Source organism: Coloeus monedula (genome assembly GCF_965178545.1).
Source record: "Coloeus monedula genome assembly, chromosome: 4".
Classification (NCBI taxonomy): Eukaryota; Metazoa; Chordata; class Aves; order Passeriformes; family Corvidae; genus Coloeus; species Coloeus monedula.
In genome coordinates this window covers 45976217-46048305 of record NC_138784.1, presented here as the reverse complement: position 1 = coordinate 46048305, position 72089 = coordinate 45976217, and the positions used below count along the sequence as shown (strand labels likewise).

The window sequence follows — 72089 nt, the reverse complement described above, 5'->3', positions numbered from 1 at the left end:
TCTCATCTTTCTGCATGTCTACTATAAAACACTTTGTTCCACTAGGATAGATAGCAGAACTTTAGGATCTCTCCTGAACTCATTTTAAAGGTGAGAGTAAACTGTGTACTTCAACAGATTTCTCCATAAGTCAATGTAAATCAATTATCCCACAGGATTTTCAGTATCTGACAGCAGATGTGAGATTAACTCAGACCATGTGACATTACATGCCAAAGTATAGCTAAGTGGCACCTCTATACTATCAGTATGTTTCAGGGTGACCACTGACAACCAAGATGGCCCTGTGTTTAAGTAAATTCAATTCACAGACCAAAAACTAGATAAAGCTAATCTTGCTAATCAGCAAGGAACAGAATAAAAACAAAAAAAAGGCAAGGCACTTAGGGGAGTTAGTTGTCACAGTGCAGTTTCATTTGATTCAAAGTATATGCTCCCAGCTGATCAGTTTAACCTGTAACTTAAAGTCATGCTTGTGTCCCAGCTGACTTTCTAGTGACACTTCTCAAATCTGTGAGAAAAACCCTTCCTACTCTGCTAGAGGACAAACTATGTTACTCAAGCTTCTGTCAGCTCTTGACAATGCAAAAACAGAGAGGGCAATGCCATACAGCTTCTCTACATGCCTAACTAAGGCAGTTTTGCAGGGTAGCTCCTCAGTAAGTCTGCACTGATAAGACTGCTTTCCAAAAATGCTCTATATCTTATATATTATATAAGACAAACCCAGACAATCTTTACAGAAGTACACAGCTGGGCTCACAATAGCCATAAGGAGGAAACATTCATTGGAGCTGTAGTTAAGTCCCTTGGGAAAAAACAGCTTCATTTATACAGAAGACAGGATGAATAAAACCTAAAGACTGATACAAGGTGCTGAAATGTGTATTCACAGAAATTAAAAGTCCACCTTATTTTTCTTTCCAAACCAGTATTTTCAACAGAAGGCAATATGCACTGTGCTGCTGTTTCTCCTGTGCATGCATGTGTATGATAAGACTCTCAACAGAAAAAGCACAACACCACAACCACCCCTGCAGAAAAACATGTGTTTGCCACTGGCTAAGTCACATCATTTCATATACTGATAATAAAACACTGAAATACTGTAGTAATTGCTATAATACAAAGAAATATGAAAGAGAATATAGTGTACACAACATTCTGTCGCAAAACATGCAATTCAGCACTTAGGTGTTCCTTCTAAGTTATCTGTGACTAAACTGGATGAAATTGAGATTTACAAACAACAGGAACTCATTAAGGATTAGGTACTATTGTCATGGTGCACATGGTTCAAGCAACTAAATCGAATCAGCATAAACTCAGGACCTTGCCTTCTGCTGCTCAGGCTCTTAGTCACATGCATACTTCTGCAGCTGAAAGGGATAGCATTACATACCAAAGTCAGCAAAAATGGCTCAGCCATTTCCAAGAACAGAGGTTTTTTTAAAAGTACTTTTTTCTAGCCACTTGGAAGCACTAGTATTTTCATGCAAAGAGCAGATATTTGGCATCGGGTCACAAAGAGTAAGAACATGCTTTTCACACAAGTAACCCTTCCAAATACAGCCGTGTCACAGATTTGGGGGAAAAGAGTTTGCATTTAGTCAATAAATCTCTCCAAATCATTGAATTTAATTCTTCCCCCGATAAACTTGGTCTGTGTTTAGCATACACAAATAATTTAAAGTTCCTATCCCACTGCTACACAGCACATGCAACATTCCCACAAGATGAATGAGCATACTTCAGCCAGTGCTATGGCAACACAGCAGGACTTGTTACAGTCATCTCTCTGATGCTAAAGAAACTAGAAAGACCATCTTTATTTGTCTTAATACCATCCTAATCACACCCAAATAGCCAGACTTAACCATCAGGGATGCAGGAGCTGAACCAGAAGACCTTGCAAAGACAGAAGCAGAGAAGGCCAAGACCTCTTAACAGTGGAAGGAAAAATGATTGGCAAAACCGATGGAGTAAGACTGAGCTCAAATGAAAAGCTCAGGGGCAAGAAACACATTTAAGATGCAAAAAGTAATGGGGCAACAGAACAAGAGTAGTAGGTGATTAGAAAAGCATCCTGAGCTGTAGACAAAAAGGACGAATGCAGCAAAGGAAGAAAGAGCATGCAATTGTACAACTACAAACTACCACTAATTTTTCTTTTACCTAAACCATAGTAGTCATATTTTTAAACTTCTGAATGTTAAACCATTGCAAAATGAATGACATTCTTCTAAAAAAATTTATGTAATACACAGGCTCCCCTATAACTTTATGGTTTAACTTACATGGAAAAAAAATGGACTACAGAAGATTGCATAGAACCATAGGCACAGGCTTGATAAAAATACCCTGAACTTGAGTCCTCTATTAAAAGCATGCCGTTCTTTCATTTGAAGCATCAAATCAAGGGTTTAGTGATATGACATGTTCATCATTTAAAAAAAATTGTATTTCTGCAAAAAGAAAATTCAGATTACATGTAAAATATACAGACATTGAGTCAAAAACAAACAAAAGAAAGAAAATAACATACCCATTTAAAAGTACATTTTGCCTCTCTGAGGCATATACTTCAAAAAAAATATACTAGATGAAAGCTATGGTGTCAAAAATACAGTCATCAGGCTCCTTCTGGCTTTGAATAACAGCATTTCATAAGCTCAGGTCAAAGCTTTTGCAAAAAAGCTTTTGCAAAGCTACACTAACCTTTTGCAAAACCTGAACAAAAAGAAGTGCTGTATTTGTGAAAAAAGAGAGTTTGCAAAGGATTTATGAGTACTACATTAATTTTAAGCATAACTGTATTTTGTACAAAATCTACAGTATCTGTAGAATAACAATGCATTGGACATAATTTCAGAAGTAGTAGATAGGTGGGGAACAAGCAGTTTCAATTACTTTTGATCTTGTTTTCACAGCCTTTACTAGCAATAACTTTCAGGACAGCTAAAATAAAGTTAGAAAACCCCAGCCAGGAATGGAAGACAGGTATGTAAGAGAAGGTCTTCTTAACACAAGCAGCAATGCAAAGAAAGGTAACACAAACTACTAATGCAAGATGGTAACCTCAGATCTGAGCTTGAAAATACAACCTGAACTCCATCACCTTTCCTTCATTTCCTTTCAATTTGTGAAGTGAATCTAATAGAAAATCATGCTAATCACCTTTTTGACTTCACCATATACACGGCATCAAGAAATTATCTACAACACAACAGTACTTTACTGTGAATTCTTAAATAACCAACATAGACTTTGTTATAATTAATTATTCTATGTCACTGCAAACCTTCAAACAGAACTTAAACTTTCCATGTCAACAACACTAGAAGCTCTTTACAATGATGAACTCCACTGTCATTCAGAGTTTCTTGCCAGAGTAACAACCACAAAATAACCACTGGAACCCAATAACTTATCCAAGACTTGCATAAGGTACCTTTCTTGCTTGGGATGATAAACCTGTATTTTAAAAAATACAATTGTATAGGTTTAAAGAGAAGAATATACTTTACTTTCATCACTATAGGTATCTTTATTTGGTAACATCTCTAAACCAAACTCCAACAAGCTCAAGGTAGCCCTAACAGATTGATTTTCTCCAACTGTTTCATAGGACTTCCAATTACTTTTTGTTACACCCATCTATCCACAATGGTCACTACCTCTTACCTAAGAACTGATAAACTAAGAAGATTCAACAAAAAGCAAAACTGCATATAGAAAGTGCTTATTCAGTAGCTATATGGAAAGCAGAGGAGAATTTCATTGCTGCTCCAATGTCCAGAATTACTGAAGTTATCCACTTTGAATAGCGAGCAGACCAATTAAGAACACACAGCTACCTTAAGATTCTACCTTAGCATCCAAATTTTTAATATCGGTTCAACTCATTTTCATGTAAGTGTCTCCATCTCTCCTGTGGCATAACAAGAAAAGCACAAGTTTACATTGCTCCAGTTTTGGCCTGTGTTGCTATCTAATGATATGGACATAGATGAAGACTTCTATCAGACACTGATCACATGGAATTTCACATTCTTTATTACTGCTGGTAGTCTAACAAAAACCAGGTAGTAAGTAGAGAGACAACAAGAGCTAACTCAATTGACATTTCCAAGCAATTTCGTACTAGCTTGGAAAAGTTTCAAGTATCACTAAATGCATCACTCATGTTTACTCACAGATAGTACCTGTGATGGCAGATCACAGTTAAGCAGTACTTCCACCCCTAACCATTGCATTTTAGCAGCAGCTCACCAATCCTTAAATTAAAAAATGCATTAAGACATTATTATTAGTCTCTATTAAAAAAAGTGATCAGATACTGCAATTTACCACACTATTAGGCTTTAGAAAACAGCTACTGGAAGACATAGTTCTACTTCCCAATTCTCTCTATGTATTCTTATATATATATATATATTTATACACACATGCAAAATCTGAAAATCTCAGAAAGCTAAGAAATACCACCAATCACAGAACCATAAAATTAAAAAGTTAATTCTTCATTTTTGCTATGACAGAGAACTTTTGAGTTAAAATTCCAATTCTGTGTTCTCATGGAGGAAAAAAAGAAAGAGCAATACTACTGTTTCATCAAAATAAATTTGTGAGACAGCATAACTTGCTAATAAAAAATAAATAGGTGAAAATACTCATCTTAGCACAATATACACAAATGTAAGACATAGATGTACAATGCCTACACAGGTGTGTGTATATGTATTTGTTTCCTGAATAAATTAAATGCAGTATTTTGATCATACTTTTGTCAAGCCAGCTAACAATTTCCCCAGTTTAGAAGTTACAACTTCCACATTTATTTATATTGAATTTGTTTCTCCAACTGAAAGTCTTTAGGAAAGTTGATGCACTGCAAAAGAAGGACATAGGAAAGTTAAATCTTTCAAGAAGAGGCAGCTTCCTCTTTCGATTTTTTTTTCTTTTTTAAAGCTCCCAACAGAGAAAAACTACTTGTTGAATGTGGTGAGCGGTACTTAAGTACAGATTATGCACATTCAACCTTTGAGAGCCCTTTCAAGGCATCACCTTCATGCCTTTGGTGCTCCACCAGAGCCAGATGCAGAGGTAACAAACAGCTGTTTGAGACAGCAGAGCTGCAGCTGTAGGGAACAGAAAGGTAGAGGCACATTCACCTTCCATCTCCCAGCAGCTGCAGCCCTCCCTTTCCTATTTTATGACTGTAGCTACTTTCCTGCAGGAGAGAATCAAGTAGTTCAGGGTATCAAAATAAGCAACTTTCTTGCAAATTGTATCCCTATCCTCACCAGTTGGGTGAAAAAGAGATTAAACAAGTAAGGAAGATAGATACCGTATCACCGCACACAGATCCTTTCCAATCAAGCTCACTGCCTTTCAGGGCAAGGTGGACTAGTACATACAGATGAAACAAAATGTGTCCATGATGCTGAAAAGCCATGAACTAGCCCTGGTTTTGAAGTGCTCCAAAGCATATGCACTTAGAGATCTCTGGAGTTTATGAGTACAGAGGATGCTTAAACACTGAATCTCCACTTGTAATTAAAAAAAAAAAAAAGGTAGAAAGATTGGGCAATGTCAAGATTTATAAAATCTATTTCAGCCTTAAAGGGTTTAGCAGATTTAACCGTAATAATTTCAGAATTCATTCAGAAAAACTGGTAACAATGCTTGAAAGCACCGAATAGTCAGTTTGCCATCATGAGGAATTGCTCTGCATTTTTTTATAGGTATTAACTGGAAAGACAATTTTCCTCCCTCACCTTAGACTGTTGGCAAAGAAAATCTGAACAGTGGACTGACAGAAAGCCAGGCTTCAAGAATTTTGGTGTAGGTATGGCAAGCCAACCTATCGAACTTTTACCAGCAGTGGTTTTTTCACCCCTATTAATATAAAATATGTTTAAATACATCATTATTTGAAAGACAAGTTACCCTTTGATTACTGTATAAAGCAAACCTCAGTAATTTAAAGTTTTTGCATAGGTTTTTTTTAGTACTCAAGACAGTGGAAGACTGAGAAGATTCTGCAAAGAATCCCTCTAACAGCATAAAACCAAAAACCAATAGATGTTTGTAACCGGAGATGAACCATCATGTATGATGAGCAGAATCACCTACAAGTTTTATAAAACCAGGGGCTAGAAGCCATGCAACAACTGCATTAAACTACAGCCAGCTGAGAGCACAAAAGAACTCTTTATCATCTGGATGTTTCCAAGGGAATAGCTGACTAACTGGAGAATAAGATAAACTTACAACTGCCTGTTGGGTCAAGCACAACAACCTTCACATACTGTGATGGAGAACCATAAAATCATGGCCAAAACACTCACCTGAAAGGTGTTTCCAAAGGTAATCTGAAAACGAGGTGAACCAGTCAACCCAGGACTGCTATTCAAGAAGGTCAGAAAAAACATTCTCTTCCATGACCATTTGGAAGAGAGATATTTCCTCACACTGATGCATCCTCAGGCCATAAAGCTGTTGTCTGCTCTGCTCATTGCAAAGCAGACTTTAAGGTCAGTGAAACATGAAAGAAAATGGATACATTTCTTATTTGTGTAATTTGTCACTCTGAAAGTTCACACATCAGCAAACGTAAACTGTTGAAAAGAAACCTTCAAAAGATTTAATATTCTGACTAAAAGTCTAAGCAGCCTTCCCCACCTCCAATATGTCTCATCTTATTTAAGGAAACCACAAAATCAAACACTGTATTCCTAGAAATGCTAAAGGAAACATTTGAAAAAGTATTTGGGATCATTTCCAAGTATTTTCCAATGTCACTGAAGAGGATGCTATCCATTTTAATACTGTGAGTTTCTAAATACAGCTTTTCCAGTTAAAAAAGAAGAGACAGGGATTATCACATATAATCAACCAAATAGCAACAAATTTTTTGTCACTCTGTCATTTCATTTAAGAAGCCTACTACTTATTTCCGCTAAGATCAAATGAAATCACGACAAAATGACTCTCCCACGTGTAAGAGTCTGAATACCTACATATATTTAAGTTAGATTATACTTCACTTAAAACTATGATCCACTGAAAGAAAATCAAAAGTCCCCAACATATTATCTACAAACTTAACACTGGACACTCAGCTAGATTTCCCTTTAAGGTTACCGAAGCTATAAAATTACAAACTTAAAATAGCTGTTCAATAATCAGGGACATTCCAATCCATTATATAAGTACTACTTAGATGGGCATAGCCTTAACCATCTCTTGACATTTTAAATACATGACTCTGCCAACAACACCTAGTTACTGATACTAAACACACCGTAACTACCTGGCCTTTCTCCCTATTATCTCGTTCTTCCTAAAAATTTTAAATTAATTAGTAGCCTAAGATGAAAACATCGTGAGAGGGTGGGGACCAGTTTTAGTCCTAACAATACCGGTTTGTTTTGAAGTTATAAACGTGGAGATGGATTGTCAAAGATGAGTTACATTTGGGGCTCAGGCTAATAATATTCTTTAATACTCACCAAAGGGGAAAAAAAAAAAAAAAAAGAAACTGGGACACCATGTACCATAAAACACAAGAACTGAAGATTATCTCACTGGCTCGGTAAATTGCTTCCAGGCTCCAGCGCTCCCCTGCGCAACTTTGCTGATAGCTAAGTCAGTCGCGATCCCACAGCAGCACAAAAGCAGAGCTGGGTTTTGAGCTGAGCCTGTCCGAGCAACTTCCCCCACAACTCTAAGGTCCCCGGTAAGTCCAGAAGCTGCTCCTCCAGCAAAAGCCGCCGGTGTTTACAGCTCCAGGCAGCCGGTCGTGCGCCCGCCCCGCCGGGAGCAAAGGGACGGCGGTGCTCCGCGGGCCGTATCTTTGTTCAGCCCCGCTCACGGGTCACTGGGCAGGGCTGCTGCTCCTCCCGGTGCGGCTTCACAAAAGCTTTCGGCACGGAGGGGGCCGGCGGATCGTCCCGGCCGTCCCGCTTTGTTTCCCTTCTCGCCCCAGGGGGGCCAGCGGGCACCGGGAGCCGGACCCGCGTCTCTCGCCGCGGCGACCGAGCGTCAGCACCGGGCCCGGCCGGGCTACCGATCGGCGCCACGACGCGGGCGGCAAGGAGAGGCGGGGAGGGGAGGGAAGGGGGGAAAACGCGGCCGGAGCCGGCAGCAAACTCCGCCCCAGCCCGGCGGAGCGGCGGGAGCGCCCCAGCCCGGCGGGCTCCGCGCGGGGGCGAAGGCCCCGGCCGAGGCGGGACTGCGACCTTTCCCGCCTGCCCTCCCCTCCCGGCCCGCCAGCGCCCGGCCCCGGCCCGCGGCCCCGAGCACTTCCCCTCGCCGTGCGGAAATTCCCGAGGGAGGCGGCCGGCGCCAACCGCCGGTGCTCACCTGGCGCCGCGACGTCCCCTGGCGCAGTCTCTGCCCCGCAGGCAGCGGCAGCTCCGGGTCCGGGTGCCCGCGCCCCCTCCGCCGCCTCGGGGCTCGCGGGGCCCCGCGCGCTCAGCGCCCGCCGCGCCGCCACATGTCCGCGCGTAGCCGGGGAGCGCGGCGGCAGGGCCGGCGGCGCCCGGGCGGGGGCGCTGCTCCGCTCCGGCAGAGGCGGCGCCCTGGCAGCAGAAAGCCCCCTCCGGACCGCTCCGCGCCGCCCTCCGGGAGCATTATGGGATAGGTCCTCCAGCACCGCCTGGAGAGGCGGGGCGGGAGGGCACGTGACCCGCGGCACCGCCCCGGCCGGACGCCGGCCAGGCGGGGGGGCGGGGCCGCGCGGGGCGGGCGGGGGCGCCCTCTGGTGGCGGCACAACGGACGGGCGCGGCCGAGGGATGGGTGTGCGGCTGGTGACGTCATCTATCCGCGACGCGGGGCGCCCGCAGTGCCAAAGCTTTTTCTTTTTATTTATTTTAATAGTAGTAGTCATTAGTAGTATTTTAATAAAATTAGGCAACAGGCACACTGGACGAAGCCCTGTGACCACAAGAGTGTGTGACGGGGCAGCGTGGGTCCGGCCCTGCAGGGGGAGGAAGCTGGAGGGCCCCGGGGCGCCGCGGGGTCAGCGGTGGTTAGTACTGGCTGCGGCCTGTGGCCTCGCGGAAACAGTGACGTCTAATCCTTGTACATTTCCATAACCAGTTGTTTTAAAAGCTGTTTGCCGTGATGTCGTACGTCCTGATTACGGCAGACAGGAAAGCAGTTCAGAGCAGCAGCCGCTTCTGTGCGCTGACCCTGTTACATCTCCATCACAGCACCGCCAGACTCTGCGTCTGCTGGAGGCTCGTCTACACGGCCTCAGAGGCAGCGGAAAGCAGGGAAGCGCCGTGGAGAGCCCTCAGCTGAACGCCCAGGGCAACACACGTGCCATAGCAACACGCGACGGGGAAGGAGGAGCAGCTCCCCCAAATACGCAGGCTTGGTTGAGTGTCTCCTTGCGTTCAGAATGAAGTCACAGCCTGAATCGAGTAAAATGTGTATCAGCGTTAGCCTGTCAAAAATTATGATACCTTATTGGTTGCCATGATTACTGAGAGAGTATTAATTTAGGATCAGCTCAGAAGAACTTGAATTAAGTAAGAGCAGGCTGTGGGAGAGAATGTAAGAAGAGTCACAGGAAGGAAGGAAAAGACTGTGTTCATTGGAAGGCTGCAGGGAAATGTAATAAGAAATAAGACTACTCCTACAGTTTGGAAAACATAGACTTATGCATGGAGAGTAAATGTTTAAGGTAAGTCTGACTTTAAAGTGATTAAGGTTAACAAATTCCCCAAATCTTCAGTGGGATTATATAAAAAAAGGAATAAGGTGTTAAGAAAATTGGGATTAAAGAAAGCCTTGTTGTAAACACAAGTGCTGTGTTTTGCCTACACTGAGATCTTGAATGACCCTAGAACTAGACACTTCCTACATTAGGAAGGTAGAACCACAGCAGCAAACCAGCTGTGTGTTTGCCTAGCCAATCTCAGGGGTAAGGTTTTGTTGCAAGGAGAGCATACCACACTCAGCTATTGTATGTTACTCTTTGTTACTGTTGAATCCTTAACTAAAGTGGTTACTAAGTCACTTGGGCTCACAGTTGCAGAGAGAGGTTGGGATTCACTGTTTCTGTCACAAGTCGCAAAGATGTTACTGTCACCCACTTGTGTTGCACAGAAGAGCCATAATAAGAAGAGAAATATCTGTGTGAGAAAGGAACGCAAAGAGAAACACTCATCGCCTCTGATGTGCTGTCTGTACTTTCATTTGATCCCCTGACTGTCTGTCTCACATCCGTCCCAGCACTGGCCTTTATGGCTACTCACACAAATTTGGCCCTCTCTCACCCACCTTTTGAGATGGACGGGTTCTGCACACTGTTTATGACAGGGGCGGGGGGGAAATCTGGGAGTTCCCTTCTGGCAAATGTGTCTTTAGTTTTCCTATGTGTACGTGAAGTTCCAGCCTGCAGATGTTTCCAGTCCAGTCAGGGCTGAAGGACAGTGCTGTCCAGTTGGATGTCTGCTCCCAGAACCAGTCTGCCAAGGATGAGCGGTCAGTCAGTTCTGCCAAAGGTGAGCATGAGATATAGCTCCTTCTGTGTGCCCTGTGCCTGCTGAAAGGGGGAGCGAGGAGTTTAGGTTTTGTACAGGTGTATAGAAAAAGGGGGTCATGAACTCTAATTTTCTACTAATCTCAGCAAACCCTGTGATACAGGCACTTTCATAAATTTATTGGGCTGCAGTCATTCATGCAATCATTAGTATTTTTCTCAAAAATCAAGACCGGAGGATGATTTGACCTGAAGGGATAGCTGAAATATCATTGGAAATTGAGATGAAGATGGCAGGAAAAGAAGTATTAGCTGGGGAAAAGTTGTTAGGAACGGATACACAAGTTGTTAAAATTTCTGGATTAGTGGATGAATTGGCAGCACCAGCCAGTTTTGCTGAAAGGAGAATCTTTTGTTCAAAATCTTAAGATCTGGGAACCAACCTTGTGATTTTTGACATTTGATAATTTTTTTTCATGCTTTATGGTGGTAAAAACCTAATGTCTTTAGTCTGTTTTAATGGGTTCTAAAGTCTTCAGCTTCTTCAAGTGTTCTTCAAGTGACTGATGGCAGAGGTTGTCCTTAGTTGAGGTGGACATCACACCAGTAAATCCTTTGTAGGTGAAGGATAGGGCTAGTGGAGGCAGTTACTATGGCCGATTGTCTTTTCTAGGTAGGTATGAGTAGGGCTGTTTCTTCATTTTCCAGCTTGATCCAGAATGTTCTGCTGAAAGACTGTGGGTAAATCTCAGGCTGTAGAAGAGACAAAATTTTTAGTGGTACTTTGGAGGCCCTTTGTGCATGCCCTGTGTTTTGTTTGGGAGATTTACTCTGCCCACGTTTTCAGAGTTTCCCAGTATCTGTGAGAGCTGGAAACGTTCCTGAAGCAGAGCCTCTCGCTGGCTCATGTTTCTCTCAGGATGGCAGCATGGTGTGGAAGCACAAGCAAAGCTGTATTCATGGTGCAGCTGTGAGTATGATCAGAAGCCAGATGTGCCAGAGAAAAACTGGAACACGTGCCAGGAGAACAGTGTGAGTGGGGGTGTGGTCATTTGGAGAGGGGAGCAACAGGGAGTGTGATACTAGAAATAAGATTGGTATTAGGGTGAGGGAGAGAGGGAGATGATGGCAGAACAGACTGAGAGATTTTGATCATGATATGGTAGAGCAAAGGAGGGGAGGTGATGCTTGATGAAAGTAGGGATGAGTCAGAATGGGACTCCTGGAGGGCAAAATGGTAGTTATCCATGAGAGCAAAAATTAGAATTGTCATAGAGCACAGAGGGGAAGATGGAGACAACTGCTTATTTGTGCTGTGAATTTAAATTCTTAACTTGGAAGTATTCTGTTGTTACAGTGGGGATACTGCAACATACATATATCAAACCAGGAGTCCTGTGGAAAAGAAATACATATGGACAGATTCTTGGTAGCTGTTTCAGGGATGTTTATTTCTCCAGCCGCATGGCCGGGGCTCTGCCCAGGAACTGTTCCAGTCACGGGACCGAGGGTCCTTCTGCCCGCGCAGGGAACACAAACCAACCCATGGGAACGAGGCTGAGCAGGGGCAGGGAAACCCCGTGCCTGTGCCCTCAGGGCCCCTCTGCCAGGGCTACACGGCGGGGGAGGGACCCCAACATTCTGTGCCATCCTACACCATTTGCCATTTACACAACATTGCAATGAAGGCACAGGTAATACATGATTTATCTATTGGACTCTTGGATTTTAAGCTTTGAAAAAATGTAGATATATGCAAATGGCATAAAAAAGGTGAACTGTGAGAGTTCATTCAGAGTTCATTCACCCTCTCTGCCCCATGAAGGGTCAGTCATGTACATGATGCTCCTTCACTCAGTCTATTCTTCAAGATCTCTGGTGCTGGACTCTCCTTCCAAAGCCTCCTTCCTCAAGCAAGCCATTTCTCTGGTTTAAAGTTTATACTTTTGAAAAGCTGTTCTGATTCATACCTGTGATCTTCCTACTGCGTCAGAAGCCCTTTCATTTATCCCTGTCCACCATAAGTGCTGGTATCAGGTTGTCCCCTTTCTCTTTGAAACAGATTTTTACTTGCATTTACCATTTTTAATTCCTTTTCAATCTGTCTCTTTGGTTAAACAACAGTGAAAGGCCTCCTAAAATCAAATATATGTTAAGTGCTTTATCTGCCCTATCCAAGGGGCTTGATATTTTGCTATAAAAGGAAATGAGACTGCTTTGGTAGCAGTTGTTCTTGAAAAATTAGTGTTGGACGTTATCTTCTTCCTAACTTTGAAGTAATTAAAAATTGTTAGCTTGATAATTTTTTCACAGAGGTTTTTTTTGGGCTCTCTCTCTCCCTCTTCCCAGCAGTAAATTTTTATTATTATTTTAATTTGAAATTCAACTTTGTCTTGTGTTATTTTTTTGCATAATAATATATAATATGTGAAAAAAAAAATTAACCGAAAATAAACTAAGTGGATTAACTCGTTCCAATAATGTGGTGTTCTGAAGTCTTTCTTTGGTACTGGCATTCTCATTTCTTTTTAGGGAATTTTCAATTTTGAAATTCTTAACTATATCTATATCTATATATATATATGTATCCTAGTAAGTAGGTTGTATGTTTTCTTTGTCAAGATGCCTTGAATACTTGGCTGCACAGAGAACATTATTTCAGTGATAGAGCTTTTCTTTTTTTTTTCTTGTTTTAAAAATTGTTTGATTGAGAGACTGTTTTTTTATTTGCATGCAGTATGTCTTTGCTTGCAAGTTTCATTGTTTAGAAATACAGCATGATAGTCCATAAATAAAAGTAAGTGGGATAAGTTAATACACACCAAGGAGGAATTTCAGACTTCTTTTTTAGCCAAAGGGAATGTAAAAGTTTGGTCTAACACCTTAAAAAATGTTTTTGAGAGTATAGTCAGTCGCGGTATAGACAACTGTTCTGTTTCCTTTTTGCTTCTTCTTCTTTATTTTTTTTCTTGTATTTGTTTTAATAAATTCGCAGAATCACAGAATATCCTGAATTGGAAGAGACCCACAAGGATGATCAAAGTCCAACTCCTGACCCTGCACAGGACAAACCCAAGAATCACAAATACTAACAGCCATGTTGGAAGCAAAATTATCAAGCCTCTGCTTTGGCTTGTTAGTTGGTTGGTTGGTTGGTTGGTTGACTGGGTTTTTTTTTTTTTGGTCTTGTAATTTATTCAAAGATACTAGTCAGTTGCTACTGGTTCTACTATTCACGTTTGAACTGGCCATGTTTGCCATTTAGTAAAGTATATACAGTTGTCCCTGTTGGCCTAATCTTTGGCAAAACTGAGTTTCAAAAGATGGATGGGTTTAGATCAGATAAAGTTTGACAGCACACATTTCAGATTCACAGTATTTCCGTATCTGGTATCCACACGTCAGTTCCTGGGAGTTTCCTGTTCAACTAAAGTATGTTCTAGCTCTGAAGCTGAAGATCTTGGGCAAACCTTAGGATATCAGACTTTCTCAGTTCTTTGTGGGTAGCAGCAACTCTTCTGTATAGGATCACAGGAATTTTGTGATGGTCTTGGCTGGAATTTTTCTCTTGTTACACCAGGCTGTTGGTCATACTTTGACTGTGCTCCATGGAGATAGACTGGAATTCTCTGGGATATATCCCACTGTAGAAATGAAAGATGCTATAAACAGCAATATTCAATATTTGGAAGAAGAAAAGGCTTCCTTGTGTTTAGGGCTATGAGGGAACAGGATGTGAGATAATTAGCCATAACTTATAATATATAGCCATGTTGTTTCCTTGGCAAGAAATGGGATGGATGTTATTGTTCATGGAGACACCATTCTTTAATTATTCCAAGAGATCCCAAGAGCATTTTGCACATATCCTAGTACTGTGCTTTGATGAACCACATTTATTCACGGTCTTAAGACAAAAAAATCCTCAGAGCTTTTAACACCTCACAATTTCTACCAAAAATCCAACAGTGCACTCCTTAGCAAAAATAGCCACCATTCTTTCCTTGTTCCAAATTATTAGTTCTAATTTGTGGGATGATGACCTGTCTAACCAATTTAGTCCATTGAACTTAAGCTGAACCATACTACGTAATGTTTCTCTTCACCACCCTGAACAGTCTTACTTGTTTCACTCAAACTTGGTGTAACAACAGGTTGAGATAAATATTGTTTAAAGTGTTGGGTGTAAGTACCACCCTTCATCTTAGAAGGGCTATAGGAGGTAGCTAAATAAAAGTGAAGTTAAACTCAAATTAAAGGCACACATAGGCTTGAACTCACTGGATGGAAAGGTTTTGCTGTGGGACTATGTGTGACAGCGAGAGGAGGATGAAAGAGAATGAAGTTAACTGGTGTCATGGTTTAACCCCAGCCAGCAGCCAAGCCCCAGGCAGCTGGACTCCATAGACGGAGGAACTGCTCTTTATTGTGTGCCAGCACTTGTGGACATCAACAAACGTAGCGAAGAGTGTTCCTTCCCTATCTTTTTTTCTTATTTTTGTTTACCTCAAGGGATGAAAACATCTCATCTATCAAGAGTTTATGCAATCTGAACCATACTGGAGAACATTATAATACTGCAATCTGATAGCCTTGTTTCATGTGAATCAATAATTTTGTACTCACATGAATATCTAAAAGATTTTTATTTTTTAAGCAGATGCAAAATGTCCATTAGTTGATTTTTTTTACATGACAGATATGGACAGATTGATTTTTCTGAAATTCCTTATTTAACCTTGAGAGGTTAAGAACACTCTTTGGCCTTTCCTGGTTCTACTATAGAAGAACTACTTATATTTAATTTAAAATGCTGAATCTTTATCACAGATTTGCTTTCTCTAAAGTATTGATTAACTACTGCAGTTCAAAGGTGCTTTGAAATCTTCATCTTCCTTAGTTGTCCAGCATGTTGGATCCTGCAGTGTTCTTTGCTCTTTCTTGAGATTTTGAATACACCAGACTTCTCAAAATTTCCTGCACTTGCCACTCTTCCTGTTGAGGAAATCTGTATCCATAACTTTGTGGTTTAGCAATGGCAGTAGCAGGATGAACAGGAGTCTCTGAAATCCAACCTACCTTGCCATCAAGTTGTGGTGCAAGAGAAGTTAAAGAACATGATGCAGAACAGTGTCTCCAGAAAATGTCTGTCTTTTTGTACCAAGAGACATTACCTTCCCTTCCTGCCTAATCTGTCCCTCTCCCAAAGGTTTCCATTTTTGAAAAAAAACTCAACCACACACAATACGAATAAATCCCAAACTGATGGTTCTTTACAATAATCTGCAGTGCCGTTTGAAACATTGTTTCTGCTCTCTGTTGTGATGTGATAACCATCAGCAAAATGGAAAAGCAGATAACTAGAGATGGTAATACTGTCTTTGGTTGCTCCACATGAGTCAGTCAAGCTTGTCTGGAAGTACCCAGAGAGGGCAGATCCATGTTCACTTTTGGTAATGTTTTGGTGAGGTGGTGATGAGAAAATATGATTTTACTTAATTGTTTTGATTTTGAGATAGTTAATTTCATCTTTTCAGTAAGTCTGAGTCAGCCAAGCCTGGTGATTCCCTGTGATGGTTGCATGGTTCTTCTTCACAGAAGGCAGAGAACAGAAATGTAATTACGTGTCTCAGAGGTGGAAAAAGGAGTTGCTCTGAGGCAGCAGCTCTCAGGGGCTGGATAGCTTGTTGGAGGACTTTCTTCTATTAACTACTTTTAGAATTGTGTATGTTTCTTTAAATGCATTCAGAAAATGTCACGTCCTAAGCACAACAGGCAATAATCCAAGTGACTAAAATAAGAACAAAACCTGGCCATAATTTCAAAAATAATAATTTTAGGCTTCAGATTATTTGCTGTATAGCTCACATGAATTACATCAATTGCCAACACCACCACCATCAGCTTTTCGAAACAGTTGTTTAGTTTTGTATTACTATCAAATACTTTATCTTGATAGCATAATTAGTGACTTACTGCACCCAAACTGGGCTATGTTATTACAGTCCCTAGACAGTAATCCCTGGCTGATCACTCGCTAGAGTCAGCCAAGAGGTTGCTAGCTAATGGTCCAATACAAACTGAAGTGCTGTTCACTATCTAATAAACACATTTGTTCATAGCACACTTGCTAATAAGGGCACCACTAAAAAGAACATCTCTTAATCACTGGAGTATTTTTAGTGCATACTAAACAAACTTCTTACCCAAAAGAAGAACTAAGCATCCACTCTACTAAAAGAACACCCCACTTAATATGCACTGAGAACAGTATGTTCAAAATTGTGTTGAAATTAATTATTTCTGACATTTTCCCCAAAATAACACTTTAACAAGCCTCTGCTTGTCTGCAGCTGCTCAGGATGACATTATGGAAGAAGGCAGCTAGGTGGAGGACTTGTTAATGTTATGGTGCTCACATTCATGCAGCCATCATCGAGGCTGGACTAGAGGAGATGTTAGTTTCATGCTCTGAGAAGAGTAATTTTGTTGAATTGCTGAGATTACCCACATGTTATAAAATTAAGGAGAAATATAGTTATTTCCTAGGTCCATCATCGCATGCTTTGGGTTTTTTCTAGGCTGTTTTGATTTATTTTTTTCTATGCTTACATGAAAAAATATTCTTGTCACTTAAGCTAGGATTTTTTCCAGTGAAGCTTTTTCCACCTGAAGTTTGCTTGTCCTTTGTATTTAAAATGCTGAAAGAAAAATTTAGCCAAAACTCTAAGCACTTTCACACCTGTAAATACTAGCTAAAAATAGGGAAGTAACCTTCCCAATAATAATTCTGTGACTTGAGCACCTTCTAATACCCTTCTGCTGCAGTCTTTGGTGCCAGAGCCATGTGGCACGCTGCATGCTGTGGGGCCCCTGGCCCTGCTGCTCTCAGCTCTGCACGGCAGAACAGTGAGACTGTCATGATATGAACACATCACACAAGCAAGGCTCATAGGACACAGAGGTGGAAGATAAAGTTTGGAGTAGTGTCTGAAAAGCAAAGCTGTAATATCTTCAGCAGACCCAGCAGATAAAAAGAGGGACTGGGTTGTAACTGTCATATAATGTCAGAAATCAGAAGGGATCTGAGCCATCAAACCCAATTAGCCAGCTATTGAAGGAAAGAACATCTTAATTATGTTCTTCCCCCAACACCTTTCTGCTACCATAGACCTCTTTAGATGGAGTGCCTGCAGGTAACTGCTCTCATTGCCCACAACTCCTTAGTGACATGTTGTCCTTTGTGGTCTGTGTTTTCTTTTTACACTGGATATACCCTTGTGACATGCCCACATAGGATGGTTATGTATCCATTTGTTTATCAGACAGAATTCACAGAATCACAGATTCCTTGTGGTTGGGAGGGACCTCTAAAGGTCATCTGGTCCAACCTCACCTTGCTCAGGAAGGGTCACTTAAGGTTGGTTGCCCAAGACCATGTCTAGATGGCTTTTGAATATTCCAAAGATGGGATGCCCAGCCTCCCTGGGCAACCTGTGCCCTGATATTCAGAGGGAACCAGCTGTGTTTCAGGTTGTGTCTGTTGTAACAGGTTCTTTCTCTGGGTACCCTTGAAAAGAGCCCGGCTCCATCCTCTTTACACCTTCCCTTCAGGTGTTTGTACACACTGATGAGATCCCTCTGAGCCTCCTCTTCTCCAGGCTGGACAGTCCCAGATCCCTTGGCCTTGCCTCATATGTGAGGTGGTCCAGTCCCTTCATCATCTGTGTGGTCCTTAGCTAGACTCCCTCAAATAGCTCAATACCACTCTTGTAGTGGGGAGCCCAGAACTGGACACAGTACTCCAAGTGTAGCCTCCACAGTGCTGAGCTGAGGTGAAGGATCATCTCCCTCAACCTGCTGGCAGTACTTTGCCTAACACTTGCCTTCTTTGCAGCAAGGCCACTTTGCTGGTTCATGTTCAACTGGGTGTCCATCAGGACCTTCATGGCCTCTTCTACCAAGCTGCTTTTGAGCAAGTGTGCAAAAAAAAAAAAAAAAAAGAAAAAGAAAATGCTATCAAATAGAAGAGTTGTTCTATAAATTTCCAAATTTACAAAAGAGCTAAGTAGATCCTATTAATGCCATCTTCCCAGGTTAGTGAAAAGGAAGAGTTATAACGTGTGAATAAAATAGCCCCGTTTCTGCTGATGGCGCATGTTGTATATTTTGTAGCTATTAATAACTGAGCTATTAAGGGGAGACAGTAATGACCTGCTCAATTCAGCATTAAAATTGTGACTGAGTCTATACATGATCTGTGACAAACTTTGTGTTTTCAAGTATTGGGGTACATTGCCCAATAACATTCTAAGCACATAGTCAAGGGTGTTTGGTTTTGCCTACCAACTTCTTTCCAGCTGCTTTAAAGTCTATAATACAAGTGGTAAAGAGACTTCAAATAAAATTTTGTACCTTTTTAACAAAATTGAGATCCAGAACTGAGACTGCACCTCTCCAGCAGAGATATGTTTCATGTTCAGCCAACCCCTCCAAAACGTTGGATATGTTGAATGTTCTCTAGCCCTGCAAACTCAGTGTTTGCTTGATGCCATTTTCCCTATCACAGCATCAAAATATTAGCTCATGTGGGAGGTTGGTGTTGTGGTGGTCTGGAGAGCACTGCTGCCCATGAAAGCAATTATTCTGCTTCTCCCACTTGCTGATCATCTTCCCAAAAGACTTCCAGAATAGGTAGGGAACCGTTCAAAGGCTGAGATGAAATTATCAGATGGCAGCTGCTGCTTTTTTTTTTTTGTGGTGGAGCGATGGACAGCCTTCTTGTGCCACTGCTCAAAGCCATGCAGCAAGTTCTTTGGAGAGGCTGTTCCTGAGGTGGCCCTGAAGAAAGCTGGATCCCTGGACTTGCATGAGGCAAGGAGAAAATTCCTGTCAGCCAGCTTGCGCATGCTCCCCATCCCTTTCTTCCCCCCAGCTCCTGGGAACACTTCCTGTGGCAGTAGTTTGTGGGGATTTCTGTGCTAGTTTTTGTAATACAGATTTTTAAGTTTTAGAGGAAAAATGTGGGTTTTCATTTGATTCTGAACTGACTGATAATTCTTGAAAATTTTAAATAGAAAAAACCCCTGCATATTCTAGCTACAGTTGTCCATATTTTCTCAAACTTTAGTTACCTGGATAATTGTGGGAAACGATGCAAAGTCCTTTTTGAATAGGACCTCTTCCCCAAATGAGCATCAGGATGAGCAATTGACAAACCCCATCAGAGAACCTTCCTGGGGCAGCTCCTGTAGAGCAGGCAGCGAGCAGCTGTTGTACGCCTGCAGCCGCACAACCAGCCGCATGGTGGAGCTAGGCTTGAGGAGAAGGAGGTGAAAGCATCCCAGGAGATGCCCCTTCTGGCTTCGGGAGGAGAGATGCTGCCTCCCAGAGTGCTGGCAGGTTTCCTGCTTGTTGTCTTCCAGACGTAAATGATCAGTAGACTTTCAAGTAGAGAGCAAACGCACAGAGAAAAAGCAGTTGTTAACAGGGAAGAGGTTTAGCAAGCTCTTCAGCAAAGCTAAATAGCGAGATTGAGTGCCAGTGAGCACAGGACCCCAGCTACACACCTGCCTGCTGCAATGAAAACATAAGATTAGGGGAAAAGTTTAATTTTCTGGGTGTTGAATACCATGACTAATTTCCACCAAAAAAACCGTATTTCATCAGGATCTAAAACACAGCCTATGACTCGGAATAAGGCTACAATTGTTTCTGTGGACATTGCTAACTGTGAATGAGACGTTTAACTGAGCAGTAACATCCTGCATTTCCAGAAAAAAAAAAAAAAAAAAAAAAAAGAGGATTACTGCAGCAACTCCTTTCAGACAACTCTTCTGTTCACTGCAATGAAATCACTTCAAAATTAATTGTCATATTAAGTATCAGTTAACCACACCATTTGAAGGAGATACAGAATTTCTCTCTCCTGATGGAGTTTCCCAGCAGTCAGGCAGGAGAAGCTGTAGGTGGCACCATGGCACCCTGCGGGAGGTGCTGGGCAGTTCTGACTCATAACTGAGCTGGTGAACAGAAACCACAGACTCGGTGGACACGCCACTTTTATGGCACGTTGCAATCTCCCTCCCTCCAGCGGCCGTCCTGGCCTCTATACATTACCCATCCCTGGCTTTCCTCACCAGATAACCGCTTATTCACCCTCTTCCTTCCACTCATCACAAACACTCATTGTACAGCACCAATACCACTGGTTTTTGCTGTAGATTTATTCCAGTTATCCTTTTTTAGAGAGGGCTAAAATCTGTGATTGAGCACAATGATTGTCCCTTAGGGAAAGGGACCGCCAAAGATATTATTAGTTCCTATTAAGTGGCAATGCCAAAACTTCACAGGATCAGGTTTTATATGACCGGATATATTTAGCAATTTAGCAGTACTGTAAGTGAGGATGTGCATCATTTCCTGCGATTGTCAAGCCTTTGATGGAACTCTTGGAATGCAATGAATAATATTATTACAATACTGTACTTTCTTAAACATAGTGGACATAATTGAAGTCCCACCCACAGAGGTCAGATCCATCTGACTCACTATTGTTAAGAGTTAAGAGACTTCCATTTATTTTAACAATGGTTTGTTTAGAATATGAAGTCAATGAATTTCTTGCCTTTGTGGAAGGTGTCATTTTACTATGTCAGGGACAATGTGGAGTTCTGGAGTAAAGCTATAAATACAGTACAGATACTATTGGATATGGTTGTCACTTAACAAAGGTTAAATCTGCTTTGATTAAATCAGTGAAATTATTATTTGCATCAGTGTATTATCCAGTCTGGTATATTTAGAATGGGTCTATACTTTTGAAGGTAGGATTGCTAAACAGATAACAGTGTAGGCTATATGAAACAATAACACTTTCAAAAATTCTGGAGTTTTAGGTATTTTGCTTACTCCTTTCATCACAGTTAACTAGATTAGAGAAAAAATTGTATTCCTCATTTTTATGTCAGTATGTATTTTACCATCTGGAGCTTTTGCAGAAGCACAGAACCAATGCACTGTATTTGTATCAAGCATTGCACTGGGACTTTTAAGGGGATCCCATCAGGAGAAAAAGAGTTTAAGCTATTATTACCAATAACAGCAAAATAATTATTAATGAAAGCCATTAGCAAAAAGCAATCTCTATTTTTCAGCTGATTAGTCTATGGATTTGATAGCTGTCTGTGCAAAATTAGTTTCATGGCTTTGCTGATATGGCCACTAAGATCCAGATCTTCAGAGGCATTTCAATTTGGGAATCCAGGGCAAGCCTGGTGCTTGTGTTTATTATTAGGAGCCTAAATAACTTTGTGGAGCCAGACAATAGTTCTTGCTAATGGAAACTCCTTAATCTGTACCTAACTCTGTTACTTTGAGCAGTCTGGTTTTCAAGCTTAAAAAGAAGAACAGGGAAAACCAAGACTTCTTTTTCTCTCTTAAAATAAGGAAAGAGGGCTGAAAGGTTCCATCCAGTGATAGTCTTTCCACACAGAAGCTCATGCTCATGGAGATGCTTTTGCAGGGTGACCTACCCAAGGTGCAGGGATGGACAGGACAGTCAACAGCTGCAGTGAGGATGCAGGTTGGCAGCCCTCCTCACCCTCTCAGTGAGGGAACCACAAAGTGGCAAAAAAGCAGCAATTCCAGGCAATGCATCTTCTAGCTTTCCTAAGGCAAAGAACTAAAGCACCACAGAGGCCTGACATCTCTGAAGGAGATGTTCTGTAGCCCTGCAAACCCAATCTGCTCCACTGCGCACCACATGCCATCCCCATTGTTTCCCTTGGAGAAGCTTAGGGCTGGCAGTGCTTGTCCCCATCATCACCACACGCTTGGTGGGCAAACCATCACCTTACTCCTGTCCATATTTACTGATAACTGAACGAGGAGCAGACTTACTCAGCTGGGGCTGCAAGTATATGTTATACTACTTTTCTTTCATACTTGCATGAGAGAAACATCAGCACATATTGCTGCATATGGTACTGGTGAATGTTCTGGATAACCAAGGCAAAAGATGCTGGCAGCATCTGGCAGGATGAATGGCCAAGATGCAAAGGAGTAGAAGGGACAGTGCTTGAAAGCCAATTCTCAGATCATTGTACAGATCTCTGCAAATTTTCTCCTCAAGCTGAAGGTGAGATGGCAGAGTTCAACACAACACTGGAATGAATCTAGGTTTCATTCATGATTTATTTTGCTGTCTTGCTTACATAACCCACCTAATCCTGCCTCCTAGCTTGGTAAATCACAGCTTGCAGTGCTCTTCTTAGGCATCAGAGGATTGTGATGAAAAGCAAATCTCATTACCCATCAGCAGTGCAAGAGATAGAAAGTAAAGAGAATTATAATGTTGCCACCTCGGTGGAATCAGTTTTGTCTCCATTTTTATCCAGTATTAACTCTTAGACACACAAATGCACTGTGCCAGTGGGGTGGTAAATGAGGTAGGAATTGGAATACAGGATTTTCCATGACCAGAGGAACCCAGATCTCAGGCTGAAGGTGTGGGATTAGTGAGTCAGGGGCCATGCTTATTCCAGTGTCCTCAGTTAAGCCCTCAAGTAAGTAGGCAGGATTTATAAAGAGATACTGAACCTTCCAAAATAGCACTCTCACTGGCATATCTTGGCCAATAACATCAATGTGAGGCACTTAAAAATATGCTCTTATTTATTGATCTAAGCAGGAGATGAACTCTTCTGGCAATTTATTCCCAGTGGGAAGACGGAATATCTGGGACATCTGACCTTGTACACCCTCCCTTGGTACTGGGGAGGTGCAGGTTTGTCTTTCACTCTTTTGTGCAAAAACAAGGGCAGTGCTGAAAATATTTGGGGCGGTGGGGGGGGAGGAAAGGCTGGCCTCTAATTCAGTCACTTCGGTCACAAAGTTACATGAGTAACTTTGGTCTTGTTTCTTCAGACAGTTGGGCTTTTTTCTTACAGTAATTTGCTGGGATTGAAATAGAGTATGGCCAAACAGGCCCACAGGGAGGAAGGGGAAGGGTGAGCAGAAGAAGCACTAGGGTGGCAGTCATTCACAGGAGCCTTTAATCCTCAGATTGTCTGAAAAAATGAGGCTAGCTAAATATTGGCTGTCCTCCAACAAACTGCTCCTGGAAAACTGCTCTCCTGGGGAAGGGCTGAACTAGGTGTTCAAACCAGCCCCTGCGGGCCTCAAAGATGAAGTAAAGTAGAGTCTACTACAGAGACAGCACCATTTTTCCTAGGCCCTCCTTCACTGAGAGCTGAATCCAGCCCTTGACAAAGCAGAGACACGGGATCATTGCTCCAGCCTGAAAAGGATAGATGGAAGCAATGCTGTCAGAGCACGCATGACCCCATCTCTCTTCGACCAGTTCTGATTAGGAACCTTGTGTTTTGCAGCAGTAGCAGAACAAATGCAGTCAGGAAGGCCATGTGAAATCAATTTTTGTTTAATTATTCATTGCATATTTCTATGCTGTACTGAGAAAATAATTCCAAACCCTATAGTACCCAGCTACTTTCAGCTGCTTTCCTGAAGGCAAGCATGTGACTCTGGTTTCAATTGCTACTGTAAATATACAATTATTTATAAACTACCTCAGAGGGACCATATGGTCTCCTTTTGAATAAAAATGCACAGACAGAGCTGAAAAAAATCAGTGAAAGAGAGGCATAGTAAATTGATATGTAGCAAACCATCTGCTTCCATGTTCGAGTGATGTTATAACAAACTGCAGGAGGCACAGCTAAGACAACTGTAGAGAGTCAACTCCTTCTTGGTATTTGTGGATCTTCTGCCTAGTATCAATTTTGTGTTGTCATTTGCTCCAGCAATATACCAGGAAAGCCATATTGGCTACCTTCTTCATGCCTGGGACTAACAACCTTCTGTGGTTTCTCTTGCATATGCCTACCCAGTGAACACCCCTCAATTTGATTTAAGTTGCTTTGACTTTTGCTAGGTCTATGAAACACACTGAGTATCAGTAATCAACTGTGCTAAAATTAAAATGTTTTGAACAAGGTTATTTCTGTAAATCAGCAAAAAAACCTGATGTAGACCTCATTTATTAAAATATTTTCCATGCAGGTCCAAAACTTACTATGGCTTTGCTTGGATGATGTCAGAGTAATGTTTGTGTTAGTTCTCAGTTATTACAAAGGAGCTGTGAAAGCTGCAGAGATCTAGTTTATGTTATTGCTCTCATAATGTTGGGATACCATAAGTACAGGTGCCAAATGGAAGCATCGTTGATGTCACTTGGGTTATGGTGCAGCAGTGTGAACCCTCAAATGGGTCGCTGGCTCTGCAGGGAGAGGGTGGCTCAGTACCAGCAAAAGTGCAGTGTAGTTGGTTGTGGGTGTGAGCACGCTGTCCTATGCTTTGCTCCGCTCAGCGCTACAGGAGCTAGGCTGCTGGCAGTCCCTCGAAAGCACAAGGGCAGTGACTGAAAAACTATGGGTTTGTTATGGCAAGAAGAGAATGACAGGCAGGACAGCAGTCCTAGCACCAACCCCATGAGTTTGGGAACAGTTCAGTGAGCCTGTCTGGCACATGCAGTGAGTTACTTTTGCTCTTCCATGGTTTGTGAACTTGTCCAGGGGCCAAGAAGCTGTCTGTGCCCTTCCTGCCCAGCTTCTGAGAGCAGGCAGGCAGAGTGAGGATGACCTCTGTGCATGAGGAGAGGAAGTCTCAGGTCTGAACTGCCCCATGAAAATCCAGCTCTGGCTACACTGCCTGGGCACGGAGGAGAGGGGAGACACCTGAAAATACTTGGGATCTTTATAAAAACTCAAGAAAAATATAATTTTCTATAAAAAGGCAAAGGAAATGAACATATAAAGAATATAAGCAATGTGCATTTTCTGAAGTATTATGGTTATAATAATGTAACAATAATATGAATAATATAATGATCAATATTATTAAAATTAATTCAAATGGCTCGTGTTTTGGCATGGGAATTTCAGCCACAGGGCAGAGACTGAGTCAGACAGAAAAGAACAGAAGCATTAAAAAGGGAATTATAAATAAACTGATTTGCCTTATTTTCTTCCCCAGTCCTCCTCAAGGCCATCAAACACAGGACCACAGTCAAACAGGCCTTCAGGCACACATCTCCTTGCCTGGCCAACTCTGAGGAGATGTTGAGTCTCTTGTGGACACTTTCTTCCTTTGCAGTGTGTTTCGTGCCTCTCTTCAGAGTACATTGAACAGAGACTTCACCATCTTGACTGACTGTGTATTGCAGGGGGCAGTTGGACACTTTCTCATGAGAACCAGCAGCATAGAATACTGAGATGAGAGAGCAGCACATTACTAAAAATGAAAGCATGGCTCATCTAGAGACCTGTATTTCCACACAAAGCTTTCTGACCCTCTGTCAATCTTTCCTTACTTCAACCAGTGGTAAAGTTATGTATGTGCAACCTTTTCTTCTTACTCCCCTCCTAGGCTTCCCCGGTGTGGTGCAGCTTGCTGGAGCACCTCTTTACAGAGTTTACCAAACTTCTTTGGCTGTAAAGCAGTGGACAGAAAAGAAGGTCCTTCTAAAAGCACTATCTTCTCACTTGAAACAGAAAAAGCAATAGGCATACAGCATCTTGCAGAGAAGTTAAGACTGTCACAAGCAATGTCAGCTGGGCTGCTAAATAACATGCACATATTAGTGCAGTGGTATGGCTTTTTTTTTTTTTTTTTCAGCTGTTGAAGCAAAACATTTGTGACTGTCTTATCCCAGCCCTAACCATTTGAAAAATGACTCCCAGTGAGGCTTGTGTTTGCCCTTCATTAACTTGACTGGGTGAGGTGGATTTGTTTCATGGGTCATCAAAACCTTGGACACTGGAGTAACACTTCAGCTTCTGCGTGTTCAGATGTAAAGCAACAATAAAGGAGGAAATACTTTTGGTGACTCCAGTTTCACTGGAGCTGAGAACAGATAGATGTATTTTCTATAGCGTGCAGTATTGCTGCAAAGTGGTGAAGGGGTGAAGTGCTAAACTGCTGGTGTCTGTGCTGATTTGCCTCCTGACTTGGATAAGTATGACAAATTTGTGTCAGGGATTAGTCTTCATTTGTAGCCTGCAAGGACAAATCCTATAGGAAGTGATGGTTTTATTCTGCTGACTGTGGAGATGAGTAAAAATAGCAGCAATAGGTAAAGACAGTCTTATAAATATGAGTGTTTATGCAAAATAATGCTTGTCACAAGAACAGAGAAGACTTTGGGGCCTAGTTGTGCAATTCTCAGTAGCCAGCACTATCTATGTTGGCTACCTCCTCACAGCTTGGGCCTTGTGCATTAGATGGTGTTTCACTGTGCTCTAGAACCACTATGGTGCTTGCCTTTAATTTTCAGCTGAGATTTGAAGTAATGTTGTCCTAAGAGACCTGGAGCTTGTACAACTCTAGTGCGGTAGTTTTCATTCCTAAAGATATTTTCCTTAGTAGTACTGTCTGTTTTCCTGGGTTTTTGTTAACTCTCTGCATCTTTTACAGAGTCAGTTTAGATAATTTTTCATTTCTTACCAAGGCTGGAACAAATAAAATATAAATCCTTTATCAGCACTAAAAGATACAAAGGCTTGAAGTCTACCTAGCATTTCTCTTATCCACTTCAACTCCTCAAAGCTATTAATATATAACTTAGTATCTTAGTAGAAATCCATTAAAGCAGTTCTTCAGAAGCCTAAGACATTTTATCAGGTTATATAAATCTAAGGCTAATTCCATTGATCACAGTGGACCTCAACCATTTCACAGCAGGTTGTGAACCTTGGAAAGTCTGTGGAAGTAGTGCCTGGGAATAGCTCTGTGTATCTAATTAGTAAATTAGTGTGGTGTGCCTACCACTTAGTAGTGGTTACTAGTGCCGTTTATGAAATAAGCTCTGTACCAACCCTAGACTTCTTTGCTCATAAAACTTATCACTTGAAATTCTTGTCAAACATTAATTAATTCTTAGAAAATGTACAGCATTTGTATACGGACAGTATATAGCTAATCTGGTCCTTTGTAACAAGACCTTGGGTTTTCTGTCTTCAGCTCATCCACATCCTACTGGAAGGTCTCTGGGATTGAAAATCTGCTGAGGAGATCCATGGCAAGGATATGTGAAATCTCTTTCACGGTTTTGAGCCATATAACATCCCAAAGTTGGTACTTCCCCAGCAAGGCAGCAGAGTTGTTACCAGCTGTGTGTTGGGACAATGCTGCCTTTGGTGGAGGTCCACTGACGCAGCACGTATAAAGGTGTGGGGTTGAAAACACTGCGTGTTCTTCTTGTGGATAAATGCCCTCTTCCTGTCTGTCCCCTTATGAAAAGTACCTCTCAGAGCTGACTTTGATGAATCCTGCTCTTTGTGGGTGTTTTCCTGTCTCAGCTGTGCTAACCACGTTGTTTCCTTAAGGTTAAGTGGGTAGGTAGAGTGTCTTGCAAGACTTGTTTTCTAGCTATTAGTTTTGACCTATTTTGTGTATTGGTATCTGGGCTGTTTGTCCAGATGTGCATAAAATAAAAAAATACCCCCAAAAAGAAGTTTTCCAATTTTAGACAACTGTTCTGAGTCCTCAGAGGGGTATTCATATTCAGTTGCTTGAGAGGAAGTATGGCTTATTTCTGCAGTAAACAGGACTAGTGGTCTCTTGTGCTTGATAGAGGGTTATAATGTAAATATAGAAATGTTCTTGCTTGAATGAACTGATTTATTACTGTGCTCTCTTTTGGGATAGTGGAATTGTCCCCAGAGAGGTCAAGGGGTTGGTGATGTACTTGCCTGATGTGCTGAAGTGGAGCCTCACTTGCTCAGTGCTTTAGCTGCCTGCATGGGCTTTGCAGACTGCATGGGATACATCTTCTGCTCTGATACACGTACTTATCATGGTACATCTAAACTCATACTCTGGTCATCCACGGGGACAAGCTTTCTCCTCCCAGTTGTCCAGAGCATGAGTCCTACCGAGAGCTGAATTTGCCCTGGTGTAATCTGTAGCAGGCAGGGACATGCCAGAGCACTAGATGAAGGAAGATAATTAGATGGCATTCATTTATCTGAGCACACTTCCCACTACTTAGAGAGCACTCTGCATCTTGGTGGGCACTGGCAGCCTTGTACAAAAGATATCAGGCCATTCTCTATTCTTTGGTCCTGAGCAGGGGTGAGAATATCATCCCCTCTGTGGGTGAGACTGGTCTGAATGGTACAGTCAGTAATCACGTGTTACTCTAGGACATCAGCAGCTGTGTGAGGATGACTCGTCTGCTTTTGTAGTGATAATGAATGTGTTTTGAAGCCATCAACACAGCTAGGACTCATTTGTTTCGTCTTTTTTTTGTCAACTGAGTTTAATTGTTTCACAGCCAGAACTCTTTGAAAAAACAAACAATTTCTGCATCTTCGACATTCCTAGGGTTTATTCCATTAACTACAGGGACTGTGGATTCTGGTTAAAATAATCTGCCTCTGGAAATGGAGAAATTGACCTGTGTTGTGCACAGAAAGATGCCAATTAGTTCTCTACTCAAGTAAAAATTTAACAAAGGCTTGAATGTTCCTGTGCCTGTTGCTTTACAAGATTGTTTATCAGTTTACAGGGAGGCCACGCTGCCTTTTCAAAGTGCTGCTGGAGGGCTGCCAGCAACAGTAACAGAAACTATGCTCATTGTTTAAATGCCACTGGATGCAGGAACGGCAGACCGATGCCTGCTTTCCTTTCATTTTGTGATTATCTAATTGCAAGAGATATATAATTCCTTGTTATGTCAGGGAAGTTGTTTCTCCAGCATCTGGTACTTCTCTGATTATCTACAAACGATATCTGAAAATTAATAGCTATTGTGTAAGAAGTACTACTGGGAACTGCTGCCTGCTCTAAGCTCGAGAAGACTTCAGAGACTGCAAGAACTGGCTTTGTCAGTGAACATATAATTTTCTTTTTTTTTTTCTTTTTCTTTTTCTTTTTTTTATAACATCCTAGTAAATTACAGGCTTTGGTTATGGTTTGAAGAAATGTGTTCTACAAATGTTGTAGCATCTGTATGCTGCTGTTTTTACTGCAGCCATTGTACAGGTCATTAATCTGATCCCACATTGTAAAAATTTCTCCACCCTCTCCAGTTGATGCCTAACTCTGCTATGTTCCCTTATAATTACCTGGGGTAGAACAACAGGTTTTTTTATCCTCAATGCACTTGGCTCTTGCAGCAGTGCTGCTGAGCACCATGCTCACCCCACCTTTGTGACAGACTGCACACCCAGCTCTGATGGGCTGGTCCCAGTGGCCGGGGAGACATCTGGGCAACAGATCCTCCTCTCTCATCCTCATCGGCTGCTCCCCAGGATGAGCTCATGACACAAGCCTGAAGAGGAGAAATAGCAGCTGCAGATGCTCCCATGTCTGATACTTGGTTTTCACCAAACCCCCCTCTGCAAGGGTTGTTGCCGTCCAGTGCTGTGCAAGGGGAATGGTTGAGCAAACCCCTCCTAAGCAAGGTGAGGGGAGACGGCAGGTTTGCCTGGGCTGTGGGGCAGGTCTGTAGCAGGCAGTAACAGGGATGGTCCAGCTTTGGTTGCAAAGCTTAAAGTGAGCACTGCTGGGAAAACAGTGGCATTTGGAAAGAATAATTTTTGGGAACTTACCTGAGCACGGGTCCCAAAAAGTGTCCAGGAAGACCACGTGGGAGCATGTCATGGGCATAGTCAGTACTTGGTACATTCAGAGTTAAGTCTGAAGTAGTGATCTCCACCAAAAACTAGGTCTCCACCAGCTTTTCATAACTGGCAAAAGGACAGTACTTAAGGTTTACTGCCCAACGGGCAAACACTCTCCCAAGGGTACATGTCCTAGGTAACCCAAAATGCTACTGTATTCCATATCCATCTGTGTCCAAAACATCGTTACTGTTTAAGGCCCAGCAGCACAGCCAGAACTGCAACTGTGGGGCAGTAGGGAGGTGATGATCCCTTTAAAAGGTTCGGGTCTGACACCGTTTTCCCTTTGTCTCCCTATATGCAGTTGGCAGTGGGGGCTGCTATCTTGGAAGGGGTGGTACCCTGCCAGTTTGGGTGTCCCTGTGGAGTTTGTGAGATTTAGCAATTTTGTATGTAGTGATTATTCACTGCTATTTTTTGTCTGTTGCTGTTTCACTCGTTAGTAAAACTTTTTTTTCCCACTTATACCTACTGGTATTCGTTCATTATTGGTGGAAAGGGATTGGTTGGAACTAAGGGGAGGTAACTCATTTTAGGGTGTCCACCTCTTTAAATTGTCTTAAACCAAGACAATGTGGCAGGCAGGAGGAGGGGGATCTGGTTACCTCTGGGAAAAGGACCTGACATTTTAAGTCAGACAGCATTTTTAAGGAGGGGATGTGGTTTTTGTCTCCAGGATACATTCTAACTCATGTTGATGATACACTTTCCTCCATTTTTCCAGGACAGCAGCTTCTGTGGGCCCATAGCTCAGGGAACTCCCAAGGAGGCTTTGATCTGCAGACTGAGTCTCAGACAGGGTTGGCCTGTGCCACCCCAGCCCTCACCGTTTACTTTCCTGGCCATATTGTGTAGGCCTTGGCCGATCGACACTATTTTCTAAGAATACCAACAACCTCACATTTTTCAGGCAGTGAGCCATGACAAGGTTGAGGCACACTAAGCCAGCAGCACTGTTCCTTGCCAGTGCCATGACATTTAGTAACACTGACAGCTTCAAGAGTCTCCATTTTCCCTAACTGTAAGCTGAAAGAGAAATGCGTGGCACTTAGTATTTGCAGAACACAGATGATGAGTTGCTTGAAAACTTCTAATGACCCTGGGATCTGTGTTCGGAAGTATTTCAGCCACAGATCCTTAACACAACTGACTGCAAAACAAAGGGTGCTGCTCTCCTGCATGGGGCTGAGAACAGGGAAGGAAGCTTCCTTGTAGGAAACAAAGCCCATGTTCAGCTTATTATGGGTTTGTGATTAGAAAGTCTTAGAAATTGACTTCATCACTTGTGTCTGTTCCTACCATCTCTCACTTCCCAAAGTTGGCATGAATTCTTACTTCCAAGTCTTAGTGTAATGGAGAATGAGACATCTTAACAGTGGCTTGAATTTGGGCTTCAGCTTGAAGACTAAATGCAATTTCACGTGAATTTTAAGTCAAACTAAGACCCCACTTGAACCATATGGGGAAATGTCTTCCTTCAGGTAAAAGCATTGCTTGCCCTAGGAAATAGTAATTCTTTTTTTTTTTTTTTTTCCCACTCCCAAACAGGGACTGGTCAGATGTACTCAAAAGAGATCTGGCTGACTTGGGGGATACAAGCCAAAAGTAGAAGTGTGTGGCTGGAAAGGAGATTGGCATTTTTAACTTTGGCTGTGTGGTTTTAGGTGAACTTCAGGTGAAGCTGTCAGACTGCACTGCAGAAGGCAACAGATATTTGTGGCAGTCTCTGAAGCAAGGAAAAAAAAGAACTAGTTTCCCTTTTTTTCCTCTGCTCCATAAATTATGTTGCTATGTCTTAAGAAGGCTGAGCTTGGCTGGGTAAAGAAGTGTGTGCAAATGTATGCCAAACAGAAGAGACTATTACACCAGGTCACTGCAGAAGCTTGTACCTCTGTGCTCCCAGGTTTACAGCTTTAAGATACGTCCCCAGGCTTGGGGACCAGGCAATGGCTTCCAAATCCTCCCGTCACTTCTCCTGCAGAGGAGCCTAGGGAGCTGTACTCATCCCATGCAGTCAAGTAAGCTCTTCAGTTGTTTGGACTCTAGCCAAGAGGCCTTTTTGTAGGTGGTCACTATAATCTGAACACTAGTAAAATTAGTGGTCAAAGGCAAAAAAGTTAGCATTTTGCAGACCTCTTAAGACTTTGTCAGAGGTACTTCAACAGATACAGCTACCTACAACATTAGTGTCTTTGGGTATCCTCCTCACACACCTGCTAATGGCTTCTGCTTCCATAGCTGAGAGAAGTCTGGCAGGGGTTTAGTCACTTCAGGCACCACTGTGACATCTAAACACAAACCCAACTTAACAGCAGCCCTTTAAGCTAAACTGCCTGACTTGACCTTGAAACAGACTGGCAAGCAGTTTTCAAGGAGCAGGCAGAAACAAGTACTGGCCTTGAGGAATGCTGTCATCTTCAGCAACTTCAGACTGTTGTAACCATCTGCCCCAGCTTCAGGTCCCTCTAAAACCGTATCAGAAACTTCACCCTAATGTTCCATAGCCGTCTGTTGATGCTTTGCTCTATATCCTGCACCAAATCTAATGTAGTTGGCTTTGCAAGAGCTGCATGCCCTAAATTCAGTGAAAATACTTGTATAAAGAGCAGGGAGCATTTGCTGTTCAAGTCATTAAAAGGACACATTGTCATCCCTTTGGAAGAATGAATATGGCCCCAACATTGATTTAGATCACTATTTTAATGTTTAAAAACTAAGAGGTAACAGAGAGATCATAGAACTTGATACATTTTATTTACGCATAGAAACTGAAAAACTGTTGTTTATTTGAATATGAGCAGCACAAAGTTAACAGGTGATGTTAACAGAAGCAAAATATTACTGATGACTCACTTCAACAATCGTATTAGAGATGAGCTTGTATCAAGCATACGTGATTCAAACAACATTGTTTATACTGGATCTGTGTGAGCCCTAGCATATGTTGGGACACTAAAAACAGGTTTCTATAAACAATGCAAAGTTCAAGTCTAGTGGAAAAATACCTTTACAGTTTAAATTTTGTTGACTATAACACTGAAAACAAAATGTACACTGGTATTAATTTGAAAAGCTCTATAGAACTGACTGTATATAGGTTTTTTCCCCCAAATTTGTGCTCATGATAAAAGCAAATATTATTTCATTTTCATCCAAGCCCATGAAGTAAATATGAAAAAAAACCACAATTATTTTTAGATGCATTTCTTAACCTCAAATTTTCAGCAGTCCTGAAAAAACGTTTCCATGCTTTACCAGTGAGAAAGTCTACGCAAGGCCTCTGATGGATGCAATCTCAGGACATACCCAACCCTCCCCTCCCATCACCCTCACCCCTGGACATGCAGCTATCCCACGACCTCTGCCTGTTCACATGGTGGGATGTGCAAGCAGTCCCTGGCCAGGGAAGCTCTTGGCAGCCCCAGGTGCCAGTGTCTAGGTCACATGAGAGCAGCAGGGTCTGAGGCAGAGCAGCCACAGGAGGGGGCTGGAAATGGCACCAACTGCTTTGGTTGCTGCCCACCCCTGGCTTGTCATTCTTTTTTCTGAACTACTGGCATTTCTGATGGCTGAAAATGGAAATGCAGAAGCTCTGCCCTGACTTCTGGGTAAATATATGCCTGGATACAACACAGGATAATGCTGGGTCAAATTGCTGGCTGCAGTTTGCCATGGTTTCCTCCATAAAGCCTTTTCAGGACTTTACTACCAACTGACCTCAGCTGAGGAAGTAAGAGGTATCTGGGTACCAAAGGGGCCCTTTAACAAGGGAGGTATTTTACCCAACAGGAAGACTGGCAAACTTGCTGTTGAGAAAACAGGGAGTCATCCACTGGAAGTAATCCTAGCAATTTAACTGGACCTTTTATTTTTCTTTTTACTTTAGGGATGTAATTATAGTTTCAAGTTTAGGATTTAACTTGTGAACTCTTGGGAGAAGGAAAAGGATATACATTTTTCTAAGAAGCTAAAGTATTTGTATTTCTATTAAAATTATTCTTAATATGCAGAGCCTATCTCAACACTTCTATTCATAGGGGATAAACAACTGCAAAAATATACAGCATCCTATTTATTTACAATATATATGTACATAAAAATGGAATTTCCTACAATACAACACAACTGCATAGATTTGTCTTCAGAAACATAGGTATGTGTACAATTTGTGAATTCTAGACTTTCCAGCCCTGTACCTTTTATTAATTAATTATCTTTTTTTTTCACAGTTTGTTACAGAAATCCTTACATTAGATACAAATAAAACATTCTTTGCTGTATGTTATAGGAAATAAGGATTTTCTGACGCCAAGGGCTCTGGGGATTTGTTTATGAAAGCACCATGGCGCCAGCGGATAAAGCCATCTCATGGAGCTGCTGATGGAGCTGAGTACATTCTGTGGTGCCTTTCTCCTACAGGCACTGGAGTGGGGCAGTAGGACTGGAGGTGGGACACCACCACATGAAAAGTTTTGTTTTGACCAAGGTGCTCTTTAGCCTTAATGTAAGGTTCAAGCAAAGAAATGTATCCATTTAAAGATAAGCTAGACATACCATTAATTGTTACTCTTTAATACTCAATATCAGAGAGCTGTGTTGCACTTATGCATTGTAAGGCAGATGTACAGACAAAACCCACATATCAACCAACCCACACTTGCACATGTGACCTATTACAAGTGGAGCACAGGCTTCGGGTTCTTATGTGGCTCAGAAGAGCAGCCCTCGGAGCAGATGAGCATCCCCATCCCTGACCTTGCAGGATGAGACCAGCTATTGTGCCCTGGGCCTGCACATGTGCCAGGCACCACTTGGTCCATGTCAGCTCTACAAAAGGTCTGTGCTGATGCACAGATTTGGCATCAGCCCTCTGACCAGCAGCAAGCATCACCCAGAGAGGTCACTGGTCACTGCCCCGAGATACTGTTCCCAAATAACAATTTACTGTGGTTTACTACCTAGGCATGTTTGCCATTGGACAGAGAAGGGCAGCTGTATTACGGTTGCTTTAAGCCCGTAACTATTTTCTTTGCAATGTGCTGTGGACTAGGAGAGGCAGCAAGGCTGTCTTTTAAGTGTAGGATTAATTCTTACAATCTTATTGGTAGTCCCTGCTTCTAATCAGTCCTTCCTTGTCCCTCACCACTTGATTGTTGCTATTACACAAATGAGCATTTTAAAGATTTTTTTTGCAGTTATTAGGAGCAATTTGGCATCCAGGCTATGACACTTGCAGTGCTCACAATAGTGATAAACTCTCTATGAAAAGAAAGCATGCTATCACCTACTAAGTAGATATGGTACTCTGGATCCTATTAATTTTACAACAGAGAAACTCCTACAGCATTTCACTGTGCTCTTAAAATCCTAACTAAAATGTGGGACTCATACAATCGTGGCTACAGGTTCACTATTCCAAATGAACTGAATAACAGCAGTACATTTTACAGATAACCTCATACAAATATTGTCATCCATCACTGATGTTGACAGTTACAGCAGGGTCTATTGCATTCTGTTAAGAATGTATAAACCTGATGAGAAAACAAAAAGCACGTTATTTCACGTTCATTACCACAGACATCAATAAACACATGATTCCCTTCCATAAATATCTATAAATATGATGCCAGTAAATCAGTCTAAGCAAAATTCCCTCTTTTTTAAATTTTTTTTTTTATTTTTAAGAGACCCAGAAACAAAGTCTGTTTAAAGACTTAATATTTTGGGTATCCATTTTTCAGTATATAAGACATGCTTTGGTGGTCCAGTACCTTGGGTAATTTCACTCTATGCATACTCAGCTCATTCTCCCTATTTATTCAGTAAATCTCCAGTATACAAACAAACTGGGAAAAAGGAGAAGGCAGAATAGCAAAGAGGAGAGAGAGGAATAGTGATGGAGGAGATTTAGGAGGATGAACAATCAGTGATCCAACAGCCCTTCAAGTCGAAGGAAGTTGGGTGCCAAAACTCAATGGTTGGTATTTCAAACAGCAGACTACAGACTACTGGGGGCAGGGCAGGGGGAGAGGAACGAAGAGGGAGATGTCACAGATGTGACCTTGCTGGAACCCTGTGCAGCAGACCTCTACTACTTCATACCTGGACACTTGAAAGTCATTCCCAGTATCTCGTCTCTCACAACCCCCCCTATGCACAGAGCTGTACTGCTCATTAATCAGTAGTAGAAGAAAGATAAAGGGGGAGGAAAGCAGGAGATCCTGGTAGCATCTTAAGGATAACACTGTACAGCATTCTCAGGTCTGAGTTAGGTTTTTTAGGATAAGATCCAGAGAGATTATAAGGCACCTCAAAACCTGAAATGCAACCTCAGCAAGCTGAATCAGAGAATGGAGTGAGATGCTGGGCTTCTACTGCAGTGACCACTGAGGGTTGGGTGCCTGCAAAAGGAAAACCACAAATTTACATCCTAAGCTGAGAAGATGCCTGGAATGAGGTGCAAAGAGGTAAGAACCAATCACAGGCTCTACTCCCCAGAGCTTGCCTAACTCCTGGTCTTGCAGGCTATGGTATGGACTTCTCTGTGAATAAAGGCAGGGATCAGTCCCATAAAGAGACAGCGCAGAGAGAACTGGTGACCTGCACCATCACAGGCAAGGGTCTGAGACCAGCCACAGGAAAGCACAAGGGACCTCAGACCAGGGGTCCCAAGTAGCTCAGCACTTCGTATGTTAAAGGCTGGGCTAGGGGGTGCTTGGGAGAAAGGACGATGCACCAGAGAACTTGTTGGGAGCCTGCAAGTGGAGGTCTCAGGGGCCTGGAGGAAGGCAGAATAATAGAACCCTGCACTGCAGTCTAGCAGGTCACTTTGCCTGGAGGGAGAAGGCTTCCAGTTTTGTTCTTGCTGCTGGGCTACTCCAAGGACTTGGGCAGCTTGTGGAATCCACTCTGCCTTATTTCTGGATCACAGTGAAGTATTGTCAGAGGCAAGCACCTCACTGCCTATGCTAAGGTACAGATCTGGAAATCTGGGCTTAGTAGGCTTAGTTTCTGGAGCATGAACAATCTGCACCTCAATGCCCAAATTCCTAGGAAGGCCCCAAACGAATCTCTCTGGATGTTATCTTTAGAAACCAACTTTCAGCGTCCTGAGACGTGTTCTGTGATCTCAGCTCTCAGTGACTTCAAGCCATGTAGGACAAGGCAATGGCAACTGAGGCAATTCAATAGCTCACAGAAACCCCAAGATCCCAAATACCCTATCCCTAACCTTAAAAAGAGCAAGTTGCAATGACAGGTTCCTCACAGCTGATGACAGTCTGCTTCCACAGTTACAAAGGGTGTTGTCAACGAACCAGCTACTGAGAACAAGAGGGTCACTGCATACTGACAGGTATGGCTTGAGCACACCAAGGGCATCACCCTGGGCATGAAGCGGGGCTCCCTTTAGCCATTAGTTCTTTCAGTGGGAGGCATGTTCATATTCTGAGACACTTTTTAGCTCACATGGTGAATGACACAAAGTGAACACGTTTATGCTGCTGGCAGTGCACTAACAGAAGATGTCTGCTCAGGATGGTGAGTGATCACCTGCTTAGCTTTTGAGTCTCTACACGTAGTTCTCTACACCAGCTATAAGGCATTAGGCAAATGCTTATTCTGTGGACGACTGTTGCAAGTTACAGTGTTTCTGCTAGTAGTAATTATCTTTTGTTATGGAGAACAAATGAAAATTAAATCTTTTAAATATAAAAAGTATTTCTGTTCATTTAAAGAAATGTTACAGATTTCAATTTCCATTAGAAATCCAGTAGTTTGGCAGAGTGAGTCAAATCCTGCTCCCACTGCTGTCAAAGACCCCATTGACTTCAGTGGGAGGAGGGTAAGACACAAGAGAGGAGCCAGTCCCTACAAGGTATGGAAAAGGCATGAGGTATGATTAAATGCGTAGGTTTTAATAAAACTGGAGCTTGGTATTTTTTTTCTGAGAGCAATGGGGCATTACTGAACAGTGTAATGCTGAAGAAAATGCAGACTTCTTATGGAAATCTCCAAATGTCTGCTTCCCTTCAGGCTCAAGTACTCATGGTTTGGGGTCAAGTTCTGGTCAGCCTCCAACTCAAGTGTGCCAGGGGAATGGTGGCTGGCAGTGGTGGCTGTTTTTCTCCTGCTCCCTGCACCACATCACAAAGACACACACACACACACACACAACACAGAGTCTGTTTCCCAAAGCCATGGATGGGCCAAGGCCTGGGGCTGGCTCCCCCCCGCCCCAAAACATCGAAGAGAAGCACCGGATTTAGGACCTACGCTTACACAGCGCTCAGTTTTGCTCTTGTGGTGCTTTTCAGGCCTGTATCCAGAATGCTACACTTAACCCAGTGAGGCAAATGGTGCCTGAAACAGCAACAGAACAAACAAACCAACAAACCAGATGCATACAATTAAGAGAGCAGAGTTTTGGCTAAAAGAGGGGGGAAGGATATGAATGGACAACACTCTAGTTGGAATTGACGGCAACAGGCACTGCTGCCCTAAAGGAGCAGAGCTTGTGGCTGAAGGGCTAAGGGTAATAATGGAACAATGCAATTCGTGGGTGGAAGAGGAGAAACTTGTGATGAATTTCTATGAGCGATGCTCTATATAGTCTCATGGACAACACACAGACTTTTTGCTGATCAGAGAGTGATATGCCTGTTGGAAGAATGGGTCTGTTTTCTGCAAGAAAATACACCCATAATAGTATTTTCAGTACTGGATAATCATTATTTGGATTTGATTTGAGTAAACTCACAAAAGGTGGAACAGACAACAGAACGGATGGTTGCAATTTTGGTGTGTAGCAAACAGGGGTATCTTCTTTTGAGAAGGTGAACTTCAGTGGCCTTCAGCACTGCCTCCCGACTGTACCCAGTCATAGATGACCAAGGGAATGCTCACTAGGGAAAACAATACCCCCAGTGCCAAGAAAAGAGAAGCCTGAAACAAAAAAAAAGGGGAGAAATTTAACAAATGAAAAGACAATTAATTCAAGTATGTTAACTTCTCTTAAGGAGATTCACAAGGTGATGTATCAAAGTTATCAGCTAAAATGAGCTAGCACTTCTGGTAAAGACAAGACCCACAGATAATTAATCAGATTAGCGTCATTAATAATTACTCACTGAACACCAAACTAATTTTTTTTTTCTCCTTTCAATTCACTTCTTAAACACTGATCATCCCTAAAGAGGATTAAGTGAGTCTGTTTTTAGGACTGATCAGCTCCGCTCCTTCCAAAGCCTCACAGAAATCAGTATATTCTTCCCACTGGATACGTGTTCATCAAAGTCCAGCCCTTTTGTCATGGGATCTGTGGATGCAGCCAAAGTGAAACATGTTTTCTACCTGCCTGCTCAGAGAAGAAAGGTCTGACTTTACAATGCTTGCAGTGCATGCCCCGTTAGACTGGGAATACACAGGAGTGTTATATCTTTTCAGCTGCAGCTCTCTCTGGGAAAATCTTTCCAAGGCCCATTCCTATCTGCTCATGCATGCCAAACAGCTAACATAACATTTCAGCTGGCTGCTTCACGTGGAACCACCCTGACTCAGGTCCATTAAAACCATGAGGAATACTGCAAATGAAGCACTTTGCATGCTTTCTGGATCAACACACAGAGAGAGCTTGCTGGGCTGAAAGGCTTGCTGAGGTGGGCTGGAGGGGTTCCTGCACCCTGCTGACAGCTACTGCTGCTTGTCAGCCAGGGAAGTAAGTACCTCATGCCACAGAGAAGGGCCTCCCCAAAACACAAGATGCCATGCATGGCATGGCCCCTCCACCAGGGGATCCCCAAAGTAAGCAAAGCAGCAGGGCGAGCACAGCTGCCAGCTGACTGAAGCACAGGGGGAACGTAATGTAAAGGAGCTCACACATACGTTCTGATTAGGTCTGCTTTGCACCTGGTACATTATAGAGAATGACAAGAGGAAAGTGTTGCATTGATGGGAATGGAATGCATACCCAAATCCTCTGAGTTAACTTTGATCCATCCTGCTGTGTAATTTTTAAGTACAATGACGAAGGAAGAATGAAAATCAGCATATTGGCAGAAGTGACCCCTGCAAAATTCAAATGAATGAGTTTTGTTAACTGTCAGCAACAGCTAATTATTGCATTGCTGATTAGTAACTCTTTTTTATTAGTAGTACAAAACCAGGATACTGTACCTACAACTCCAAAAATATCTTTCATGGATGGGATAAAGATGACTAACAGGTTGATGATAACCAAAAGAACAAAAGTAACCAAAACATGACGGCATAAGTCAAATTTTGTTTTTCTGGCCATCTCAAATAATGATGAACGCACCTGTAGGGAGAGAGAGAGAAAGTTCTCTGTCAAGAATAGTCTATAAGCCAATTCAAAGCTTCCCATGTTTATTTTAACTGGTTCTTCATGTGACAAGTGCTGCATAGATCTGTCAGAAACTCTGGGTTGCCTGATGTAATGTCCTTTGAAATACTCCTTAAAATTGTTATTTCAGAACTGTAGGTACATGTGCAGTAGGATATTCCTCTTTTTTTAACATGCCTTTTTGAATCCTTCTCCACTTAAAAAGGAACTTCACCTCTGAGCCTGCTCCAGTAAAGTGATGTGAAGTAAGAGAGGAACCTTGCAGATTCAATATAAAACAGGTGTACGACCAAAAGTGATTTATTTATTTACTGCATAGAGAACTTCTCCAGAAGTTAGTGGGAGTCTGGCACCAGAAAAGACTAATCCAAGCTCAAGCTCTTTTTGTAGCTGCAACACTGTAGTCTCAGCCACCACTGGACTGTGGTTTGAAGAAATGTGCTGTGTACAGCTGTTACCAACTTCCAAACCACGCAGACCTCTTCACTTACAGTGAAAAACAGCACCGGCACGGTGAGTATCACCGCCACGATCACAGCCAAGCGCACGGTCAGGATGAGGATGTCATCTTTGCTCTGGTATTTGTGAAGCAGATCTGACTGCACATTCTCTATGGGAAAGACAGTAAGGTAAGTGTTCTGGCAAAAAGGCAATTAGTCCACAAAAATCATTGCTTAACAACAGCCTTCTTGAACAACAAGTGATTTATCTGTAAACAGAAGAGTATGGAATGAAACATTCTTCAGTTAAAACAGCGCTTTGAACAAAATCCCAATGATCCCATTATTCCGGATTAATCCTTTGGAGGCCTGATTTAGGAATGCATCTTAATTCATGACAGCACATGCCTAAGTCTAAAGTAATTTTCACTGTAGAAAAGACAACAGTGAGACATACATGAAAGCTTGCTTACATATACACATATAAACAAAAATAGGTAAAGTGAAATCAGCTATTTTTAATTGGTTCTGTGGACTTCTTAAAAGTTTTAAATGATATAAAAATAAACACATGCACTGCAATGGCTGAACTTAATATAAACTGCAAGGTCTTGAGCTAAATTAGTCTAAACAGCAAATAAACTTCCAGCGAAAAGCAGTGCCCCTGTTCTCAACTGAGAACAAAGCCTATCTCGTCAGCTCTCAGCAGGATGCTCTGAAATTTGCACTCAAATCCCTCAGCAGCTCCTCTGAGGGCTGCCAGCAGAACCTGCAGCTCAGCTCCACACTAGCCAGCAGCCCCAGCAGCCAAGACAAATCACAGGGGTGCTTAATGGGGAGGGGCTGGCAATATTTTAATACAACCTCCTGCCAAACTATTTCCTTGAAGCTGTGATAAATAGTGCAGAGCAGGTCTGCATGTACTAACCAGCAGGAAAACCAAGTTGCTGAGGGACCTATGTGTTTGCTTTGTAATTTTTAAATATCCACAAGCAGTAACCTAAGGGGGAGGCTGTTAAGCATGCCACAAAACACACTTGCTGCCCCTTTTTAGGCCCATGTTTCGTTTCTGCCTGCTAATCTTAGAAAGCTGGTGGTAAAACATAACAGCTCTTAAAGGGAACCCAGGGGCCATGTCTAATTTACCATCTTTGGCAGTTGGTAAAACCTCATGTATTCCTGGAGGCAGAGGGATCTGTCCTGTGGCAAAATGTGTATGCTCCCCCCAGGACGCCCTTCTGGGTAGAGACCACAGGTCAACACCACCTACGCAGTGCCTGAATCCCCACCAGGAGAAAGAAAACGCTCTCCCACCTCCCTGCAGATCAGGAGTGGGGTTTTCAAGCCGGGCACATGCACAGCTTCTGCAACACAGAGCTTACTCTGCTCCTGCAAGCACAGACTGCAACTTCTGTACCGCTCACGGGCTGCAGCCAGGTAGGAAGTGAAGGGCAAGGCTTACAGTTGAAGGTCTGTTTTCCTTTCAGCTAGATACACCACAGAGCCCAACCACACTGTGACCTTTTAGGGGAAGAAAAACACCTCTTTTCTGTAATTCTGCAATGTAAATATAGTCATCACTGCAACACTTTTGAGAACACAGCAAACAGACAAGTACTATTGGTGTAAAGAAGAAATGGTCACAATAAAAATACTGTTCTTACCCAGGTAAGGGTAGAGAAGAGGGTTAGAACACTGTAAGTGAACATATGAAAGGTAAGGTCTTTTCAGTCTCAAGGGGAAGAAGGAAGGAATTTTATGGAGGAACTCTGTATTCCCTCAGTGTCTTTTTTGCAGCCTGTCACTGCACTGACACTGCAGAAGGCCCAGCAGAGCTGCACAGCTTCCACCTCTGGACTCTCAGTGCTGGAGAGCAGGGATGCCTAATGTGGGGAGAGGCACACAAGACACCCCAGGGATTCCTCCACCATTCCCCCTCAGGAGGGCCAGAAGGACGCAGCCCCTACCTCCTCCATGGACTCCAGACCCTCGTCCTTGAGGGATGTGGGAGATTCCCAGAGAGGAGCGCCACAGATCTGCCTCCTCAGATCCCTGGGGCAATCACATCAGAATCTCCTCCCTGCCAAAGCGAAGGGGTCCATGCTGATTTACACCCACTTGCTCCCTGGGGCTGCTAATTTGATGCATCTCTACGAAAATGTGTTAGATGGGAGCAGCTGGATGAGAACGGCTGATGCTGTTGTCACTTGCAGCCTATTTGTGGGTTTATTGGGAAAATTAGAACAGATGACCTCAAGTTACTTCAACACGTGTATACTCAAGGCCTCATAATCAGAATGAGAGTCTGAAAAAGCAAATATGAGATAGGTACACTTTTGAAAAAAAAAGCCACATTTCATATTTACTTATTTTTTTTCTCTTGTAATTGGTGGCTAACAAGGGACAGTATAATGAATGAGGAGGTTGTAACAAAAATGTCACTCGGAATAGGGTGGAGAAGACTGATGGGTGACTCTGAGGTAAAAGGCAAACATCAGCTTTGTCACCTGTCTTGTGACCCCTTAATGGCCCACGGAAAAAGACACTACTTTTCAACATTCTCATGATACTGGAACATGGGAGTAACTTCCTGGGCAACATTCATATTTTATCCTACTTTACTTAACAATTGTGCCTTTAGGGCATACATATTGTATCCTTTAGTGATACGACATAATTTGTTTGTTAACTGAACTGATATGCATGGAAAAAGACAGGGTGGGAGTCTCAAACACTGAGATCATCATCCTTTGGTGGCTGAGCTGGGACAACACTCAAAGCTTCCCCACCTTCACTGCCAGTTTGTTTAACCACGACCTGAAGAGGTCAGCTCTAGGGGCACAGGGAAAACATTTGGTCTGTTGCCTCTATGATGAAAGTGTTACTAAGAAAGTGAAAAAGCTGTGATGGCCGATTTGTTGCTCATTTCCTAGGACCTGCTCTCAAATCTGTCTCAATTTTTGCATGCTTCAGCCATTACCAATGCACACATCATTCAGGTGAGGACCTTGGAACAAAATCTTAGTGGGGCCCAGCTAATCCCCAATTCTGTAGAACAATCTCTCCCTCATACTTTGAAAATGCCTTTTTCAAATAATACTTTAATTTGTGCTTTTCATCCACAGGGGAAAAGGAGGAAAGGATTTATAACTTCAATATGATAACTTTAAGGAAAATTATTTGGAAAAGTATTTTAATATAAGTGGATGGGATTTTCCTTTCCAGCTGGGATACACTATTGATTTTACATGTATCCCCTTTCTACTCTGATAAGTAAATAACTGCATACTTACCGTAGAAAGTCAAATAGCCAAATATGGCAGTCATAAAGTACATCAGAAACATGGCAAAAAATGAGATATTTGAAACCAACTGCATTTTTTTCTGTGAACGGCTGGAGAAAGAACAAGAAAAGAACACATAAGAATGGTTGGTCTGGATTTTTCCATAGCTGTTTCAAAATGTATTAGGTGTTTGCATAAGCATAGTAATTCTGGGGAGACTCATGAATTCATTTTAATTTAAAACAGAAACTCACTGACAGCTGCACAAGGAAGACAAGGACTGGGGAAAAGGACCCTACTTGAGGCTTAAGTCAAAAAATAGTGGGTGCGACCTGTGGCTCTGCTCCACGTCTGTACCTGCTTAAACAGTGAAGCTGTGTGGAGAGAGGATGACCTTTGGTAATTAAATTAAAAGGTCAAAATGAAGGAAGCATAAAATTATACAGAGAGAAAAAAAAAACCCCAAAATGTTCAGAATGACTGCAGGGAAATATTTGTGTCCCCATGGGTAGAAAATACTGGATTTATGCAGACCTGTAAATTAGGTTAAATGTAAACATTTAATCTTTAGATATTTATTCTGAAGAATTCCCACTCCAGTACCTCAACTCAGACTTTTAAATCCACACAAGGATGCCCTAATAGGTACCCGGGAACCTGCTCCAGTCACTTGAAATTTAAAGCACCCAGCAAGTGTCTGAGGGTAGTCATGGGTCTGACTGACCTTGACCTCTTCCCTGAGGCTCCCTCATAGCCTAGGACACCATTGTAGCTGCCCAGGACTGCCAGCAATGTCACAGCAGGGCTGGTCTCCAGCTCCCCACAGCCCATCCCAGCTGGAGGTGTCACTGAGACAGCAGTACCAACAAAGGTCTTTTAATATCAGTGAGGCTGAAAGCACTTTTATTTTCCTGGTACTGCAACAGATTTTTAGTTGCACTAATGCTGTGGAACAAACGCTGTTAGTGGAACACACGCCTCTCCTATGCCAAATATCATTCGGCAGAACTTGGCTCTCCCCAGGCGGCTGTGTACTTCCAAGGAAAACTCCCAAGTATTGCATTATTCTCCACCTCCCTCGCCCCTGCCCCAGGGGCACAGTATGCCAAGGAGGCCAGATTTCCTAGCTGACAGCCACGCTTCTGGGCATGCTGGGTGTTACTAAAGCACACCTCTGAGTGGCACAAATGATTCAGAGCACCTCTGTGCTAACATTTTCCATATAAAATGGTTCAAAACAATCAACTCTAAAAAAAAAAAAGGGCTTACTCTTTAAGTTCGCTGTAAATCGGGAGGACTGATGGGTGGCACACAAATGCAAAAGCAATGGTGGGCAAAGCGTACACGGTCTGTTCAGAGAGAATTTCAGAAAATAAGTTAAGAAGTGGCATTTCCCCCAGTGGTGCGAAGAAATGTTCCATGTTCAACTACCTCAGCTCCCAGCTCGCTGGACTCTTCAACCGAACATTGAGAGCCTTTCTGAGAAGGCAGAAGACCTGTCAATTAGCACGTATTTAATGAAATGTGGAAAACAGTGCGCTTTCAACAAGAGGACAAAGCCTTTGCGTTGGTGGCGTGAGTGCAGCCCTGACTGTGCTCGCAGAGCACAGAGCTGGATGTCACGCTGCTGCTGGCTTTGCCCCCTGGGATGGGTTTGCCTGCCCAGCTACTGCCACCGTTACTAGCACAGTGTCACGCGTAAAAGGGACGTGTGGTGGGTCACCGCTACGCTACCCTGCCTTGGCATGGAGAGGGGTGCGCACCCATGGTGCTAAGGCTGAAGTCCTGAAGAGGAAGCCCGTATCCAGACTGTAAGAAAAGAGAACAGGAATGCAGAACTTACAAATAAATGGATATTTCAAGGTACCAGAATGAATCCCTTCATTTCCCAGGCCAACAAAAGGACTAGGAGTGCTGTGGAAGGAGCATGCTTTTTCTTGGGGAAAAAGAAAGACCATTATGTCACCAGGAAGCACAGGAGGCCTCCAAGTGGGACCTCAGACCCTTCTCCACTAAGTACTCAAGTGGGTTTCAGCCCTCAGTGAAACTTCACAAATTGTATCAGTGCTCAGGCACTTCCACTCTCCTGAGGGAACAAGTATGAGCAGGGGTCACAGGAAAAAACAGGTCCTCCTCTAAGGACAACATGAGTCCATTCCTACATACAGGTCTGTCCCGCCCTCTGAGATCTGCTTGTGCTGGTCACAGGCATCCCCTTCCCACACAAAGACACCTGTGGTGCACCCCAGGCCTAACGGATTCAGTAAATGCGCTGGCTGCTCCCCGGAGGTCCTTCCTTGCCCAGGCCTTTGCCACCTCTCCCTCACTCACAGCACAGTCCTGTTGTGGTGTATCAATCTGTAGGGATGTTCAGAAGTTGCTTGGACACAGTGCTGGGTGGCCCTGCTTCAGCACAGGCGTTGGACCTGGTGACCTCCAGGTCTCTGCCAACCTCAGATGTCCTTCTAGTCTGTGAAATTGTCCTGTCTCTCCTCTCACACACTGAAGTTGCTAAAATGACTGGCAAATTGTTGGGCCTGAGGGCAAACCTCTGGAGTTCAGCTACAGCGTGCTTAATTCAGATGGACTGACCCTTCCGAAGTACCTCCATTGGCTCTGAGGCAAATGATGACACTCACTGCAGAAGAAGGCTACCCTTCAATGCTTTCTGAAATATACCTACACCTAAGCTGCTGTCGCACACCAAGTTAACTAATTCTTGGTCCATCATGCTGGATCTCGGGTGATGGCTACCCCCAACTAAAGGAAAGTGCTTCGACTGGCTTCTTTAACTGAAGCTGGTGGTTAAATTTAAAATGAAATTACTTTTTGCACACCTCTGCTATAAATGTGCATTCCCTATGAATGCAACTAAGGCCCTGAGGACCACGCCCTGCTGGATAAGGTGCTGTTTTACTGGGAGCACTGCATCCCAGCACAGCTGACAGGAGCCATCCTCCTGCTCCCACAGTTACAGACAGCTGCTTTCTCACATTCTCTCAGACCAACTTTTTCTGCAGCTGTGTGGTGATGGAGGGAAGCATCCAGCTGAAAGGCAACCAATCTGCTGGATTATCTTTCAGCCATATCCTTTTCACAATCCAGTTCACCACATGGCTACAGAAACATGTACCCTGTTACAAAGAAGTGGTTTGTGTGCAGAAGGACAGAGATTACTTCTGGGCTTTGGATGTAGGTGTGGCTTACTCAGTCTCTACTGAACAACAGCCTAAAGGCACAGTTGCAGCATGGACAGTAAGCAGCAGTGGAAAGGAAAAATCTCCTAAAAAAAGCATTTATTGTCCAGTGGTAGCTCAGGCTCACAGCCTTAACACATCTTGCTACTGGGGCAGGACAAGACTGCAAGGAGGTACATTCACCACGGCATCTCTGTGGGACTGGGCAAGGAGACCCACCGTGTATTCACCACTGGATCACAAGTGGAACCATGGAGAATCAGGCCCTTTGTGGTGCTGATCAGAACAAGAACATGGGGTGTAGGTGCATATATTATGTTAATTAAAAGTAAGTATTATAAAAAGAAACATACCTTGGAATTAAAGATAACATACTTTGGCTTACACATATGTTCATGTGCTGAGCTATTTGATACGATAGGTGATGTTGCATTTAGCCCTTGTCCATCACAGGGAATTTGAAACTTCTTGTAAATAACCTAGAATAAGAGCAGAAGATAGCTAATTGCTAAAACAATAATAAAAAGCAAATTAAAATTAAAATATCAGTGAAATTGTGGGCATCCTGGCCTCTTATCAGCAATAGTGTGGCCAGCAAGACTAGGGAAGTGATCATTTCCCTGTACTCAGCACTGGTGAGGCCACACCTCAAGTGCTGTGTCCAGTTCTGGGCCCCTCACTACATGAAGGACATTGAGGTGCTGGAGCATATCCAGAGAAGGGCAACAGAGCTGCTAAAGGACATAGAGTGAGTCATAAGAAGAGCTGCTGAGGAAGCTGGGGATGTTTAGCCTGCAGAAAAAGAGGCTCAGCAGGGACCTTATTGCTCTCTGTAACTACCTGATAGGAGGCTGTAGGCAGGTGGGGTTCACCCTCTTCCTCCAGGTAACAAGTGACAGGATGAGGCGAAATGACCTTAAGTTGCACCAGCGGGGGTTCAGATTGGACATTAGGAAATCTTTTTTCATAGAAATAGTTGTAAAGCATTGGCAAGACTGCCCAGGGAATTTGTGGAGTCACTGTCCCTAAAAGTGTTCAAAAAATGCACAAGTGGATACTTCACTTGAGAACATAGTTTAATGGTGAACAGCGTGCTGGGTTGACAGTTGGACTTGATCATCTTAAAGGTCTTTTCCAGCCTTAACAATTCTGTGATTCTAAGTGACTCATCCAACAAAGAAAGCAAGCTGAACTTACCACTACCAGGAAAAATACCATGCAGCTTAATGAAAATCCGCTGGTATAGCCAAGGTATCCTGAAAGAAATGAAAAGGAAGTCTCACACAGAATAATTTTATTAGTCTTATCTTGGTTTTTACTTTTTTGCTTCTTCATGAAAAGTTCAAATGTATTAAACATTTAATATGTATTGTGAACTTCTGGGCAGGACAAAACTATGTCCTGCTGGTGTGGGAGCCTCCCATAGTCTTCCAAGTCTCCTAGCTTTCAGATAGGCCTGAGCCTTGCTCTGACCTGTTGTGACTTCCTCTGGGCACCCTTTACATCAGTTTAACTAACTTTACTTCTAAAAGAGGCTTTGATAATTGAAAAAAACCTGAAAGTGTGCAGTTGCAGTCAGAATGTGATCAGGTTCCCTGATATGAGTCATGTCAGCTGAGTTTGGGTTTTTGTCTCAAAAGGAAGATTTCAAACGGACTTCGGTGCCAAATGTTGTTACATGGTTTTAAAAAAATACAGTATACCTACTGGCATCTCAATGGATTCAAACACATCAGAAATGCAATTCCCTGTACATATATCTTAGTTCAAAGTTCAGTACTTCCAATTAACCTCACCAGTAAAAATTTTGATGCTGATAGTAAAGTTTTTTGTAATCTCAACATTTGTGAACTTGTTTTTACACATAAACCAGATTACCTTACAAAATGAAGACCCTCGATCATAATTTTTAAAATCAATTTCCACAATTGTGGATTGGATAAAGCTGGTTTACACTGAGCTCAATCTGTGATATTCAATTATCAATACTGTGATAATTTAGGCCTACTTTTTTCAAAATGCTCAGAACACAGATTATTTCTGAATCAGGGAGGCTGCTTAGATTGCAATGAGAGCATATTTTTATTATAGTTGAATTGTCAGTTTGGCCATCAGTGGCACGATGTCTGGGTTCCTTTTTTTGATTCCCCTGATGGCATTTTCATCTTACCTAAGTTCTTAAGGAGACATAAAGGGAGGATTATACAAAACGTCACTGTGACAACAAGAATCCGCCCATCCACGTACCATTCCCTGTATAAAACATTAAAAACACACCATGAGCACAATCTTAAACGTTCTTTGGTTTTCCTCAATCATCCTCTTTGATTGCTATACTTACAGAACATCTTTGGTCTCTGTACCCTAAAAGCTCCTACAAAAGGAGAGAAAGGACCACATCTTGGCTTTGCAGACTCATTATGTATCCATGGCAGGGCTCTGAGTCAGGTAGGGCAGATTTCCATAGTCACCAGACAAAGTATTACCCTACCATGGAGATCAGTGCGTGGGTCTGAGACGCAGAACAACCACCTCAGTAACCTGATATAAGCCTCCATGCCAGGATGACAAAAGATCATGCAAAGGGTCACAGAGCACAGTGGGGCCAGGGGGGGCACCACAGTAATTTGCCAAACCACCCAGGCACGTGACTGGAGCAGCAAACGAGGCTCCAGCAGGCTGGCATGCCCTAGCTTGCCCAAGTCTGTATCTCCTCTACCAAAGTGCTTTGCATCCTACTGGAAAGAAAGAAAGAGGAGAAGGGACGGTGTTAGTGATGTTCTGTATGACCCATTTCCATTGCCTGGTCCAGTTTAGTAGGAAAGCCTGAAGAAATGGGATCTCTACCACCTTCTCCTTGCACAGCAGCACACCATATAATCCAGTGCAAGGGGTATTTACTCGTATAAAAAAATGCCACCCCTCTACTAAAGTAGCTGGTAAATGCCAAAGAATGATAAGGAGCAGAAATCGAAGTATTATATTCTGAAGTTGTCATATGCTGGTATCTAAGAATTTCACTCTGTGGACATTGTTTCAGGGGGAAAATCCCGTAAGAGGCTGAGAATGCAGGGAAACACATAGTATCTTTAACTTGCATTGTTCCAAATATTTCAAGTGTTGCCTAACACTGCAAAATATTGGATTCTACGATAACAGTTTTTGTATATAGCAAAACTCTTCATGAAAATCTGGTGTGCAAAGAGGGCAACTAAAGCTCTTATTTCCTATCCATCTTCTGATTCCCAAATGTGTCTTGTCTTTTATTAACCCCCTGAGATATTCCTGTGAAAATCTACTTTGACAAACCTAAAGGGTATCCAATACTTAAGAGCTTTTGTAAACATATGCTTAAACTTTACTATACAATGTTAACTTCTACAGTCTAAGTACCAGAACTAATTCAACTTACGAAAAAGTTTCTTCTTTTCCCATTAGAAACTTTATGGCAGAAGGCAGCTCATTTTTGACTATGAAGAGATAGCTCAACATTGCTGGAGGAAGAAGAAGGTAATTTTAGAAAATGGGTAAAATAGTTTGTGGAACAAGTACCGAGAAGCATCCTGAACCTTTTCCCACATCAGTGTCTGATGACAGAAGACCCCAAACCGTGACCAACTGTAAATTACTGATCACTCAGTAATGCAGTATTTTTAAAGGGCTGCATGCAAAGTGATAGCCACAATTATATTGAGGAGCGTGAAGATCCCAGGATATCTTGGAGAGAAGGAACCTGACTTGTTTGTAGCTGTAAAATGATTGAGATATTCCTGGGCTTTGTTTTTCAGTATTCCTCATTTCTGTTACCTCCAACATTCTGAAGAGATGTAGATCCAAAGACAATCATTTTCCCTGGGGTACCAAAGACCTGCTCACCAAGCTTTTCATACACCATGCAGCCTGCATGAGAAGAAGAGGAGAAAGGTAACACACTACTGAAAGCTGTTGAGTCGAAGCATTTACAATTCCTTTTCAGCCAAGCACCTGTCTATGCAGCCAAAACTGCCCTTTGCAAGTAAATAGGGAGCTCTCTTGTAATTTCTAGGGCTAAAAATTACGTAGGAATGTTTTCTTGACCTCTGTAAATGCTACTGTTGGCTACCAGTCACTTCTGAAATGGAAGCTGTTAATGAGAGTACCACACTCCTTTAACGAGTCTGTCTATACCCCAAGTGACGTGTTAAGTTCTGCTATCATCATCCCAGCACATTAAGTTTTGCACCTGCAATGAGACTAATGTAGAAAGGCTCCTCTGCAGAAAAAACCTGGCACAGCAGGATCCACAAGTCAGCAGTGGCAGCCTGAACACACACTACTGCCATTCTGCAGCTCTGCTTGCCTTGACTGAAGGTTTAGAGGACCATTTATGGCTTCTAATGAACTTGTGAATTCTCAGTGTTGTATGATTTTGGTAAAAGCAGGGAAAGGTGTAAAATATAACTGAAATTTCTTTTCAAATATCTGTCAAGCTTGTGAAACTCCTCTATTAGTTAGTTTGTGTTTCTGTTAAATGCTTTTTTTAACTTGGCTGTAATGTAGGCTGAGACAGACTGGGCATTGTGAAGATGGTGAGATAAAAAGGAACAGAAAGAGAAATATTGCAGATGTTACAACAGACAGATGATTTTTAAAATGTATCCCATTATCTGGTTTTCTCTGTATTACCTTACAGCTGACATTTCTGCTTTGAAGTTTGTGTGAAAAGTAAGTTTGAACTTAAATGTACCAGCAACATAGAAAACAGAACTTAAGATTTTGGGAAGTAATGGGGCACAAATGTGTCCACATTGAGGCACCTGTATCTAGTTTAAATAGGCAGTTGCTGACATTATACATGCTATAACAGTAATCATGTGCGTCCAAATTGCATATTTAAATATTACAGTATTCTTGTGCACAGATTATTTTAAAAATATGGCTTCAGACATTGTTAACAAGGAAAGAGACTCTTGGACTTCAGGGCACAGTGTCATTTGACATAATACTGTGTTTAGATAATGTATCTGTGTTACAGTTACAGTTCTCTCTGTGAAGGAACTGTTCCCTTTTATTTTATTCTAAGAAAACTCCACCACAAAGATTATCAGGAGTTTCACACTAACCACTAAGAACAAACTGCATTTCCAGGTAAGCTTCACCATAGGCAAAGACTCATTATATTTCATTTACAATTTGCTTTGTAATGCAAAGAAACTATATGAGCTGTTCCTTCTAGCTTGCTGAAGATAACATTTCTGGGCACCAGAATTCATTCTTTGTTCTAAGTTTTCCTCTTTACAGTGATGCTGTTCTCCATAAATTGTTGTTAATTCTGGACTTCTGACCCAAAGCATGTCAGGCCTTCCTATTGTGTCAGCAAAGTGACAGAAACTCCATCTTACACAAAGCACCAGGCCTCATTTGAACACTTGTCACCTCTTGGTCTTTACATTCTACTGAATGGCGTAACATCTTCAATTACCTGTTTCCTTTGAACACACCAACAGGAGATGTATTGAATAAATAGACAGCAGCGTGACCGAAACCAAAAGCAGCCTAAAAAAGAATGGAAAATAAAGCTTACCATATGAGATGAGGTCTGACATTGCAATTATTTCACATCAGGTCATATTCCCATTGACTCTGAGATAATTTTTTATTCTTCTGATAATGCAAAAAGCCCTAAAATACCTGTGATTCACATCCTGCTTGCAGTTCCACCATGGAGGTAGAAAACCCTCCAGGAAGAGGGATACAACCAAATAAAACTTAGCAGAACTGCAGAGCACAGCCTCTTAGTGAGTTACACCTCCCTACATTGAAAAAAGCAAGAATAAAGATGTTTTATCAGATAGGAATGAAGATTTATCAGAGCATGGACGAGCCACATATGTCACTCAACATCCATTCTAAAACTTTTTTTTCTGGAAGCAGAGTGAAAATTTAAAGGAGAGTGCTGTATTTAAGGACTTCCATGCCAAATGGAAGCATCTTTTCCCAGGACATGTTTCATACGCTACCAAAGGGGTGCCCAAATGGCTTTTTATGTGCCCCACAGTGCCCAAGGAGGGGGAAGATCTGGGGAGTTAAGGCTTGACTGGCTCCCCTTGGGAATAAAGGCTCCAACCAAAGGCTTGTACTTTGTCAAGGTACGGATTCATGTTCCCTTGCTGATGTCAGTCCTGGTGTGACATGATCCATAATTTAACTTCACATAGAAGAATTGCAGGAAGTGATGACCAAACTGTTTGTGTAGGGAACTTGCTGGCACAAATGACAATTAGTCAGTGCTGAGGGCCAAGTGCATAACAGCACATTTTCTCATTGCTCAATGTCTTTAATCCAAGCACCATGTGTGCCTTCCTCTCCAACGCCATGACACACAAAGACTTGATGATGTTTTCATGATGTGTGTGAAGAGCATTCAGACAATCTGTTGGCAATTCCCCCCTTTATTATGACAACTACCCTCCGGACACTGAGAAAAACAAGGCTAAAATTTAAGGGAAAACAAACTGCTGCCGTAGATAGGCAGCAACACATCTTTTTCATAGGAATACATAGAAAGAATAGAATGAGAAGCCTCCTCCCCCCACATTTTTATTAGTTTAGACTGGAAATACTTTAGTGCCAAATAATGACCGACTAGTTTCTTGGGGCCAGAGGAGCAGGGAGAAACATAACGAGGTGATAAGAGGAACTGTCCTTTTGCCAGCAAAGAATGATGGTTGACAGTAACAACACACTCTTTGTACAGTCCTAAGGGTGTTTCTCCTCGAGAAGGTGGAGAAGAGAAGGAAGACCGTACTGGCTGAGGTCACTCCGCTCCATTTTTTATGGATTTGCTAAGCCCTGCTCCTGCCCATGTTCCCTGCCGAGCTGTTCCGCCCGTCTGCCTACAGACACGGTGCTCAGCCCCAGTGCTCGGCTGCTGGGGCTGACTCACTCCCAGCCCAAATGGCTACAGCTCTGCATGCCAGCATCCAGTCTGTCTTAATATTAAAAGCTCCTGTTTTTCAGGCACTGAGCTCATGGAGCCTTTGCAGTGGTAAAAATAACACTCCCAAGCAGCCAGGTATTTATCTGATCTGTTGTCCTTAGCTCCCCATAGGGCTCCTACAGACACTTGGCATTTTCATCAGTACTGTATGAAAAACTTGTTTGTGCTAGGACTGTGGTATGGACAGGAATATTCGCGCCAGAACCACCCCTTGGAAAGGAATGAAAATGTCCATGCCACTCGCTCTGCACAAATTCAAAACAGAAGCAGGGGAGCTTGCATTGCAGCTCTCCAAAAGCACTCCCCTACTTTTTATTTTGTCTGCTTTCAAAGAAGCGCTGGTAGCTATGGAAGCAAACTGCAGACGCAAAAGTCACCTTGCCCCAAAAGAATAAACAGTTTAGGCCAGGGGACTGACACCGTGTTGGGAAGGACAAAGTGCTTCTGTGATGCCACTGCTGTCTTCTCCCAGATGCCACATTTACCAGGTAAACTGAAACCTGTGCTGTCCCTCCCTTCTGTGAAGTCCCAGGCTTTGGGGCCAGAAGACCTGTGAGGCTTGTGCAGTCACAAGAATTATTTCACTGAGCAGTTCTGAATCCTCAAAAGGTGCAGAGGATGGAAGAGCACGGGGTTTTGCTCTCGTACAGCCTCCCCTGGGGCTGGTCTGCCAGCCTGCCCTAAAACACTGCAGGAGTTACACTGCGGCTTCCGGACCCCTTCCAGACACACCCAGCAGAAGTAGCTGCAGTGTGTAACTCCAGCTGTAGCCTCATACTATTCCTGATCTAACAAGCCCCTCTGCCTCAGCAAGGTTTTCAAATCACATGCAGTGCTGGGCTAAATGCAGGCTGAAAGCACACTGTACTTGGCCAGCCCATATTTCTCTGCAACATGATCCATCACTTTGGTCCTGGCTCTCCAGGATGAAACCACAAGCAGCAACAACTGCTCTTACCATCCCCAGGTGGTGCAGCTCATCTCTAACCTCCCAAACTTTTTGTGTTATCTTTCTGCAGCGAAGCTGTCTCTCCTTTTGCATATCGGAAATGATGCTCTCTTTTGGTCTAGGCTGTAGTTACCAGTAACACTGGGATTAAGTTCCTCTGAGCTCCTACCTCAGTAATTTTGCCTAGAAAGTATAATGCTTTGTTATGGCACTGTTAAGCAAATAAGATGTGTCATTGTCATGTTTATTTTGCACATCTTATGCCTAGGATATCGGATCTGAATTGATCCGGATGTTCATGGCAGTGCACACTTCACGCTGAAGGAGCCCCAAAGTTGTGAGAGTGGAAATCAGGCTGGGTCTGCTTTGTTAGTGCGGAAAATGCTCCCTTAACTTTTCTGCATCTGCAGAATTTTCAGGGATGGTGCATGCCAATACTGGAAAAAGCAACTTAGAACCTTTCCAAAACTGTGGTACTCAAAAGCAGTGAATTTACCTCCTTTCTCATATGGAAAAAGGAGTGAAAGTATTGTTAGGACTCTAATCACCTGCAAAGCAGAAATGATCTACTTGTGACAGTGACAGCAGAACTATACATTTACGGGAAAAATGTACTGAATTAGCGCGTAAGAAAAAAAATCTAACACTAATGGACTAGGTTTAATGCTGAGATTATGGCATGAGAGCAGAACATCTAAAGCAGTCCAACTTTCAAGCGTAAGTACAGACACCACGTTAGGATCCTGCACCTCCAGGCTTCAAAGAGAGAAGCTCTACTAGCTCTGCTCAGTTAGGTCCTGCTAACTTCCTTTGATCTCAGCTGGCTGCTCTATCTCAAGGCCAACAGATCTAAAGGCATCATAAAACTAACAAAAACTATTATCCACTTTTAAATGCACACAGTTAATTCTATAGAGCACAATGCTGTCATTTACTGTATAAAATCCCCACATTAATGTTTGGCAGTTTTTTGGGCAATGTGTTGGTACAGATCTACACACTCGCTACTCAGGTCGAGCTCAGCCACCAACACACATTGCTAGAAGTTTCTCTGGTGTTCACATCACCTGTCTGACCTACTTCACTTAAAAGAAACTGCATTTTTATATCCTTTAGAACAAACACATTTCAATTAAATCTCATGAAAAACTGCTGAAAGAATGAGAAGAGGATGGGATTATAGAAAACTAAAGCAGTAAGGAGAAATTGAGGCTCTTCCTTGGCTGAGACCCTATTATCACAGAAGAGGTGACAAGGCTGAAAAGACGTAACTTTTTTTTCTCTCCTTACAGCAGTTATTGCAACCACCAGTTTGTACTCTCAGAGATGGAGCATGGGTGGGATATTACATATAGGTTAGAGTACTGGGTAAAAAAAGCAGGAAAAATAAAATAAACTCTGTCACTCTGCTAACGAAAGATGTAAATTACAGTCCAGATATTTTACAGCCTAGTTTAGTGACAACACAATAAGGAGACGTTCTACGTTCTTAAAGTAGATGGATTAACTCCTTGGATTATTCCTAGATTTTACCCAGCCACAGCAAACTGTAAACTAGCAGCACGGATCTAGCTACCCTGGCACAAAACCCGAGCAGATGGCTATATGTACCACTTTGGCCATCTACTCCGCTTTATACAGGGCTCATACTATGTATTTCCCAAAATCCTAAGAAATAACTAAAGTTCTATATTTTTAGATTTGACATTCAAGAAATGACATCTCTTTAGAGCAATCTGTAAACTCAATAACTATGTTGAATAGTTCTCAAATATTGTAAATTACTGTATTTCTTCCCTCAATGAACATTTATCATCGAAATCTGCACACAATTCCCAACTGATTTCTTAACAATCACTTTTCACAATGAAACATCTCATACTGAGATCCAGAATAACACTGTGTCTTAGTCATTCAGTGGTACTGTTTCATTTTTAAACTAATTAATTCTCCTTTATAAAAAGCCTCTTTTTTTTTTTTCTGGAGCTAAGTAGTCTACCTCGGCTCCTTTCTATTCTAAAATCTTGGCTGTATTTATGTTGGCTTTCAAGGACTCTCACATAAGAAACTGAAGAAACCGTGGGAGTGAGATGAAAATATTATATGTAACATATAAAGGAACATAAATATTCTTGGTTTAAAAAAAGTGTTTACTGCACCACGCTTTGAAGAGAGCTCTGGAGATCCTGTGACACAAGTAACAACTAGCTACTAACCCACTGCAACTATTACTACTGAATATTTTTTATGTCTATGTAGCTTCCCTGTCTAAGTCTGTAGTAAATAACATGGACTTAAATTTTCTCTAGGACTGTAAGTAGTGGCTTTTTCCGCAAAAACATCTGACTGAAAAAAAAGTCTGAAACTTGTAGCTAATATTTTTGGGCTTGAATGCTGTACTTCATTACGTATAGACTATAAATCCCTCCACTTGCTGGCAGTACATGCATTCTTTAAACACAGTGAAATTCCATGGAGATCAGCTACTCACCACATGAATACTTACAGAAAAAGGAGAATTCCTGTGTTGGCCAAGGCAAAAGCAAGACCCAAAATCCCACTGCCCATAATTGCATTGCTAAGGTTGAAGACGGACATTCCCAGTGAAGTAGTTCCTGGGATCTGGAGAAGTAAAGACAGGTGTGTCAGCAACAGCTTGGAACAGAGCAGGGAAATGCACCTCTGCTTCAAACCCTGTGTTTTGTGATGTATCAGAGTAAATAACTACTGCTATGGAAATGACTGAATAAAAATCGGTTTGAAAGAGGAGAAAGCGTGGCTGAACTCTGTCACAGCTACACTGCTCGCTGCCTGATAGATTTTGTAAAATGACCAAACAGTACAGGCAACACACAGCTCATACTGCACTTTCAGTTTTAAACCCCTTCCTTCAACTCCACCTGAGAAACATCCTGGATGTGTAATTTATATGGTAAAGCCATAAGGAGCCACCACAGCTTCCTGCCCAACAGAGGCTAGAGGGATTCCCTTGCCTCAACCCAACCAACATGCTTGGGTTTTTGTTTTGGGGTTTCATTTAAGTGCTGATCTCAGGCAGCTCCTACTGGAAATTGAATTCAGTTATAGTTGTGTGTGCCCAGCACTTCTGAAGACAATGTCTAAAGGCCTTTAAGATACACAACATGAAGTTCATTTTGACAGGGAACAGAACAGTGAGAGAGACTTACATATTCATCGCATTTCTTCTTCTCCAGGTGGCTGTTAGTGAGACTTCTTCTGCTTTCTCGATCCGAAATAAACTTGCTGAAAGAAGTCAGAGGATTTATTTGCAGCAAATGCTTAGAAAATGTGAACATATTAATTCCATAAGCAGCATGTGATCACAAAATATACAATGTACAAAATCTTGTGAAAAGAGGTCAAATTCGTAACTGTTCAATGAGCCAGATTATGCCTCACTGATGCAGTGTACATTGGGCATCAATAAAGATAACATCAGCACAAGATCAGAATAAATGTGTATATACAAAATGGTCTTTTAGGCTATTTAGGAAAGCAGCAGAACCGATTTTGTGGATGGCAAAGCAATTTGTTTGCACAGAAGCTAAGAGGAGATACTTCTCCAGGGTCCTGCAGAGGCACATGTGACCAGTACCCTCTGCTCCCAGCCACTGCATGTGGGGTGAGAGTAACTAACACCACTCTACAAGGCAAGCAACCATTCTCTGCAGCCGAGTGGGTTGTATTTATTCCTTTCCCTCATTACCAGGCCCTGAAGGTCCTGTGAAGCAAGTACACAAACCAAACAGATTTCTTCTTCCGCTCCCTATCGACCTCAAAGACTTCTGGGCACTAGCTCAATTCCTTCTTTCCTTCCTTGCCAGGCTGGAAGGTCCCAGGCACACAGTTCACCAGGCAGTGGTGATGACCCCTCTGCAGAAGAGGGAAGCATAACAGCATCCTGGGTACTGACTGTAAAATCAAGCAGTTCCAAGTTCTAAGTGGGAAATTTGGGACTGCAGCTGCTGCTGGCCAGAGACAACCCCCCTGTTCCTCCAAGGAACTGCATCCTCCAAGGATTATGGGAGTGACTTATATTCCATGATTTTTGAGTCAAGATTATGGTTGCATACTGATACAACAAAGCATATACTAAGATCCAACCCCATCTGCTGAGGGTCCAGGTGATTAGAAATTTTAAGTCAAATTGTACTACAAATTCTGTATTATGCTACTTATAGATTGCACTGCATTGATTCTGCTTGTTGAAATCCTGTGCCATTCTAGTCATAAATTCTGTGCTACACTAATCATAACACCCTGCTAAAAAATAAAGGTTTAATTGTAACTATGAATTACTGCCATCATCATTTCTCTTTACCCTTTATTTGTTCTGTGTCCTTGATGTATCCACATTTAGGAACTTACTGTCCCCCCTGTGGCTGTGTTGGCATCCTTGAGATTTACAACACTTCTGATTTGGATGAGCTGTTATTTTCTTGCAGATCTCCTCTTCAGCAAACATTTTAGTTTGTATAAAGCATTCTTTCAGCTTTTCATCTTTTGAAGGTTTATGCACAATTAAGTCACTGGCATCTTTGCTAATCCACAGATGGTTCTTAGTCTGCACCGGCTAATGCCTCAGTTATCGTACACGCCACATACCTAACCAGGGACTGTCACCAAGTGTCAGAGCCCATTTTCGCTCTAGGTACATTAAGCTGGCTCTTCTTAAATTGAAACAGACAAACAACACTGAACACAAACAGCAGCACTGCTGGTCCTTTCCCACAGTGGGAAACATCTACTGGCCAGGCATGCATAGTTCAAATTGTGACTCGACACTGCGCATCATCTCTGTACATCTAGCAGTATTTAGGCTGGTAATAAATCCATGAACTTGTAAAGACAGAGCTTGAGCAAACTTCCCTACTGCCCCAGCTGTAGCCTAATTACTAGTGATATATATGCTAGCATAGCTTCTAAGGCTATGCCAAAATCATGCAGCTATAATGCTGCTGACTTGCCTTCCACAGATGACACACTGGGCCTTGTGTCTTTAACATTTTTGTCTTTATGCCTTAAATTTGGGCATAGATGGCAAAATGTAAGTAGTATTTCAGCTGGGTTTTCTTTAATTTTGACTCCTACTCATTGGTCTGCTTTGATTTCTTTTATATCAATAAAAAAGAACTATAGGCTTATCCTGTATTTTTTAAGTACCAACTTCAGCAACTAATTTGCTGCAAATATAGACATGATGTCAGATTTACCAGCCCTAACACAGTTGGAACCTCCCCCACCATTTTAAGAAGTGAAACACAACCACTTCTAAGATAGACTGATCCAAAATTAGCTTTCCAAAGCTCACCTTGTAGGTATTTCCTCCTCATGGAATAAAATCTCAACCTGATTCAGAGCATGTGCTTTTTCTCTTTCATGTCTGTTTAAAGTCCTTCTCTTGAACGCAGGCAGCAGAGTGTGAATGGTTTGAAAAAGACATTCCAGCTCTCTCTCGAAACACCCTGCAGGCAATTTGTACAGGCAGGAGCACAGAGAAGAGTTTTGTCTCTTTTGGATTTGTAACTGCTGCTGGGAACATCTGTGGACTTTGCCTTCTTCTGTCATTTATGGAGATCATGTGTCATTTTAGATTTTGTCAAGAGTTATGATAGAAGCCACTAGTCTGGTCCCCCCAGTTCTGCCGATCCCCCAGCAGCCAGTTCCCCCTTAATAATTACAAAAATAACAAATTTGTAGATACTATTATTGTTGCCTTCTGGTATTTATGTTCCATGAAAAGAATTGTTAAAAAACTAAAACAGGATAAAGATAACACTTCAGTAACATTGCTTCAATATAAAAGCGACTGTGGGACTTTCCATTAGAATACTTCTGACAGAATAAACAGTTTCTGCAAAGCTGGTATCTTCTTCCATGGCCAACAAACATGTCATTTCCTTCTGGATGGGACTTTAAAAGAACTAGTCTGATTTGATAAACTGATCCAAAGGACTTTCTTCTGAGTTAGTTCTACAGTAAAAATGGAGTGGGCTTGTTGCCCGGCCTATCATCTCCTATTACAAGCTGGGCTCCTCATCCACCCTGTGTTTCCCACGTCACACTGCACTTTTCTCCATTTACGCTGTGTGATGTGTACAGGAGGGCAGAATCAGACGTGGGAATGCAGGTACTGGGCTCCCAAACTATGAGGTACACAGCACTGAGCTCAGCTTTCTTATGGGCAGCTTCCCAGCGCCTGCCTCCCAGCACCAGGACAGCTTGCCCAGACAGCTCAGCAGCGATGCAGCACAGCGGGAGGTGGGGTCTGCCTGTGCTGCATCTGCTGTTGCAGGCAACTTAATCTGCAAGTCCAGAGGAGAGGTCTGCCTTGGGACAATGCTTGGTATGGCCATACCATACGACAGACAAGTTTTCCATAAATGAAAAATATTACTGATCTTAAATGAAATAAAATTTAAAAAAACCCAGTAGGGTGGAAGGTAATCCAATGAATTCAACAGAAAAAAAATCTATCAAGATACTGCTTTTTATAAACATTTTTTTCCTTTCAGGGTGGTTTTTTCCCCTAGAGCATATGAAAGGAAACATATGTTGGAATACTGGAATTTCTAGTTAAACCATGCCATGCATCTGCTCTGCTTAATAGATGTGCTTAGAAAACAAGCCATTCATTGTCACAGAATGTTGTATTTTTGACCTTTATGAATATGACACAAATTAAGTGAAACGCCTGTTTACGCTGGCCTCTCCCAGCCCTCCCAAGGATCAGAGGCCACTGTGAGAGGTGCTGTGGCAATGCACTGTAGGACTGTCTGTGCCATCAAAGCCTTGAGACTCCCTGACAAGCATGAAATCCATTTGCACTGTTTGTTGTCTTCATTTCAATTGCTTTACCCATCACTGAAAGACATAACCTGTCCTTACACATTTCTGCTTGCCTGTTTTGTTTCCTGTATCACAGCTGAGTATGAACAGACTATACAAAACTTTTCAAACACATTAATGAAATATCCTGGCCAAGATATAATGAGCTCATCCTTGTGATGCATGAAGCCTCACAGTTGGCCTGGAAAAGATATCTTAATCTCGTTATTTTCCTGGTTTGATTTACTGCAAAGTAGAAACATAGCCTTATTGATAAAGTGGTTTAAAAAGGATGATGTTAAACTACGGTTTCCAAATTTCATTTATTTAAAGACTTCAATAAGAAATGTTTGATTAAGGTGATATCCCTAAGCTAACCACTTTGGCTAAGCCCCCGTAAGAGTTAGCCAAAAGCCATTTAGCCATCTCAGATACGTTTAAACATAATTAAATTAAAACGGTATTTTCCAATGCCTTAAACATTTGTTAGGGAAAGCTAATTTTGCCAAGATGACAGAACTTTATCCTTAGGCAGCCTCTTAAACTGCATGCTAACTTGAGCAGTGGCAAAGATTTCCAGGGCAGGCATGAACTAGATATGCAGAAGAAAGCTTGATCTGACTTACACTATGAAACTTGGACCAGATCTTGGTATACCTACTAACAACCTTGTTAACGGAACAAGGGGTGCTGATAACTTACTAGTAGCTGTAAATCAAGACAGGCATTCAGACATCAGCTTCCTGAGAGCATCGTCACAGATATAGTAAATGAATAAGTTATCTAAATACTGATTTACAACTACGTGCAAAGATGGCAAAGTTTTATAGCCAGGAGACATAGTTAAAGTCACAAAATCCACGTCTGGGTTTGATGCAAATCTCTGAACTGACATGTCCAGAAGACATTCCCATTCAACATCTGCATACAAAGAAAAACCCCTCTTAGTGCAGCCTCTTCAAATCAACATCCCCTCCCTATGTATAACTGTATATTTAGGCCCAGAAAAGGCTGTAAAGCCAAAGGAACATATAGGTTTCTTTTCCAAGATCAAGAAATATTTGGAGTTTACAACCAGATTTGGAATCAGCTTCTGTCTGGTGTACCATCTCCAAAAGACCCTTAAAAACTTGCTCTACACTGAGCTTGAAAAACCACGTGCTGAGAGAAAAAAATGTTTAAAATTAAATACAGTGTGCAAAATCAAACAGGTTGAAACAACAAAAAAATAAGTTAGTTGAAAATTACAGATCTAATCTAAAGCTCAAGTGAGATCAACAGAAAAAGTCCCACTGATTTTGATGGACTTGGGCGTTTTACAAGGCCTCACATCACATGCCAGGCAGGACAAAACATGTTATGCCTGTTAATCTCTTACTCCCTGCAAAAAACATGTTTGCCAAAATAGTTATAGAAAGGGACTAACCACATCCCTTCAGGACACGTTCAGCACGGGTGCAGAGCAGGGTATGCCCGCCTGCTCGCCACATGTGATGGTGTGGAGGTGCTTGCACAGGGCACCAGCTGTGGGTGGCTCAGTGACAGCCTCAGCCCCAGGGGATGCTGGCAGGGCTGCACTGGTGCCAACGTGCTGCTGCAGCGGAAGCTGTGGTCACTGAGAGCTGCCTCAAAACTCTTGGTTTGGACACTGAGGGGAACATGAACAAACTGGGATATACAGGGCAAAACAGACATGCATGGGATGCAAGTAGCTGTCCCATGACTGCCTGGGCAGAGGGCTATGAGAACCGTAATAGGCTATATCCTATAGCCAGACAAGAGATCTTTCTTCTGCAGAGGAAGGGAGCTCTCCAGAAAGGAACAGAAAATTGTGGAATATGTTGATCTGCCCTAAGAGCCAGAACAGCAATCAGAAATTCTGCCTCTGACTTTCTGACCCTCTTTCCTCACTCCACTTTTCTTCTTCCTTTTGCTGGAAGTCTGGATCCAACCTGTATCTTGCCATGCTTACTATGCCCTAACTCCACAAAGCACATTGTGGCCACAAAGGACCAGGCACACACAGCAGGATCCTTCCCCACCCTCTATAAACATTCACTGAGAACGAAGCGCCAGCAGGGTTTTTCCCCATAACAGTTACTGATGGCATCAGCCAAAGTGCTGGGGAGGCACAGCCAGCCCAGTATAGCCACTCCTTGTCTCAAGGATATAAATCCTCAACAGGCTCCAGGGCGTGAATTTACCACTGTCAGCCCCCAAGCTCCTGTCCTTACAACATGAACCAGCAGGAAAGCAAGCAGGTTCATACTGGAACTGTTTTGTTTTGGCAAAGTTGGAGGGGTTTTTTGTCTTGCTCCTGCCTTTTTTTTTTTTTTTTTTTAGCAGAAGTGGTTTGTGTTTCGTTTCAGCACTTTCCATCAAAGCAGTTGCATCAGAAATCCCTGACCAGCTCTAATCTTCGTCAGCGCAGCTGCGCTGCGGTCACAGCACCACCCGCCCTGCTGGTGGCGGCCCCAGGACTTCCCGGGGCGGGCGGCGGGGCCGGGCTGGCACTCTCCTGCTGGGGGGCTCACCCCCGCCACCAGCCTGGGCCCCCGCCCCGCCCCACGGTACGGCTCGCTGGTTTTGCTGTGTGAACGGTGTGGACAATGCTGGGTGCTTATTCCTACACCTCTCACCAAGATCCTTGTCCACCCACGCAGCTGCGAGTGCCACAACTGCCTCTAACCTCCCTTGGGGAAAAACAGCTCTGAATTTTGTTCTAACTCTAGAAAGTGAGTTTCTCGTGTAGCCAGCAAAGATGCTGCCAACAGGAAGAAAGGGCAAGAGAAGAAGATTTTAAAGATCCTAAAATAGGTGGTGGCAGCCCCACAGTAGGGAGCAGAATGATGTGCCAGCACAGGCTTCCCAGCAGGGCTGGTGCCCCATGCAGGTACTGACTGGCCCTGTGCTCCACCTTGGTTTGCAATATTTGAACAGGAAGTTTGATCAAAACAGAGCTTCCTATTTTACAGCTCACAAAATACAAACAGGGTCTGTCAACAAGTCTTTGCTGTAAACTGGATGGCTCAGCACCTGTTGGAGGCTGGCAGGAAGGTCTGAAGAACTGCTCTCTAGTGGAAAAGGCAGCTCTTCAGAAATGACTGTAAGCCTACAGAAAAAGCCAACAGCCTAATCATTGTACCTAATAATTGTAACTAATAATTTTGACAAATGTTGATGCATTTTTTAAACTTGATCTGAGTTAGGTGTAAGACTGTTTTATCATCTTCTTGCCACCTCTGCCTCAAGGGAACAAACCTCTGCCCAGGTTAGCTTGCCAAATTGCAAATACAGACTGGACCTACATTTGCTGCCAACCACACCAGCTGTAACTCCCCAGAAGCTTGGATATATGGAGGTGGCCAGGCAGGTTAAAATCGTCATATCAGAGATCAAAGGTCAGCTAAGAGACTTGCCAAAAATTATGCCATTGTATTGTTATTACTTCTTTGCTGTGTGCAAGCAGACATTTCAAAACGTTGTCTTTTTGCTGCATTGTATGTTTGTGAATTTTATTAGACTAATTTGAAGGATTTGAAACGATGAATAAATTGCTACTCTGTTTGCTTTATCTGCTATTGCAGCCTATGCCCAACAGATGTTACGTATGAAATTCAAATTACATCTTCAAATGGAGCATGACTTGGTAATGAATAATTCAAGACATATACTGAAAATTAGAATGCTGTTTTTAAACAGTGCGTCAGTGGAAAAATACTCACCTATTTATCTGGCCATTTTCCACCTCTGTGAAATCATTTGAATCATTGCTGATGTTATCATCTTCAGGGACAGTCATATTCTGCAATTCGGTCAGTTCTAATCCAGCTTTGAAAGGCATACTGGGTGAGGAACTGCACCTATCCAAGTGGTTCTTCAAATACTAGTGTTTGGTTGGTATCTTGTGAGTAAACTGCAGCCACAGTGTCAGCAACCTAAATAAAACAAAAGTAAAAAATCCAAGATGTATACCACCAACAGCAGGCAACATCTCCAGAAGAAACCAGTGAAACCTGCACAGGAGGGACCATCCATACCAACCAATTTTGTATTGTTAGATGGACCTCAGGTTATGACCTAAATGAATTTCAGGACAGTAGTAACCCTATATGTCTTAATGAGATCAACCTCACAAATTTACCCTGTCCTGCAACCAATTGCTGAACAGAGTATTTTTTTTAAAATCTTGTGAGCAAACCAAGCCTGCTTGTTTCAGGAAAAAGATTAACCTCCTACAAATTAAGGAATAAAAATTACTTGCTTGTCCAAGTCCCGATTCAATATTTGGTGTTTTGTCTTCTGTCTGTTCCCAGTTCTTAAGAATATAAAATACATGTCCGTGCTGATACTAAGTGTGATGGAAAGAGGGATAGAGTTATCCCAGTACTCTGTTCTACTAATACATGTATTCTAACGTGTTAAGGATTTTTGGGAAAGCAGAGGTGAAGAGGATGCTTTGTTTAAATTTTTGTATGGTTAAACTTGTTATGAACAAAGAGAGAAACAGAAAAAACCTAAATCCCTAAGCTCACATATCACAGAAAGAAAGAGCAATGTATACCTTGTGTCAAGCAGTTACTATCTAGAAATGAGGTGATCTCTCCCCTGATAGATGTGTTCCATAAAAGCACTGAGAATAACACCAAAGGCAGATCAGAGAAGTCTGCTACAGTGACATACTTCCTCATCAGCAATGCAAATCAACTGAAAGACCAGTATTTTCCGGAGTCCAATCACTCTCGGCTGAGCTACAACTCCAGCGTGGTAGTGAGGCAACAGCATGTTACTCACAAACAAGCTCCTGCACCATAACTCTCAATTCCCATTTTGTGAATGAATTTCCTGTAGTATTGCCAAACAACTATTCAGCCTGGGGTACGTGGTGAACCCTCATATGCCAGATTAATTTGGGGGTATTTTTAAATTCTCAGGGCTACCTCAAAGCCATCAAACTGCTTGCATGCAACCAACGAGGCACGAGCATCCCCAGCTCTTGCAGGGCAAGACAGGAGGATGTAGTTCACTTGTTCAGTTATGACATCTGCCTGTTTCAAATTAAGTTTACAGAAGCCAGTACTTCTGTTTCATACCACATTCCCCACCATGTAGAAGAAGGCTTTGCAAACGACCAATTTTTTCCCTGTAAATACTTTCTCAGAAATGCCATTTTAAAGCTTACACATGCTCTTAACAATTTCCCAAGAGCCCACCCTGTCCAGACTTCACGTGCCAAGTTTAAAGGCTAGCCTCGAGGCTAACAGCAGGGCAGGATGTGATTATGGTGACTGGCAGGGCCTGGTGCAAGGGGTGTGTGGACTGGGTACTTTTCGACTCCTCTGCAGAAGAGATTTCCACTACAGACACCAGGAGAAAACTGCTCAGGTATTAAAATGTTGGCACAATAAAATATTAAAAAAAAAAAATTGATTTAGGCTGCTGATAAATAAATGTAGACTGGCAAGCAGAAGGTGATTTTAGCATTCTGGAACAGTCTTCCTGGAGGCTGCAGGGATAAAATAGTCTACCTATTTTGGAAGAGAAGCACAATCTTTTTATAAAAGGATAAAGCCACAGGAGACAGCGACTGCTGAGGTGGCAAGGACCAAGCCCACTGAATCCTGAAGTCTCTTGTGACCATGAGTTCCTAAAATAAACAATTTCTTAAGAGACCTGGCAACCTCTGTACCAGGATCTGTGTCCCCTGGCATTTTAAAACCTGTGTAAAGATTCATCTGAGATTCAAGCAGAGAAGCTTTTCCTTTTGGCACCGTTTTGCATCACGATGCCCAGGAGGATTTTCAGAACTGCCTTGACATTGCCTGTACTTAATAAATTCCCCATGAAGTGTTTCAAAAGCAGGTGCTGAAATTAGCAGTGGTGTGAGGTAAGCAGCACGCTGGAGAGCCGGCTGCACAGCTCACTGACGTGGCTCCAGCTTCGCTCTCTGCCCCTCTGTCACTGAAACACTGCAGGACCAGACTGGCAGGAACACAGCTCCCTGCTCTATTCCCAAGCAATCTTTGCCACGCGAAAGTGACAATCTTTGTCTGTTTCAACGAGAACTCTGCTTCTACAGAGAACTAACTGAATTAAGACTGTTCACAAGGGCATGTAGTGATAGGAAATGGGGGAATGGCTTTAAACTGAAAGAGGACAGGTTTAGGTTAGATAATAGGAAGAAATTCTTTGCTGTGAGGGTCGTGAGGCACCGGAACAGGTTGCCCAGAGAAGCCGTGGATGCCCCATCTCTGGAACTGTTCAAGGCCAGGCTGGATAGGGCTTTGCACAACCTGGTGTAGTGGAAGGTGTCCTTGCCCATGGCAGAGGGGTTGGAACAAGATAATCTTGAAGGTCTTTTCCAACCCAAATCCTTCTGTGATTCTATAAGACAGAGCAAAATCTTAGAGCAAGCTGAAAAACCAGCAATCATTTCAGCAGAGTCCATGTTCCAGTCAGACGAGTTGCTCATGAAGCAGCATGACACTGGGCACACTTCTGAATATACCTCAGCTTCTTGCTAGGTAAGTGCTTCACTAAAAAAACACCAAAACAAAACCCTGAAACAAACAAAAAAAATTCTTGAATGAAATAATGCATAGCACTTCCAAGTATGAGAAAACCTGATGTCAGTGTCAAAACATGAGGTGGGTGAGGAGAGAGTGGTGGGGCTGGGAACTGAAATTTTCATTGTCATGGCATGAACTCATCACAGATCTTTGGCAAAGTAAAACCAACATGTCCTTAGCACCTCCACCTATCAAATTAAGATGATAAGAGCAACACTAACACTCAGTTTGTGAGGTGCTTGAAGATTCAGAGACAAAGGGTGATACCTGGAATAAAACACTATGCAAATCACAAAATTTTTGTAATGATAACTTCATTGGTATCTTAGAGATATACAGAGAAAACCCTTTGTCACTGCTAATTACTTGGGGCACCCTCCACAGTCAGTGGAGTATTGGTGATCACACGAATTTCATCCCCAAATCACCTACCCTAAACTTGGAATTCACCCATGTGACAAATCAGAGTCTAAATAAAATCTAAAATCCCAAAGGTTAGGGTTCATGTCAATCAGCTTCCTTCCCCACAAGTCAGGTGTCCACTCCAGGCCTGTCACTTGGCCTCTACAGCGGAGCCTGGTGCTGCTGAGGACAACCCCACCCCTACCCATGGGAGGGGTGTGCAGTAACACAGAGCTGTTCCCTGCAATTGCAATAGCTTTGCTCCCGAAAGGAGATTCAACACTGGGATAGCTGAGCTAAGCAAGTTGTCACCTCAGGTGTACATGCCACTAAGTGCTGTGGGAAAAAAAACCCAAAATTGCTCCAACTAATAAAAATACACCATATGGTGATGCTGAGCTATATGGGAAGCAGCAGGGTAGTATTTGTACTTTTATGGCCTTTTCATTCAAGAAATGTCTTAAAAGAAATGCAAATAAAAATGCTATGTTGGCAAGAGTTCCTAGGCTGAGTTTTATTCCTAATTCACGTTGAAAGACAGTAAATAATCATGCGAATAGTGACTGCAGAAATCCCAAACACCTCAGTCACTGTGCCTACTACTCTGTCCAGCCTTAAACCTCTCGAAAGGAAAAATTCCAAAGACCTGCCATCAAACCTCTCTTTCCAGACATACACCTAGTAAATCATAAAGGAGAAATTAGAATTTTGCTCTTACTTCAAATTTTTCTATTCAGATGTGCAAGCGCTCCTTCTTGAAGAAGGCATCACCCCAAGAGAAAACCAGCAAAGAGCTAATGATGCTTCAAAAGGAACCTCAAGGGTCTGTGTTTGGTAGTTGAGCCAGCCCCTCTGTTTAGACATTCTGTTTGGTAGAAAAAGCACTGCTCTGGCCTAGGAGCTTAGCTTTCTCTTTAAACATCCCATGATATGTCTTGTAAAAGCCATTACAGATAATTCATTTGTTGTGTGCTCCTTGCAGAATATGGGAAAGATTACAACTGGTCACAACTTCAGGAGGACTATGAGATGACACAAGAAGATAAAATGAGTTTATTATTTTCAAGGGCACTGAGACCTTCACAAGCCATTAAAACACATTCCAAGAACTGTGGTAATTTTCTCTGTTGACTTGTGAAACGTAAGAAAAAATCCCTGCAACTCCAGTTTTCTAGACTGTTAAAATTCCACAAGAGAAGTAATGGGATCAAAAACTTTGTATTTGAAAAAAAATATGATACTACAGACAATCTATCTTTATTTCTTCTGGTTTATGCATGAATCCTTTCTAGGCCGTAAATGGAAGAGGTGTAATCTCAGAAAACATGTCACCGGAAGTTGTGTTTCTAAAAAGAACATCATGTCCTTTTTAGATTACTCCTGGTAGTAATCACAACCGTTTATTTCACATGCCATTTTTACATATCCTGTAAATGACACAGTTCAAGAAGTGTCATCTTAAGGCACATGGCTGCCCAAAAGCTGACCCAGTATGTGAGAGGCATTTGGGTAAGTGGTCAAGCTCGACAACATCTAGTCCATCTCTGGGTATGGTTCCTGCAATGTGCCCTTTCACACTCACTGGGCACTTCACTCACTGCGTGCTTCCCACAGTCCAACTGTCTTGGGGTTGGTAAATACCCAAGACACACTAAGCACTTTTAACTATGGAATTCAAGTTAATTTGCTCAGAAGACAAAATGTGACTCAACTTTCTTCTCAAAGGGAGTTTTCCAAGAACTCCTCTTGGTTGGTTACAAGTCATCAGAACCCTGCACTTGAATTTCACACAAGCTGTTTTTATTCCTGCAAAGCCTGAGATGTGATATGTCTTTCTTTGCTCATACTTTTGAAAATTCTTTCAAAGGAGAGTGATATAACCAGTAAGACACCATGGATATAAATAATGAAACACGGAGCCTGAAACTCTCTGTACAGACTATTCACTTAAATGACAAAAAGCAAGAATAGCCCTTATACGTAACAGTATCACATTGGGAGGCAGGGAAGCAACTATCTCCTTTTTGTTCCACGTTAGTGACACCTGACATGAGGAACATAAAGCTCCAGATTTACTCCTCATCTACAGGAAGGACAAAATGGAGAGATTAGAGAAGAGCCACTGAGATAACAAGAGCTTGGAAATTAAAAACTGACTCACACTCACTGAGCAAACATCTGCAGTGCTTGAAATGTCATTGCCTCCAGCTCCTCAGCTCTGCCCCTCTGCAGCAGGCTGCAGCCACAGGAGCAGCGGAAGGAAGCGGGTTCACCATGACCCCAGTGGTGTCATGGCTGGGCCCAGGGCACCACAGAGAACCAAAAGAGTGCTGGCACACGCCTGTCCTGCCCATCAGCAACGGCACCAGGATGAGGGCAGCGTGGTGGCCAGAAGGCCTTCGAGCTGCTGCAGCCGTTTGCTTGGTGTCCGCAAGCCACCACCTCTCATCCCCAGGCTCCTCTCTCTCACGGCCCCATGGCATGCAGGATGCAAACAGTTAAAAGATAAGATGGGGGGTGGGAAAACAAGTGACAGAAGTCTTGGTAAGGAAGCTCAGAAAAGGATGCTGTAAAACAGAAGTGATGAGAACAAATGTGGATTGTCAACCTTCCTCGTGGTAGTGCATGACCTTGTGCTGCAATAGGAGAATGCTCCTACTCTGCCCCATTGCTCTCCACACTGCCCTTCCATGCTGCCATAAAGAAAGGGAAGACAGTCCCAAATTAAGTCTCGACAGGCTACTCAGCTGATCAAAGGCAGGCAAATAAGAAACCATAAAATCCCAGTCTGATTCACCCAGTGATTCATTACTTTAGGCAAAACATTTAAAGATGAGCCATAAAAGAAAATG

The 72089-nt window shown here is 42.5% G+C and overlaps 2 protein-coding genes across 5 annotated transcripts in view; both read right to left on the bottom strand.

Moving 5' to 3' along the window:
- Window positions 1–8589, bottom strand: part of SCAF11 (SR-related CTD associated factor 11) — a 47591-nt gene extending 39002 nt beyond the window's left edge. For 2 of the 4 annotated variants that reach the window (XM_082281124.1, XM_082281127.1), the window contains exon 1: window positions 6354–6532. In XM_082281124.1, the coding sequence (XP_082137250.1) occupies window positions 6354–6437 (84 nt within the window). In that variant the 5' untranslated portion in view covers window positions 6438–6532. Of the gene's footprint in view, window positions 1–6353; window positions 6533–7517; window positions 8277–8370 lie in introns of those variants that run through there. The other 2 variants (XM_082281126.1, XM_082281125.1) reach the window with 2 other exon arrangements.
- A 30460-nt stretch (window positions 8590–39049) lies between these two features.
- SLC38A1 (solute carrier family 38 member 1) lies at window positions 39050–66132 on the bottom strand (the record flags this gene model as incomplete). Its single annotated transcript, XM_082279975.1, has 15 exons — window positions 65992–66132; window positions 58606–58681; window positions 57924–58039; window positions 52951–53024; window positions 51297–51389; window positions 50902–50983; window positions 49660–49742; window positions 48687–48745; window positions 47843–47968; window positions 45562–45641; window positions 44302–44402; window positions 41060–41178; window positions 40382–40523; window positions 40176–40273; window positions 39050–39151 (listed from the first exon to the last, which is right to left on the bottom strand). Exons 1-15 carry the CDS (start codon window positions 66108–66110, stop codon window positions 39050–39052), a joined length of 1470 nt encoding a protein of 489 aa, XP_082136101.1. The 5' UTR covers window positions 66111–66132.
- Between the last annotated feature and the right edge of the window lie 5957 nt (window positions 66133–72089).